The 68705-nt window shown below is 44.1% G+C and overlaps 1 protein-coding gene across 1 annotated transcript; it reads right to left on the minus strand.

Annotated features, from left to right (window-relative positions):
* Positions 1–479: 479 nt before the first annotated feature.
* On the minus strand, positions 480–36448 carry LOC119161771 (retinol dehydrogenase 7). The gene is made up of 6 exons (XM_037414286.1): positions 36405–36448; positions 36244–36296; positions 32128–32334; positions 18655–18837; positions 8148–8280; positions 480–1415 (listed from the first exon to the last, which is right to left on the minus strand). Exons 1-6 carry the CDS (start codon positions 36446–36448, stop codon positions 1049–1051), a joined length of 987 nt encoding a protein of 328 aa, XP_037270183.1. The 3' UTR covers positions 480–1048.
* Positions 36449–68705: the final 32257 nt, after the last annotated feature.

Consider the following 68705-nt stretch of genomic DNA (forward strand, 5'->3'; position numbering starts at 1 on the left):
TTTTCCGGCCCGAGCCCGGCGCCGCCGGAAAACATGATGCTCCGGCCCACCCGAGCCAGGCCCGGTGTTTTTAAATACAGCCCGTACCCGGTCCGGGCCCAAAAGGCTTAAGCCCAGCCTGTTTCAGCCAGCTATGCTTTGAACATAAACGAGGCACTGTCGACTCTTCGGTTATTGTCAAGATACCTTCCTCACTCAAGATATTTTCTAGTGAGTGTATTGGAACTTCTGTCAGTGTCGCGAGTTTTCACTGGTATACTCTGTGTACTTTCGGTTAGTTATACAGTAACACTTTTGCAAAAATTTGTAAGGTAATATAAAATGTGATTGTAGTCATAGTTGGCTGTCTCATGTCAGCTGTGCTAACCACACAATCTTATTTTTGCATTAAAAAACGGTTACGAACATGCTACCTCCATGAAGTGGGAACGACAGACATATATAGTGTAAGTCTAAATAAATTTCATGCGAGCCAGGGCTGTTGAGCAAAAGTAATGCATCTCCTGCAAACATCATTTATTACGCCATGCAATAAAAAAACACACGCTCAAGCTATTTCTAGGAGCAATACAGCAGGCTGGGCAGCGTTACATAACCTAAAACTATCGTGTCGACTCCTCGGCTGTTTCCAACATACAGTGTGTTTTCGAGCGCAAAACAAGAATGTTCTTTTACTCACACTTCTTCCCCGAGTCACCGCCACTGCAGTTCCATAATCTGTCAAAGCGACCAAGGCTCATTATCTCCTGACGATACCTATTTCATTAGGTTAAGCTTTCGTTAATTAACATTTCCAATGTAACTTATCTGTGGCGGATACTGGCATACTAGTCTCGCGTAGTCGTGGCAGTTGTGACGTTTTAGAAACTGAACATTAAAATATAAGATTTTACCATTCAGCTTCACGAGTGTTATGTAACTTTCTTTGTAATCTCCGCAGCTTTCAGCTCACATGGCACATCATTTTCGACAGAAGATAACCTAGGCTGTTATCGTGTGGTGATGTAAACGATGCGTGAAACGGCGGACAGCTGACACGAAGCCTTGCCTATTTCGCGTTGTACTCATTGACATAAGCTTTAGATTTCTTTTTGACACCATTGGATTTAGCCACGGACACGAGCATGTAGTCTGCAACCTCCGACGGGAGTAAGTACTCAAGGAGGCGCACTACCCTGTCCGCTGTTCCTCCTGTCCTGTAATGCGCCTTGGGATGCTCTTCCCTGAGGGCGGAGACCATGTCTGTAACCACTTCACTCTGGTCGTCGCGCATGAGGCCTTCCATGAACACTCTGGCCATGATTTTCATTTTCGTCACTTTTTCTTGGTTGACGTCTCCGCGCACATCCGATGGAAGGCCTGCGATGAGCTCATCAATGTGCTGGGCCATTACCGTCGGGTCTGTTATTCCTGTCCTGTAAAGAACAAGAAAACAATCAACACATTAGGATGCAACGCACATTTTGACATATACGAAAAAGAAAAGTTTAGTGCCGCAGGTAAATATTTTAAATATAACGGTGATGCGTACAATTGTTGTTATTTTCGTCATATTGATATGTGGGGTTTAACGTCCCAAAACCACCACATGATTATGAGAGACGCCGTAGTGGAGGGCTCCGGGAATTTCGACCACCTGGGGTTCTTCAACGTGCACCCAAATCTGAGCACACGGGCCTACAACATCTCCGCCTTTATCGGAAATGCAGCCGCCGCAGCCGGGATGCAATCCCGCGACCTGCGGGTCAGCAGCCGAGTACCTTAGCCACTAGACCACCGCGGCGGGGCTATTTTCGTCATATACTTATGGTGTGTCTCAGCCGTATACGTTTATGCATACACAGACCACAGCGTTATCATCGTGCTGTTACATCGGTGCCCGGCATGGCTCACTGGCTGTGCGGCTATGTAAACGTTAAAATTGGGCACACTGGGAACGCACGATGCATACCAGTCACTTGCGCAGCCCAGTGAGGAGAGGGAAATACGGCCATGACATTTGTACGCACAATGTAGCACCTTAAGTGTTTTTCATTTGAATGTGTGCAGTATAAAGATATACTTTCTGGTCTTATCACCCTTCTCAATTCCTTTACTATAAGCTTCGATATACTTTTGCTTTCCGGGGCATGCGTTACTCATAATGACAACGCTTCACAACTAGACTGTTACATCTACAATGGTGTTACTACAGGGCTCGTCATCGTGGCGGAAGCGTTGCCTTGTACGTAAAGTACTGTCTTGTTCCAATTATTATTGATTAGCTAACTTTTGAGACAACTTTTCTTGAATGTATTACAATATGATTACCCAATATTGTTGCAAGTTACAGCACTGTATCGGCTACCCATGTGCCGCAAGTCTGAATTTCTCACTACTTTGCAAATGTTTATTATATCTAAGCTAAACTTCATCCGCGCGTCATGTTTAATGATGGGTAACGTAAATGCTAACGTGATAAGAGATGACGTGGCCACTATGTGGTCTGAAACTACTGTGTCTATTGCTTATTGTTCAAACACTATATTAGGCTGCACAGCCAAATCATGGATCATAGAACCACATTGCTGGACGTCTGAATCAGAAACATACCAAATACGAAGATTTTTACAGGCTTGCTTTTACTTGACCTCTGTGACGCATTACCAGTTTCTGCTCATTTTTTACCCTTTACCTCTATTCTTAATTAGGCTGACAAAACAATGCGTCACATCATCAAGGAGATCACACTGAAAAAAAATCGCTTGAAAATAGCGCTCATGAGTTGGTATTTTTTTTATACGCTAAGTGACTCAGATCGTGCATGTAGCGTTTTCTCGCGTTATCTCAAAGCATGTTATGATATAATTTTTGGATGGCGTTGCGCACACCAAAAAACAAGAAAAACTGCAACGAATAGATCACCACGGGCTTTCACAAAATTATTTTTTAATGTATAAGTGTGTTCTAACATCTGACCTATAAACATGCTAAAACAATTCAAGACTTATCACAATAAGCTGAATTCATACATACTCAACGCTGAGATAGTTTATTATGAATGCCTTTTCACCAAGATTTCTTATGATCCTCATAAACAGTGAAAAAAATTGAATATTCCGGGACAATTAGCTGAAAATAAAACGCGCATGATAGCAAAAATGACATCATAGAGCTCCATCATCGTTCATGACCAAGACTACAGCGATGATGCAGCTCTTACGTAGACATTTTGCCCAGTCCGGTGACGTACAGGAGTCGTTAAATAATCCCAGGCCATGCTGCTATATGAATACAAGAAATAGTGGCCTGTGAACTTTTTACGGCCTCTGTACATTAATATTTCGCCCATTCCCGCGGCGATGTGCCTATCTTAGAATACTGTATACAGGAAAAAATTGCCCATTGAGCCTAACACACTGAGTGTAAGCAGACTGTCACCTTTGAAGGTACTTTGCTCACTAAATAGATTACGTTCCCGCCACAGTGGTCTAGCGGTTGTAGTGGACTGCTAACTTGAAGGTCAAGTGATAGAATTTCAGCCGTGGCGGCAACACTTGTGATGGAGGCGGAATCGTTTGAGGCCTGTGTACCTAGATTTAGGCGCGTGTTTTAAAATAAGAACAAAACCCGAGTTGTCGAAATTTCCGGAGCCATCCTATGTGGTGTCCTAAGCTGATGGAGCTGGAGTTGAGTTAGTAATTGTCGTTATTCTTCGATGGACGTCTGGGCTTAAAACCGATGCTGACGTAGGCTCTGGAACGACCGAGAGCCTCGATTAATCGCATGCTGCGCGATTTCTTACGCCATTTAGGTGGACGAAAGCAGTCACAATGAGATAAGTCATTGAGCGAGTGCAGGACAGTGAGACGCGATTTACACGATGCCTTAGCTTGCAATTACTTTTATAATCTTAGTCAAGGTGAAGCCGAGCATGTTTTCGAAGTAGAGATCCGGTGTGTTATAGCTTGTGAGCAATGTCGAGCTACCCGTGTGAGGTTTCAGCCGGTGTCGATTGAGTTCAGAGCAATATTTCTAGACACAGTGCGCGCAACTGTCCCTATTGGACCTGTAAGGGTGTGAAGTTGAAGGAGAATAATAAAAGCTCCCGATATTGTGCAGCTATTACTGTATGTACTTTCATACGTGGGATAACGCACGCCGACACCTTGAAGGAAATGGTGCATATGTTCACAACGGTATGCAGCACGGCCACCGCTGGCTGTGCAATTCAAGTACAGTTCGTGACAAAATGCGCACAAAAATACGAATTGACGCACATCAGAAACGTCGCATTGCGCATACTGAGACAAGGTTATATGGCCGTCTCGGCTTCTTCAGCGCTGTGATACTGTGAGCTTGATCTCGCGTTTCGTGCTCTCCATCATATGTACGATGCACGCATAGTAATGCACTGTGTCTGTTTACACTACTGTTGTAGTGAAACGCGACACCAAAACATTTATTAGAGTGACTAGTATGTGCGAGAGCTCGGGATAGCCACGACCTCCAGCTAATAATCTGGCGGCTGAAGGTATATGTATGCTTTGAGGCAAGTGTTAACCTACAGTACTTTTATTATATTGTTTTACCGGGAACACTGATGCAACTGGATATTTCCGCGAAGGAACTGAATAAAACGCCACAAGAAATCGCCCCCAGCTCCGCCACCTTCCTCGACGACTTTGTAAATGCGTAAAATTGTAAATGCTACGATGCCTACGGACGCACTTGAATTGCCTAACTGGTAACGTAAGCAACGTTGTCCGTTACGGTCTTGAAGTGGTGACGAGTGCGGTACTAAGTTAAGAATACTGCCAACGCCGAGGACAGGCCAAAGCCCGCTCTAACTCAGGACCAGCTGGAAGATTGTCAATAAATAAGGTTCAACTTTTCTTCCTTAAATATTAAAAAAAAAAGACTTGGCCGCAAATGGTTATGGCAACCTTTGGGCAGGCAGTGTAGTACATGCGTTGCCAACGAAAAAAGCAACTGCGTCCTCTTAGGACTCGACACTGTGACCAATGAAACAGCGCTAAAGTGCACCCGCTTCTCTGTGCTGGAACACTTCACCTTGTAAACGAACTTGCTGTTGGGCATACGCGTATCTGCCGGGGGGGGAGGCTGAGCCCCCTTTTACTGAGCAAAGTTAGCGGGCTGAGCCCCCCCCCCCCCCCCCCATTTTCGACAGTGGTCACTGCCGGTTGCAGGCTCAGGAAAAACAAACAACTAAGGCGAAATTTTCCTCCACCATTGTGAACACTTGATTTGCGTCAGCAAACCATCAATAGCTCTAACCGATGAGGAGCTAGCATTTTTAGACAGTAGCAGGGGCCATAGGAGTTAGGTAATTACTATAAGGCACAGTAGGCATTGGTAAGGTGGGGCTGACATACATAGATCTTTTATCAGTTCTGTTATTTTGGTCCGTGGTTTGGTCTTATCGTATGTGCCATGACACTGTTCCATCTGTCACTATATATTTCATAGTTTTCCGAACAAATTTTCAATTGGTAGTAAGCGCTTGTCCCTGTATTTCTGTCTGAGTCTAAGTAGTGCGCTCTTATTTCAAAACAATCATGTATCATCAACTTGGCCAAACAACTATATTGGTGATCACTCAACTATATTGTTACCAGGAAAAGTTACAATATAGTGATAATTTTCCAATATTCCAGGAGTGACGATTTCCTTGAAGGCGCTTTGCGACGCTCTACGCCCTGGGATGCAGCGCTGCAGCGAAGGCTAGCGCTGAACAAAGGCCCTATAATACTACATCACTTGTTCATGTTTTTATTCTGCTGCAGCCGGCCGACGCAGTTAAAGATGGGAACGAACAAACTTTTTTTATGGACAGGTCAGAGCATTTGCTGTTTCAGAAAAATAATTTTTCTTTTATCGAAAAACATGATCATAAGTGCGACTAATCTTTCTAAATATCTTAGTTGTGCCGTACTGAAAGCGCCAAGAAAGGTTTCCGCGTTCGTCTCCGATAAATCTTATCAGCCTTGCTTACGGCAACTAGAAGCGACGGTGGCATGCTTGCGAAGTGGCGACGAATACAGCAGTGGACTCGAGCTCAGCGGGAAGCTACGTAGATAAAAATGCTCACTATATCTGTGCCTTTTTAAGGGTTGCTTCACATTTAAAACTGAATTCTTTGTGAGCTGTCTTTAGTCAAATAAAATTTGTATTGCACAATAATATATTTGCTGTTGAAGAGGCCGCCATCAACATAATTGTATTCATGCGAAAAGTTCTGATGTAACCGTAATCCATCAAGATCGTCACATGTAATATTATTACATGGTTGACAAACATATATGTGTTGTCCCAGTGCATGCTGCTTAAAACTAACTGACCATTTTTTACGCTATATATATATATATATATATATATATATATATATATATATATATATATATATATATATATATATATATATATATATATATATATATATATATATATATATTGTATAGGAAAGAAGACGCACGTACGAAGTTATTTTATTGACGTTTCGGCCGTGGGTCCGGCCTTCATCAGAATACAGTTTATTGCACGAGTGCTGTTTATATACATGTGCATATCAGTAAGATACAAATGTGAAAACCGACATGAAAGGCTATATATGGGCATATATATATATATATATATATATATATATATATATATATATATATATATATATATATATATATGCAAGTCACACAATATAAAGAGCACCTAATCTACGAGTAAAAAGATATTGCTTCCATGCGCGAGCACGTTGTTTACAAATAAAAGATGAAACGCATAAAAGATAAAGCACATAACATGAAGAGTAGTCCGACCGGTAAAAGCAAGAGAAAAAAAACTATAAAATACTAATAAAAATGACAAAGACGTTACAAAGCTGCTACGTAATCAACGGATACAGACAATGTAGTGCGAGCAAGGTTGAAAAAAGTTGGACAGGGTGATACAAGTTACGCAGATAGGCAACTAAGTTTTCCTACGTTTTCATTCAGACCAGATGCGACGGCGTTGAACTTATAGATGAGGAATGATTCACGGGCTTCTCTATCATAATTTGTGTGGAAACCAGATTCTAGTAATGTGACTTGTAGGTTTTCAAAAAAGTGGCCAGGGAGGTGCACGTGTCTTGAAATGGGCAAGTGGGGCAAGGTGTTAGCATGAGATTTATGGTTGTTAAAATGCAGTCTAAAAGCCCTTCTGTTTGACCAATGTACTGTATTTCACATAGCGCACATTCTATCATGTATATCACGTTCTTAGAATATATATATATATATATATATATATATATATATATATATATATATATATATATATATATATATATATATATATATATATATATTGAATGAACTTGCAGATAGCACATTTGAAAAGGAAATTGTCTTTGCTAACGTTTCGGCCGCGGCACGGCCTTCGTCAGAGTCATATATATATATATATATATATATATATATATATATATATATATATATATATATATATATAAGGGAAAGAAGTGTATACCTAAGGGCTCGTTTTTCCATGTTTTAACCCAATAATAATGAGATCTAACACACAGTAATGCCAAGGAATGTACAAGGGAAGTTATTAGAACCAATTGAATGTAAATAAGAAGAAAGAAAAGTGGATGAAAAAATAACCAGCCGTGAGCAGGAATCGAACCTACGACCTTCGAATAACGCGTTCGATGCTCTAACCACTGAGCTACCACAGCGGCCTTCCATCCATCCACTTTTTTGGGTTTATATGTGAATTTAGAAGTAGGAGTGACAGTCAGCGACATCTATAAGCCAAGCGACGAGTGTGAAAAGACTCTTTTACGCGCATGTTTGGAGTCACGTAGCACGTGAACTTATTATGAGCTGGCAGCTGATTAATAGTTCCTCTTATACAACCTAATAAGTAAGTTCACGTGTAATTTGAGCCGCAACACACGTGGCGGGACCCCTACCACACGCAAGCGGGGGACAAATCAGCCAATTGGCGACGCTCTTTCACCCTCCGCAGCATAGCCATTTGGCTGATTTGTCCTCCGCTTGCGTGCGGTAGGGGTCCCGCCACGTGTGTTGCGGCTGTGCGGGAAGCGCGTGAAACGGCCCTGAACGTGTCGTGCATTTGCGCTTAACTGAGTTTTCGAAACACTTTACCTGTATCCAGTGGGTTCGATGGTGCTGACTTGAACACCTGCTGTGCGTAAAGTTCGCCGAAGTCCATCTGCTAGTGAGACGCAGGCGTGTTTCGTCATGCAGTATGGTACCACCCACGGAGCCGTCATGCGACCTGCAGTGAACGAAAGAAGAATTAAACGCCCGTTTCTCCGCTGCTTACATGGTAAATATGCTAATGTAAAACTTGAAAAGCTGCCACTGCAAGAAGAAAGAAAAAGATCGAGGTGAGCTTGAAAACTTAGACTGCGCTATCTTAATAGAGGTCATTTGTACACCGTTAAGTACATTGTCCCTTCTGCGTGTTCGCATGACATCATCCTTTGCTGAGACCTCTCCGATCCCACCATAATGCCATCATTGACTGCGCACGTGCCGAAGTTGCGTTTTCATCACTGTGTGAGGTCCCATGACAAGAACATCTTCATAAACCGCCTAAGTTACTCGTTCAGGAGAAAACCGACATTCCGCTTAGAACTGTATCACTTGTCTCCGTGTCCTGCGAGCTGTCGCCGATGGCACACTCTTTTTCACGCCATTCGATCTCTCTTCACGAGCCGTAAAGCTCTAACGCTTGAGATAGTCGCTGGCCGCATCGATATATTCGTGTTCAAACCACTCTCCTAGCCTGTCAAGTTGCTTGTAGGTGAATGTCTTGTCCACGTAGATGATGTTGACTCATCGTCTCTCAAGTTGACGTCCCAGATGACCACTGTGAACAACCACATGCTTTTTCAGCCCTTGAGGAGTCATCAAACGACACATTTCCCAACGCCATCACCGATACCCTCCCTCCTGCCGATCACGCCGACCTTCTTTTTCTTCTGCAGAAATTTCGCAATTCCTTCGATGTGTCGCAGCCTCAACAGAACCGCATGAGTCGACACTGTTGCGCTCAAGCCGCTGCGTCAAAGACCATACTAGGGTGGCTAGAATGGGGAGGTGTGATGAGTGCGGTCTTTTTTGCTTGCCATAAAAGGTCTCTCGGCGTGCCGATGCCACTCGGGGCACTGATGGCAGCGGCGCGGATTGTGAGTGGTGCACTTCGCAGGCTTTTCATCCAGTCCTCTGTTATTTCCTTCACAGGCGGTCACTGCTTTACAATTACTTTGCCAATCGGTGCTAAACAGCAGCAAATGATTTCAAACGAAGCTTGTACAATCGTGTCTTCATAGATGTCGAGTCATTGTTTTTTCATTACATTTTGTCATGTCTCCATGCGACCTGCGATGTACATGTGACTTTAAAAAGACCAACTAATAGCGTTCCAAAGGCAATACATTCTTATATTTGGCGTCAACGCTACTAGGACCCAGTCATAGGATGCGTTTGAGTGTTAGGCTACAAGTTTATTGGGCAACTGTGAAAATTGAGGCCAGTCCGCCTGGATTGCGTGGGCATTGCCGCCTATTTCTGCCGGTCTCATGTCCTGACGTGACTCTCTCCTCCTCCGCGGTGTGTCGCACTGGGAGAGCTGGATTGACGATTGACCCCTCTCACCCGGTAGCGGATGTCGACTGTGGCGCCGTGCGTGAAGTCGCTTGGAACGTTTTGCGCACGCGCGTCGGAACTAGGGAGAGAGTGAGAATCTCTCCGGGACGACATAGGGTGGCGCGCATTCGACAATTGGCAACCTTGCCCCCCCGAGGTCGCAGCAGTTAGTATCTCCGGCGAGGGCTAGGCGAACGGCCTCTGGTGACGTCCGCGTAGCTTTAAGGGAAGTCACGATGACGCTCCGTACTGCGTCGTGCTCCCGACCGGGCTGCAGAAATTAGGTGCCTTTCTCCTCTTCTAACCACCACCATTTCTTTCCCGTCCGGGCTCCTAATGTTCGGGGCTCGTCGGACTTCGCCAAAGGCGCCTTGCGCCCGCAGCAAACGCTCACCTTTCTTTGCCCCTATCAAACGCTTGGCCGAATAGCGGTGCGGTGTCTTCGCGCGTGGTCGTACTACCGCGACCCGTATTTCTAGAAGCCAACGCCAGGGAATTTTCGCTCGAGCGACCGGCCCCAGTTTTCCCGGTGTCACCGTGAATCTCTTTTGCCCATCGAGACATGCTCGCGGCATCCTGCGTAGTACTTCTGGCCTGTGGCATGGGCCTATCCCACCACCCCTGTTGCAACGGGCTCTGTACCGCATTTTTGGTTGCCGCAGGCATAGAATGTTGTGACCTGTTGAGAACAGTACCGTGTTCTTGCCACGCTGCGCTCGGCGCCATGGCTGTCCAAACGTGCGTGCGCAGAATAACGCGGCCATGCGGCTCACTAAGACAGGACCGACGCTAGTGGCCGTACTCCTTCGGTAACGTGAAAACTACAAAACCTTAAAGTTATTTGGCGGGAATCACTGTCCAGTCACAGTAGCCTTTGTTTTTATTATTGTGCTCAAGCAGAATGTAACCGCCATGGCGAGGATAAAACTCGTCGCCTCAAACTTAGCAGCGTGTCGCCACAACCGAGCTAACGCAATGCTTTTGCATTATTATTATTATTATTATTATTATTATTATTATTATTATTATTATTATTATTATTATTATTAATATTGTTGTTGTTGTTGTTGTTGTTGTTGTTGTTGTTCTTGTTGTTGTTGTTGTTTAGGCGTGAATTACTTCGAGCCTGAAGGAACTAAAGATGCCCTTTAACAGCTCTCTATCACGCCAAAGCTGCACTGTAAACAGAAATAAGCCGAAATGGGAGTAAATGACCTTGTCCTCTAGCGCACACCCAGATGGGAGTTTTAAAAAACCCGTCTCTGGGAGTAAAAAATTTACTCCCCATCAGAAGGGGGTTTTCGCATGGTGTCAGGGGGGTTTTTATTTACATCCATAGGGGAACTTTTTCAGGACAGTATGGGAGTAAATTTTTTGCATCGACCGAGAAAAAAATTACGTCAGCAGCCGTACCATGCGCAAGCGTAACTTTAATTACATTACATTTAATACGCACAACACTGATTACAGTACACAAACATTATCACAACGTTCACGTAATACCACAACACTCGCACTCACCACAGCTTGCCACACGCAGTACACACCTACCATATAGTCACCGAGTATATATAGGCACCACATTCTGACCTCCTGTAGCCCAGGTGAAAGCCTTTTTTTTTCTAATAATTAAGCAATAAATACGCACGGCGTAAGTATGAACTTGCGGTGGTCTGATGTAAGCGCTTCAACACACATGCTTTTTATCCTAATCCTGCCTAATATTTAATATCTTTTTACTATAACGAAAAAGTTTTATCAGTTGACGCTCTGTCGTACAGGCTGAATTCGCATCAGCAGTGCTGTTTGTGGACCCGTGAAATGCACTGAATCATACACAAAGTGCGCGCGGCCTTGAATGAACACATTAACGAGGCACATTCAGCAGCTCCAGCGATGAACCGAGGTAGACCGCCGCTACCGCGTTCGATGACTAGGCCTCACTCACGAGTACGGCACGGCGATTCGATGAATGACAGCTGGCGATCCCAAAATGCTTGCTGATGTGCAGTTTACGTCTCATTTTTCCCATGCACAGAAATAGGTGTTCGCTATCCACGCAGTTTAAGCTACGGAGCGATAGACTTAAACGAATGAGACGGTTCGCAGTCGCTGTTCCAGTTGCTCGCATGCATTGCATGTATAGCTCGCAGAGCTCGCCACGGCGGCCGGTGCGCAGTGCGAGCTCGATACGATGCCGGCTTGATACCGACGCCATAGCGAGGTCTTCCTACCGCTTAGATGTTGCAGCCGGTGAAATACCAGTGACACTCCGAGAAGCCACTATCGGCGGAGACGGGGCGAGCGCGTCGCCGGCGCAACTCTCAGACCGGTTGCCGGCCAGCCTGCCGTAGTCGAGCGAAGCCTACTTCGAACCGCTTCGAAGTTTTACGGTGCAATCGCTGACGATCGTACTCCGCCTCGTTCGGCGCTCGCCTTGTAGTTAGTCATTGACAGCTGCGGTCGCAAGGCGCAGAAGACTGTTATACATCCCAGCAGCCTTCATTTTTTGTGAAACACATTCTTTGCATCGCCGGTGGTCGGTGCTAGCTCGTAGCGCTTGCCGCGGTAGCCGGCGCGCAGTGCGAGTTCGATACGATGCCGGCTTGATGCCGACGGCATAGCGAGGCCTTCTTACCACTTAGATGTTACAGCCGGTGAAATACCGGTGACACTCCGAGAAGCCACTATTGGCAGAGACGGGGCGAGCGCGTCGCCGGCGCAACTCTCAGACCGGTTGCCGGCCAGCCTGCCGTAGTCGAGCGAAGCCTACTTCAGACCACTTCGAAGTTTCTGATGGTGAAACTCCAGGAGCAGTCGCTGACGATCGTAACAGCTTACTTTTGCTACCATTAATTTATTCTTCGAAGTTTTTTGTTACTCGGCCCTTTGAAGCGTGGCATTCAGGACGTTTCGTTGAGGAATCGGACCGATGTGCAGCGTGGTTTAAGGTGCGAAATATATTGAAATGTTCCCAGTAAATACCAACCGGTTGTTGCTATTCTTCGCTGCACTTATAATTTCGTTGCCTGTTGACAGATGCTTACACGGTTAGCCACACAAATCACATGTGTTTCACACCGACGTGCAAACATGTGCCCGTACAGACACATACACACACACACGCACACACACACACTCACACACACACACACACACACACACTCACACACACACACACACACACACACTCACACACACACACACACGTCACGCCCAAAGAGGGTTTTTAAAGCTCCTATAGGGAGTTTGTAACCATGTGACCTGAAACTCCCTGGGGAGTTTAACAAGGTCATGTCGTTCATAAACTCTGTGATTAAGGAGGGGGCGTTTTACGATGACATGTGCCGAGTTCACTCCCTACCAGGGAGTAAATAATTGGGGCAGGGGAGTTTTGTGGGCTCATGTGCTGGAGAAACTCCCATCTCGGCTAACTTTTGTTTACAGTGTGTTATCGCCTGGTAGCGATGACAGCTTCCTATTGGAGAGCTTTAGGTTTGAAGCTTCCAGGCGTTCAGGTGTTCTGACTCTTCGTATTTGTATGTACTCTTGTTGCGTGCTTGAAATAGCGGAGGATAGCTTTCAGGTTATGGGGCCCCAAGCGTTGGCGTACCAATAACCAAAATCTTCTTAGTATAAGCGTTGAATGAAGAGGACTCTGTGGGTAGTGTTCTCGGAGTATATACCGGTGGATGTACGTGTTAGAAAATTACACAGGTAATACGGTATACCATGAAACGGAAACAAGTGCATGCGCCGGATTCTCGCGCATAAATTTTGGCGTTTTTTATGCTGCGATGATTGTGCTAAGTACCCACCACGGTGCATGGTCTTGTGGTTATGATGCTGACCCCAATGTTGCGAAATAGAATCCCTAGCCGTGGAGGCCACATTTTCGGTGGATGCTAAGATGCTCGATGCCCGTGTACTTTGATTTCTGTGGCCCTGCACTAAGGTGTCCCTCGTAACCAAATTGTTCTTTCCGGACGCCAAAACCTAAAGAATAATGTTTCGGTTGTGGCGAAGTATCTTACGGTTACGAGCTACTGGTATAAAATTAGGCGGGATGTCTCAACGCTGCTGCTGCGAATTGGCACTCGATGAGCGGAGTACTCGTGGTCGGGTGGAGTCAGTTTGCGGCTGCACAGCCGGATCGAGTGTAGCGAACATAAGCTTACACAAATATTGTCCTACAGGGCTAACCATGCTCTACGAAATAATTATATCATGTGGTGATTTAAGCGCTAAAAGCAGGATATCATTACGAAGCAAGCCGTACTAGAGTGTTCCGGAAATTTTGACTAGCTCTTGTTCTCTAACGTGCACGGGCATCGCACAGTACACGACCTTGATTATGTTTGTCCGCAACATCCGCTTGGCAGAAGTGTACACTCAAGTGAAATACTGTAGACAGCAGAAAAGCAACTGAGGAAGGGACAAAAAAAGGCTAAAGCAAGTAATTAGTTATATAAGCAGGTCATAGACGGCAAAAGAACAATGCCGAGACTTGGTAATGTATAATAGTTGCAAAATATGAACAATTAGGAAAGCGGTTATGCGAAGAAATAAGTTTGATTGAACAAAGTCTGAATATAGATAGCAAGAAGAACATTGATAAAATGCAATATTTGGTTATGTAAAAGGTTGTTCTGTCGGACATCTCACATCTCGCTTACACAACAAAGACACTCTCGTTTGTGCGTGCTATCGGCCTCCTAATATACCTGCTGGTTTTTCTTCAGATTTGTACGATGCCCTTAACATGCTTCATGTTCGGTTTCCCACCTCGCATATTATTCTTTTAGGCGATTTTAATTTCCCTGACATCCACTGGAATTCGCCTTGTACCTTACCTGGCTCCAGTGATTCCGAATCCACCTCTTTTATTAATACATGCTTAGAGTTTAACCTTAGCCAGTTAGTTAACTCCCCAACCCGTATCACGTTTACTAGTTCTACCATATTAGACTTGGTGTTCACAAATAACCCTGATCTCATCCAGTTTCTGTCAGTCGTGCCAGGTCTCAGCGATCACTCTGCCATTCACTTTCTCGTACCTAACACGCCGTCAAAAATTAGTAAAACTACAAAAATAATCAGAGATTACGGGAGAGCTGACTACACGTTAATTAATGCTGAACTGGAGACATTTTCACACGAATTTTTTTCTAGCTTTTCTGAACACTCGGTAAACGAAAACTGGCTACGTTTTAGAGCTAAAATCGAAGAACTTACCGACCGCTTCATACCACGCCGTAGAATAACCGATAACAATCGGTCTGCTTGGTTCACGCCTACTTTAAGGCGGCTACTTAATAAAAAGAAGCGCATCTTTCGAAGTGCAAAGCTCTCGGGCAACATCAAAAGATGGGATGATTATCGTAGTGTAGCCGACGAGTACGCACGCGCACTCTCACTTGCCAAGCACTCATATTTTGAACAAACGTCACCTTCTTTGTTAGTAACTAATCCTCGTAAATTTTGGCAGGTAATTGTGGAAATAACAAAAAACAAATTAACCTAGTTTCAGGGAGCGAATCATTTCTTCCAAGAGAAAATTGTTGCCTAGCTCTTAATAGTGTATTCGCATCATCATTTGTAAACGTGGCGCCTACCACTGTTCCTTACTTGTCTACTCGCAACTACGATCTAATGGAGCCAGTACACCTTGATTGGGAGGGCATAAGGAAATTAATTGAAAATCTCAAGCCTTCTTCTTCCCCCGGAGATGACGGAATTAACGCCAAGTTTCTCAAAAACACCGCATTGTTTTCGTCCTTAATACTGTGCAGAACTTTTTCACAGTCTTTGGAATCGAGTACCTTGCCAAACGACTGGAAAGTGGGAAGATGGTTCCTCTTCAAACGTCAGGTAACACCAACGATCCCCACAAGTATAGACCCATCTCACTAACTAGTGTGCAATGTAAGCTATTAGAACATGTCATTTACTGCAACTCAGTCAACTTTCTTGAGAATAATTCTTTTTTTACTGACTTTCAACATGGTTTTAGAAAAAGTTACTCGAGTGAAACTCAGCTCTTATGCTTTACTAATGATTTGTTCTCAGCTATTGATCGTGGTACTTTTATTGATTGTGTACTTATCAACTTTTCTAAAGGATTTGACAGAGTTTGTAACAAATTACTACTTTTAAAATTAAGTAAACTAAATCTTGACCCACACATATTAAAATGGATCGAGTGCTTCTTACGTAACCGCGAGCAATTTATGACTGCTAATGAATGTAACTCTCCTCCTACTGCCGTAACCTCAGGTGTGCCCCAAGGCTCTGTTTTGGGTCCCTTACTTTTTTTAATATTTATTAATGGTTTGCCTCATAACATTTCCTCCTCCATTAGGTTATTTGCTGATGATTGTGTTATTTACCGTGAAATTTTGACCTCCAACGACACTGACACCCTGCAATCTGACCTAGACAATATTTCTTCGTGGTGTAATAATTGGCTAATGAAACTTAACACAAATAAATGCAAATCAATGAGAATAGCTTGTAACCCTTCAAAAGTTGCGTACCCTTCGTACCTACTTAATAACACTCCCCTAAAAAGCGTTTCTTTTTACAAGTACCTCGGTGTTAACATTTCTAATAACCTGTCATGGCAGGCTCACGTTGGCTACATAACATGCAACGCTAATCGAACTCTTGGCTATTTACGTCGAAATTTTTCTCTTGCTCCAATTAACCTAAAGCTTCTCTTGTATAAATCATTAGTGCGGCCAAAACTGGAATATTCGTCGTCTATCTGGGATCCTCATATTCACATGCTCATAGACAACATTGAATCAATTCAGAATCACTCAGCACGTTTCATATTGTTCCATTACTCTCGAACTGCAAGTGTCACATTAATAAATGCTCAAATAAATTTGCATAACCTCTCAATACGACGCAAAAATTCACGTCTCTGTCTCTTTCATAAGATCTATCACACTAACAGAACCCTCTCTGATTCACTGTTTTTTCCACCAGCCTACATATAAGCACGCAATGACCATCAATACAAGGTTGGGGTTCCCTTCTGCCATACGAACCAGCACTTCAACTCTTTCATCCCTAGAACATGTACTGACTGGAACCACCTTCCCGCATCGATCGCTTCAATCACAGATGCCAATGCGTCCAAATCAATTATTTTTGAAAGTGCATTATAATTTATTCTAATCCTGCTGTTTTGTTTTACTTCTTATTATATTTGTTGTCCCACTCCTCTCTGTAATGCCCAGTGCTTTGAGAGTAAATAAATGAAATGAAATAACTAACAGTCAGTTCGATGTTTGTAGGAATCTCATTTGCATAGAAGTCAAGTTCATCATGGGTAAGTGAAGCTTACATTCACTAGTTACATCATAAGTTCAAATCTACGAGACGCAAAACAGCGTAATTCTTGCATTCGTCACAGAAAGAAGCATTATACCAAACATTTGATAACAACCTATCACACCAGTATATGCGGGGAAGACATCACAAGCATTACAGTGTGCAGCACAGCACAGTGGCTATGAATGAGTGCGTGTCACGGAATCGCGAAACTAAAAAGCAGGAAGAGCTGAAAAACAAAAGGTTGGCTGCAGGTATTTTTTGGCGCACTTGCATTTGTCGGGACGGCACGAACGCCGCCGCGTGACTTTCTCCAACCTATAAGGCACACGGTCTTGCTTTTCTGTCCTCGCGAGAGAACTGGCAGAAAGATAGGAAAATCGCGCAGTTTGCACGAAGCATGGGCCCGTCGCCGCTTCGTTCTCCCCGTCGACCGACTTGCCAAGCTTCGAGGTAAGAGGCTTCTTCCGGAGTTCTCTTTCTTTTACTCTTTTACAAGCTTTACTCCCTATATTAAAAAGCGTGGATGGATAGCCGACTAGGTAGCCGAGTTCAGAACACGAGTGCCGAATTCTCCGGCACGGGATAGCAGATCGCTGACATGTGAGACAAGGAGTAAGGACAGAGAACAATAAATAAAGAAAAAAATGCGATAAAACAAGCGAAACGAAGGTAGAGAAAGATAGAAATAGAGAGCACTTAAGAGATAAAGATAAAGAAGAGAATAAAGCGAGATGATCAAAGAAAGATAGAGAAACCAAGAGGAAGAGATAGAAAGAAACATGAAGAAAGAAATACGGCGGGAAGCAGACATAAATACAAATTGAAGATAGAGACAGAAATAGAGAGATAAGGAAAAGGGGGAAATGAAATAAAGACCACGCACGCGCACATACAGAGAGAGACTGAGAGAAAGAGAGATACAAGAGAGGAAAATAGAAAAAATGCCTAATAATGCAAACATCAGCAAAACAGCAACAGTCAGCACTGCCCATAAAGTAAGATATTATTATTATTTTTTATTTTTTTCTTTCTTTATCTATTTCATATTTCTCTTTCGGAAAACGCGGATTTTTCGCTCGGAATCAGCGACAATGACGCCAACGCCAGAATATGTAAAAAGAGGGGGCTTTAGTTCTATCATCGCCTAAATACTGAATGCATGGCGAATAATATTGGTACAGTGATACTGACACAATAAAAACCTTGAAACACACACACACACACACACACAAATATATATATATATATATATATATATATATATATATATATATATATATATATATATATATATATATATATATATATATATATATATATATATATATATATTCTTCATAGACTCGGTCATGTTATAGGTGCTCGACTGAAGCAAACAAACAAAAAAACCGTGCTTTACTGCCGTCCGCTTGCACTAGAACGCCCATTGATTATACATAAAAACGACAAAGAAAAACCATGTGGACGGCGGCAGTGCGCAATAAAACCGTGCCTGCATCGCAGTATACAACTTTACGAAGTGCATAACAATAATTGTTTAAGTTTGACATCCCGTAACCATGGTATAATTAAAGAGTGTTACGCTTGTACTTGCTTCAGGGTGTTACGTACAAAGAGGCTAGGGTATTAGAATTACAAAGTATTGGTTGCTCACCGAACATGCTGGAAACGATGACAATCCGTCCTTGCGACTTTTTAAGCAGTGGAAGGAACTTCAGGACCACGGCAGTGGCTCCGATAACATTTACGTCGAACAAAGATCGAATCTTCGCCATACTGTGCCACTCCAGTGGGCCGACAGTCGTCACTCCGGCATTGGACACCACTGCCCACAGAGCTGCAGGAGAGAGCGGCAACTTTTGTTCTAACAAAACTAGAGGCTTCGTCATTTGCTCATGACGCCACCAAACGTGGCCACATCAGCGCGGACGCTCACTATCGCGTGTGCAGCGCCTTCAGAAGCAACGACAGAGGGCGCTAGTAAACATCAGTAGGCCGAAAAGACACCTTTGAAGAAGAGGCCGATGAGCCCGGCATCTCTTTGGCCATTTTTTAGCCAGATTTTACTGAGCCGCGCATATATATGTATGCACACTGTGGTTCAAATACTGCAAAGCACGATGTAAAATAAATCTTGTGTCATGGACATTTATACTAGCCCCTAAAAAAAGCGAGCACACAATTAGTACATTGTTAGTAATAGTGCAGTTAGGTGTCATTTGAACATGCCTGCATATGCATAATTTCCGTTTTAATTATTACATGGGCATTTGTTGAGTTCAAAACATAAAAATTAATTAAGCCTAATTAAAAAAAAGTAGTCGTGGCTATTTCAGTACACTGGGAACAATAGTTATGCTTCGTGTAGAGACGGAAGTCTTTAAAAACATTGTGTGTGTTGCCAGAACTTATTAGCATGAAGTACCCTTTTATTGAATTGCAATATGCCGGGGCTCACAAACACTGATGGAACAATTATCAATGTTTTCAAACGTCGTAGCATCTGTGTTGTGATAAGTGGGGTTAACGTTCCAAAACCACCACATACTTATGAGAGACGCCTTAGTGAAGGGCTCCGAAAATTTTGACCACCTGGGGTTCTTTAAGGTACACCCAAATCTGAGCAGACGGGCCCACAACATTTACGCCTCCATTTAAAATGTAGCCGCCACAGCCGGGATTTGATTCCACCACATGCAGGTCAGCAGCCGAATACCTTAGCCACAATACTACCACGGCGGGACTCGTAGCATAGGTATTAAGAATACATGAAATGTAACATGTGCCTTTCTTGGTTGTTGCACGCACACAACAGGCGCATCTCGTTGTTGGCCCCCTCATAGAGTACGGCCGTCGAAGGGCTGTCGAGCATTTTGCGCAAAAGCAACATGGAAGTGAGGATCATTTCATATGTAATGACTCCTTCTCGCGTTATGTGACCAGCTTTGAACAGCGATTGAAAAGGGAGGAGAACCACGGCTGGCGGCTTCGTAATAGCTATAGTTGGTGTCAGTGTATGCTATTGAACCAGAAGAGCGCGCTTTATATCTTAAGCGCAACAGCGTACAGCTGTCAGTGGTCAGTGTTTTGTTGTTCTATTTCTATCTATCTATCTATCTATCTATATATCTATTGTAATGGTACACAGTACTAGGCTGGGGTGTCAGCCATCTTCTTTATTTCTAACCTCTTCTTCCTCCTCGTCTCCCTCCAACCCTGCCAAATGTCCACGTACACTCCCCCTCTTTAAAGACTCATCCCTCCTGTGGTGAAACATGAAAACGTTTCCAATGGTCGCAAACTCCAGCACACCATCATCGTTGGTGTAACCGACCCTTTTGAGAACGCCATGTTGCACTGCGATCTGCACCACGCGATAAGGTTCCATGTACACCTGCTTTGTGCCGGGAAGGCCTTTTCTGACAAGCATCAGATCGCTCAGTTGTATCTGAGGTATCCGCGTGTTGTGGCGACGGTCAAAGTTCCTCTTCATACTTTCCCGGAATCGCTGGTAGGCTTCCGAAGTTTTTCGTTTTTCGCACAATTGCAGGCGGTCTGCAATGCAAAGTTCTTGATCAGCAGGAAGCACTGGTACCTTTCCGAAAGCTGAAAAATATGGGCTACAGCTGATGCTCACAGTGTGCGACCAATTGTGATGAGCAACAGCTGCCTCCAAGCAGCACTTCCAACCACCCTGAAAACTTGGATACATTGAAATGAACTGCTTCAAATCCCGAATGATCCTTTCAGCCATTCCATTTCCTGCAGGATGGTACGGAGCGCAGCGTCGCAATACAACTCCTCGTTCCTTCGCCCAATCTTGCAAACGCTGACTGAGAAACGCTGGCCCATTGTCTGATATTACTATTTCCGTATTCTTGAACATCTCTCGACTCAAAAGAGCGATCACACTATTTACGTCTTCTCTTCCCGGCCATGCAGCCACTATTCTTGTGCGCTGGTCTATTGCCACTAGGAAAGACTGCGTTCTTCTTACTCCTGCAGTTTTCTTCTTGGGCTCTGCGAAATCCAGATGGATGACTTCAAATGGTACGTCGGAATGTTGAGGCAAAACCATCTCGTCTGTTCTCTGGAGGTACTTGGCTTTGTGAACTTGACATTGATGACAAGACTGAGCATACCGTTGAACAACCTGTTTCATAAGTTTCCACTGGAAACGCTGAAGAATCTTGTGATATGTCCTCCAAAAGCCGTCATGTCCACCTGAGTGCGGGGAGTCGTGATAGAGCTCCAAAATTTGAGGCACCATTGTTTCTAGGACTGTGAACTTTCCGTTATGGAACTTAAGTTCTTCGGTTCCCTCCCGCAACAATGTTGCGTTGACATTTTTATGATCAGGAATTACCGCAAGTCTTGAAAGCGCATCTACGTCCTTAAGGTGTTCTCCAGGCCTGCGGTGGACCATGAAAGTAAACTGCTGGGGTTCACTCACCCACCTAGCAATTTTTCCTCGAGGCTCGGCGAGGTTAAGGATACACGTTAAGGCTTGGTGGTCCGTAAAGAGCTAGAAGCTCCTACCATCTAGGTAAGGTCTAAAATAGCGTACGGCCATTAAGACTGCCAAGGCTTCCTTCTCTGTAGTCGTGTAGTTCAGCTGAGTTTTCGAAAAGGTGTACGAATAGTACCCGACGACCCTCTTTTGACGGCTCCGTGGAGAGTCGGTATCTCTCTGGTAAAGCACTGCGCCTGTGCCATAATAATAAACATCGGTGTTCAGTTCAAAGGGCAACTTGAAGTCTGGAAGAGTCAGGACCAGATCCGATGAAATAATGGTCACAAGGCTGTGATAAACAGATTCACACTCTGCTGTCCACTGAAATGGCACATTCTTCTTAGTCATTTCAGTGAGGCATTTGGTTTTGGTCGCATAATTTCTAATGAATGACCCTAAATGCCCTGCAAGACCCAGAAATACTCGCAAAGAGTGCAAGTCACATGGCTTCTGCATTTTTGCGATTCGTTCGACTGATTCCTGTTTTGTTGTCTTGGTTTGGCCGTGCAATACTCTTCCAAGAAACACCACTTTACTTTGGAAAAACTCACTCTTCTTGTCATTAATTTAGAGCTCGGCTTCACAAAGTGCTTGAAGTACACTAGCCAGATGGTTTGAGTGCTCTTCCTCGTTGCGGGAGTATACTATTATATCGTCTATGTAGACGTTACAAAACTTCCCGATAAACGGTCGCAAGACGTCGTTCATCATTTTCTGGAACCAAGCGGGTGAGTTCTTCCATCCAAACGGATGTCGGTTATACTCATAGATGTCAAAGGGCGTGATGAAGGCAGAATATTTCTTGCACTTTTCATAAATCGGAACTTGCCAAAATTCTTTACATAGGTCAATGCGCGAGAAAACTCTGCAGCCACCTGTGTCATCTATGATACAGTCTATACGTGGCATAGGAAACGAAAAAAGCTCAGTCTGCTTATTAATTTGTCTGTAGTCCGTGCAGAGTCGAAGACTTCCATCTTCCTTTGGTGCAATGGTGGATGGGTGAAGCGAACGTAGACGTGGATGGACGGATAATCTGCGCATCCAACATCTTTTGAATCTCGTTCTGAAGCCACACTTTCTTCTCTCGTGACATATTATAGGGCTTTTTTCTCACCACCGTCGTATCACTGAGCTGGAATGAAACCTCAAACTTCGTAGTTGCTGTAGGATATCCTTTCAGGCACAGCAATTCCGGGTAAAGCGTCTTAACATCTTTACCTGACGATGGTTTCCGCGGAGTCCTTGAAGGCAAAACTGCAGCGTTGATAGCGCGGCGCTTTTCTTCTGTGGTAATTTCGCCTGTCCGGTAGATATTGAGGTGAAGTGCACTGATGACTGGACGTGAAAGCAGTAGTTCATACGGAACTCCGTCGAGTACCAGTGCTTGCGCAGTGACAGTGTTGCCGAGACACGATACGGTTATACAAGTCCATTTATCGTGAACATCTCGTCTTCCATCGTATCCGTGTACTTCTACTGGTCTTCCCTCTTTTACTTTCGCCCTCTCAACAATATTTGCGTTAATAACCATGACGCTTGCTCCACTATCAACTAACGCACTCCGTTCCTTTCCATCCACAAAAACAGATATGTACAATAAACTTGCATGAGACAAATAAACAGCTTCTCTTGATGTCGTCGGGTGGAAGCCGAGACCCTCTCTATTTAGTTTTTTGTTACGTGATCTAGCTCTTCGCCATGGTCTGAGCCTCCCTGGGTGGTCAAAAAGGATACGGGTGTTGCGGTAGGTCTCCAGCTTGCAAGCGGTCGTCGTTCCTCAGCTCGTGTGGCCCCGGTATTCCTCGCAGCAGGTGTCATGGGTTGACGCTGGGTTCCTAGGTCCTGGAGGTAGACGTTTCGCATTCCCTGCAGAAGTTCTTCCACCGTCTTGGGTCCTATTTGTATTTGCTTCTGGAGGTCCGGACTTGAACCATGAATGATAAGTGGAACCACAGACGTCTCAGGCAAAGATGAGTCCGCCAGCTGTAGCAAGCGCCTTTTCTCATAAAAATAGCTGAGTGCAGATCCAGACCTGTATTTGAACGTGATTGCTTTGTCCCATAGCAACACCTTGTTCTCGCTGAAGGAGCTCAGAAAGCTTGCTTTCCACTCTATCCATTGTTTGTTGCTGTGAGCGTTGAGACGCCATTCGTACCAACTCTTTGCTATGCCCGATAGGAATAGTCGCATGTTTTTGACTTTATCTTCGTTGTTGTGCTAGTAGTTTTCATTGCATGCATACTCGTAAGACGTGAGCCAGGACTCGGGACTACTATGCTCTCCATCAAACATGTCTGGCTTCATGTGTTCGCGACTCAGTCTGCTTAGTCTTTCGGTCACGTTTACAAGCAAGTGCATTAAATCATTTTGCTGCCTATTCTGTTCTTGGTGCAGTTCAACAAACTTGTTGATCAGCTCGACGGAACTCTCAGGCGAAGCAGTGGTAGCAGGCTTCGCGTCGTTTCTTACTGGAGTCAGCACAAAATTCTCATAATCCTGAAGTTTCATGTTGATCCTCATCGTTCTTTTAGCAAGTAAATGGTCTGGAGTGAGCTTCATTTTAGTGCTTATATAGGAAACAAATGTGTCAGTGCTCACTGCTTCCGGAAGTGCTAGTCCCTCTTCATCTTGAGGCGTTGCGGTCAAGATCCGGATGCCACTGCGTTGATTTGCTCCAAAGGGGAAGTCCATCCACATCTTAAATGTCCACACAGAAAGTATACGTGGCTGCGCCAATTGGTAATATTACACAGCAATAGACCTGGGTGTCAGCCATCTTCTTTATTTCTAACCTCTTCTTCCTCCTCGTCTCCCTCCAACTCTGCCAAACGTCCACGTACATCTATCTATCTATCTATCTATCTATCTATCTATCTATCTATCTATCTATCTATCTATCTATCTATCTATCTATCTATGACTTTAAGCTCTCCTGGCTGTTTCGGTAATGATATCAATACCAAAATTGGTATGGCATAACATGACTTTATGAGAAGCCCAAGTGGCTAATTACAACATGAAAATCAAAAGATGTATGTCATGAATGTCATGATTTACATTTCATGGTGTTGCTGCCCTTACGGTGGTTTTGTACACATGACATGTTGACTAATTAATATAGTATGACATGTCTGCATAGCGAGCACAAGCGGAAGACCCTAACGTGAAAATCATGACATGCGGGACTACATCATGACTACCTGCCACACTCATGATGCGCTCGCGGCCGTTTCGCTAGGTTCGCCTATACTAAATTTGGTATCACGGGACGTGAATGGAAGATGAAGGTATGTGACTGGCGCAAACATGATAATCATGAGACGCGTTTCATGTAACAACATTACTACATTCCACGCTCATGTGCTCGCGGCCATATTGCTAGCTTCGCATATACCAAATTTAGTATTACGGGACGTCAATAGACAACGAAGGTAAATGACACGTTTAAAGATGATAATCATGATATGCGTGTCATGTTACACATGCTAAGCTCTCAGAATTTAGGGGCTGTCTTGATAGCTACATGTATATCAAATTGGCATCCCATGACGTGAATAGAGGAGGAAGGTAAACTACACGTCCAAACATGATAATCACGATACGGGTGTCATGTAAATATGACTACTAGCTACACTCATAGCATGCTCGCGGCCGTTTTGTTAGCTCCACATATACCAAATTTGGTATCACGTGACGTGAATAGATGACAAAGGTGAATGACAAATCCAAATATGTTAATCAAGTCGTGCGCGTCATGTAAAACATGACCACATGCTATGCTCATAGGGCGCTCGCGGCTGTTTCGCTAGCTCCACATATAGCAAATTTGCTATCACATGACGTCAATAGAGTATGATGGTAAATGACACGTCGAGGGAAGATAATCATGATATGGGAGTTATGTAAAACATGACTACATGCTACGCTCATAGGGTGCTTGTGGCTGTGTCACTCGCTCCACATTTACCAAATTTGGTATCACATGACGTCAATATACGACGAAGGTAAATGACACGTCCAAACATGACAAACATGACATGGAACTCATGTACGGCATAATTTACGTCTGCCTCAGAACGTTGCACTGATTTTAAAGTGGCATATCAACCTTCCTCATTTGTGCTTCGCATATCTTCGATACCCACTGTACGTGGGATCTGCCAATTTTTTTCTATGTAAATGTAAATATTCCACAGGCGTCTGTCTGGTTGGGTATGTAAACTGGGAAACGATTTAAGTGGGTAATGAATCCGCACCGAATTTCTATGGACTACAAAAAATTCACAAGCCTGACGTGTCCTCCGACCGATTGTAGACTCACTTCTTCTCCATGCCGAGCCCTTTCAAATTTTCTACACCACATCTTCGCCCCCCTAACCCGGAAGACACAAACGCATGTCCGTGACTCCAGCCACTTCGTGCAGCTAGCGTCAGAGATGAACATCGACGATCACGAATGCGTGGTCTTGTTCTACGTCGATTCATTGTTCACCAGCGTGCCAGAGCCCTTAGCTGTGTCCTCTGCCCGTGCTGCACTTGAGGGTGACGCATGCCTGAGTGAAAGGACTCCTTTGGCTGTTGGCAAGCTCTGCTGTCTACTTGAATTCTACCTGGCTAGTACATGCTTCTGCTACAAAGAAACACTTTTCAGGCAGAACATTGGAACTGCGATGGGAGATTCCATCTCCGTCATGATGGCAAACTTAAACATGGAGTTTATAGAAGAGAAAGTACTCAGCTCCTTCTCGCCGCGACACAAACTTTTTCTTCGTTATTGGACGATTGCTTTTGCGTCATGAAGACATCTGAAATGGAGAACTTCAGACAGCATCTACATTCCGTCCACCCAACCATACAATTCACGGCTGAGTGTGAAAGCGACCACAGACTGCCCTTTCTGGACGTCCAGGTGGCGCAACGGCTTGGAGTTCTCCAAGCGCAATAGAGAACTCCAAGCGCCACGGCTTGGAGTTCTCCGTTCACAGGAGGCCACCCCACACCGGCCACTACCATCAATATGATTATTGTCATCCCGCCTGCCACAAGGCCTCGGTTGTGAGCACGTTACTCCAGAGAGGCAAGAACATATATATGCTCCTATGACACGGAGTGAAAGAAAGCAGGTGATCGCGTAATTGCGGACCTCAGAAAAAACGGATACCCAAAAAACTTCATGCGAGGCGCCACCCGCCGCGCAGAGCAACGGAGGATACAAAACCCCAATCAGCATTAACTGGCAGCCCTCCGAAATGCGTACCAGTCGCATACATCGAAGGAAACAACAAGATGTTGGCACGGGTCTTCAAAAAAGAAGGGGTTCGCATCGCGCACGTGTCTTCATGTACGCTGGGCCACCTCCTCCCCCGACGAAAAAAAGCAGCCAACAATGGACAGGACCGCCGGTGTCATTTACCAAATCCCGTGCACCGAGTGCCGTTCTTCGTATACTGGCAAGACAAAAAACCTATCGTAACGACTCAAACAACACGCCAACGACGTCCGGAAGCTATGCGAAGAGCGCAGCGCTGTCGCCAAGCACTTCGAGACGTTTGACCACCAGATAAATTTCGACGCAACGACCATCCTTGAAAACGAGACTAACCCCCGAATGCAGAGATGTTACTTGGCTCGCGACTTGAACTTAACTTGAGCAAGTCGGCGCGAAGCAAGCAGCGGACTTCAAAACGCCCAAGTCAGCCTTCGCGTTTCATAGATGCTCAGGCTGTCTTGCTTGGTCAAGTCAAGAACGAGCTTCAAAGCAGAAACACGCTGCTCGCCTGCTAACGAGGGTAATTATAACTATAAAAACGAAGGGCCACAAGCATATTCTTGCCATTTTACGGCTAACGAGCGGCACGTGGTGCCTGCCACCACAGCGATGCGCAGTGTTGCTTCTGTAAAGCGTTCGTTGCCCGCTGGTTTTAGTGGCCACCCAAATGCGGTGCGTTTCTCCACGGTTGCTTGTTTGGAGGCGAAACAAGCATCGCGTTGGGTTCTTTCGTCGTTTTTTTTTTTTCTCAATCGAACGCCATGGCATGTATTTGTGCTGACTTGGCTCACGAGGTGACGCGATTTTGACGGTATTTGTTTTTGTGTTAGCCAGTGTGCATGCCTGTTATGGGCTAGGTCGCAGTTATTATGAAAAAAAAAAACAAGTTCTGGGAACAAATTTGATTCGTATCCTTTTGTTGAGCTTGGTAAACAAGAGAAAAAGTGGGGGTCAGGACATTACCCTCAGCAGAATTCTGTCTCGCGGGGTGCAGCAATGTATCGCTGCATGATGGTGACGCGGATAAAAAAACCCGTGATAGGGGCACCTCTTTTTTATGTGTGTGTAATTTTACGTAGCGTTGTGCTACAAGCGATGCCTTTCTGAGCGAGAAACAGCGCCCTAGACGGGACGAAAGAATAGACGAGGCACTCGGACACAGCATCGAGTAATTTTTTTTTTTTTTACCGAAAGAGACGGAAAATGTCGTCGTGTTATAGAAAAACAGAAATAGCCTTTGCGGTTACGGAACACTTCGGCGTTGTCGACACCGGGGCTATTAATACGCACGTGTGTGTAGTCGACACCACCTGTAACGCAAGGGAACTCGGCCACTTCGTAACAGTCCGCCGGGTGCAGAAAGCGCACCAGCATCGCGTACAGGTGCTTTGCGATGAGTAGCGTAACTTTTCCGACTGCACGGCACACTGTCGACTACGGAATGCGGACGAAATTTCCGGTGACTGGTTGGAATGTGCCAGCGCTGTAAAACCTGAGAGCCATCAGTAGCTGTAACACTGGATGCACGGGCTGTCTTCAGTTGTCCCCACTTTCACGGAGCGGCCACATAACGAGAAGCTGCCCCACGGCGTTCTTCATGAATCTGTACCTAGCGTGGAATTGTTGCTCGTCGTACAACTCCATCGGATTTCCTTGGTCACGTAAAGCGGTTCCAAGAATCTTCGGCAGGCAGTGCGCCTCAAAAAATGCTACGCTTATGGCGAGGCAAGCTAACTCAAAAGCGGCCACCTTTCACGCGACGTCCATTCGAGAGGTGGCCATGTTGCAATAACGCGTCAAGTCGCTTTCAAGCAAGCCCCGCAGCTGACTTGAAACTTGTCCTGACTTCGACCGAGCCAAGTCGCCTTCAAGTCATCCGGAAGTTCGAGAACGATTTATGGCGACCGGCAAGACTGTCTTGAGTCAAGAACGAGTCAAGTACTAGTCAAGTAACATCTCTGCATTCGGGGGTAACTGGCAGAGAAGGTTACTACTCGAGTTTCGATATGTACATCGAACAGCCTAAAACATCAACCGTTCTCTCGGAAGCCTTCCCCCGTTGTATACACATGGGCTACGCTCCGTGGCATAACAGGAGATATATTGATAGAGAGAAAGAGAGAGAGAAGGGGCGTTAACCACCCTACGAGTGCTTTGAAGATGCCGCTGCAACGTAGCTCCAGTACCCTTCGAGGAAGAAACAAAGTCGGTTCTGAAACGTCGCTTTACGCATCTTCACGTACTTTTTTGTTGGAGTGTAAAGTTTAAATCGTTTCCCAGTTTCCTAGAGCTTTGTTACGTTGCTATACAAGCCCCGCCACGGTGGTCTAGTGGCTAAGGTACTCGGCTGCTGACCCGCAGGTCACGGGATCAAATCCCGGCTGTGGCGGCTGCATTTCCTATGGAGGCGGAAATGTTGTAGGCCCGTGTACTCAGACTTGGGTGTACGTTAAAGAACCTTAGGTGGTCAAAATTTCCGGAGCCCTCCACTATGGCTTCTCTCATAATCATATAGTGGTTTTGGGACGTTAAACCCCACAAATCAATCAATCAATTACGTTGCTATACAAATAAGTAATAGCGTCCATCATTATCTAGCTTAATCATGCATCATTTTTTTGAAGAACGCACTTGTTGCTGACTGGTTTCAGCGGCATGCATGGTTAGATGGAAATGCTCAAATTATCAGAGTAACCATATTGGCTGTAATTGAATTGAATGTAACGTGGGGTAAATATAATATCGAAGCCGTGCTTTATGTTCTTGCTCCTTTTTAAGGCCAATTAGGGGAAGATAATAATGAACGCTGGCATTTTTCTTACGGCAATGTCGTTTATTCAGCAGTCAATTTTTTGAAGCTATCTGTGGTAGATTTATAATTAAGAAAGTCATTAACGAGCCACTGATTGCAGCATAATCGGTGACGTAGTTTTTATATGTAGCAGAAACAATACCTCTGTTTAGGCAAGTTCGTTCACCATTTTTTCAGAAACATTAGTGCTCTTTTGTATTTATTTAAGCAGGATGTACGTGTGTTGCTTGGTTGGTTGGTTTTTGGAAGAGTGGCTCAACCCACCGCGTGGGATTGGATGCGAAACGTGCGGCAGTAGCGCAGGTGTAAGCAGTACAGCTGGCGCGTGTCGCTGTCCCATTCAGCTTCGTCTTCTTGTCCACCATGATTCGCTAATAGGAGCTCGCCCAATCTCTATTTTGCCGGGGAAGAAAAACTGTGGTTCAATGCTTCACCAGCCTACCCTAGATATGAATATTATGCAAACCGAACGCAGCTCAAGCTTACAAGTGGTATTATGCATTAAATGTTGATTATATGTGGAGTTTAACGTCTCAAAACCACCTTATGATTAGAGAGACGCCGTAGTGGAGGGCTCCTGAAATGCTAACCACCTGGGGTTCTTTGACATGCACCCAAATCTTAGCACATGGACCTACAGCATTCCCGCTTCATGCATTAAATTTTCAGGTGTAATTGCCTAAACTTAGCTGAATCAATCAATCAATAAACAAAACTTCTTCAATCAATCAATTTTACTGAGTAGATATCTTACCGCATGTCATAAGACTCATAACACTGTTCCAAAAAAAAGATGTAAATATAACCACAAGTTATTGAAGGAACTCTACCTTCAACATCATATATGTCACAAGGTAAGCCATTCTACGGTGAGCAAAATAGCGTAGAATTCACAGGCAGACTACACACATACGCAATGGGTGGCATTTCATAACAATGCTCATAATGCCACAATGAATGTGGTTGTACTGGTGATCATGGGAGTGTTTCTTCAATACTTTGGTCCTGAGAGCCATGGCGCTTTCAAAAAAGTCACAGTCTTGCCGCAGAGGCGAAACAATGAACGTGATAGCAACAAATTAGAAAGTCACGCGCAAAATGACCACCACATCGAAACGTGCCCCGCGTTTTTTACGCACAAATGACGCATGAAACGTAACCTCAGGCCCCGCCGCGGTGGTATAGTGGCTAAGGTACTCGGCTGCTGACCCGCAGGTCGCGGGATCGAATCCCGGCTGTGGCGGCTGCATTTCCGATGGAGGCGGAAATGTTGTAGGCCCGTGTGCTCAGATTTGGGTGCACGTTAAAGAACCCCAGGTGGTCGAAATTTCCGGAGCCCTCCACCACGGCGTCTCTCATCAAATGGTAGTTTTGGGACGTTAAACCCCACATATCAATCAAAAGTAATCTCAGGTACAGATAAGTGCGAACAATCGTCTCAGTTGTTACTTCGCTGTGTCTGAAAAGCGCACTCTTTTTGCAAATGTAGATAGTGGAACGGTTGCAGCGACTTTTGTGTGCTAGGTAACTAAAACAGAATCATTCCGGTAAACGCCGAACGCCAGCCAAGACGTACAATCCTTCCTATCGCGAGATAAGGACGCTCGAGGAGCGTCGATCCCCTGCTCTTTGCGGGGCAAAGTACTCGTGGGAGATCAGAGAGTATTGCCGCGTCGTGACGATGTTGCTACGCACGCTCATTGCACCATCTTGCTGATAATGCCGGAATCAAGATAATCCCCCCCTTCCGAGATGCCCGTCAGCAGCGGTAAGTGGTAGATATAGATAGCTTGCCGTTTGAATATTGAAGGACGTGATCCTTGGGGGCTCAGTGTGAATGCCTGGTGCTTACGAATCAGAGGACCCAAGTTCGTTTCCGTGCACCGGAATCGTTTTTCTGGATTTTTTTCTTGAATTTTCACACACACACACACACACACACACACACACACACACACACACACACACACACACACACACACACACACACACACACACACACACACATATATATATAGGAAAAAAGTGTATACCTAAGGGCTCGTTTTTCCGTGTTTTGACACAATATTAATGAGATCTAACAGACAATAATGCCAAGGAATGTATTGGAGAAGTTAATAGAACCGATGTAATGTAAATGGGAAGAAAAAAAAGTGTGTGAAAAAGTAACTTGCCGTAAGCAGGAATCGAACCTACGACCTTCGAATAACGCGTTTGATTACGCGGTCGAGCATCGAACGAAGGCATCGAACGCCATGATTCGCACCATTCGTTCGCACCATTCGTTCGCACCATTCGTTCGAGCATCGAACGAATGCGGACGCAATCATTTGGGATTCCACACCCTCTGGTAGTGGGCGCATGCTGGGATTGCTAGCCGGTTCTCAAGAGGATAGCACTCGAAGTGCCGTTCATGAATGAATAAATCGACGCGTATAAGCTCCTTACAATCCAGATTTGTTCCTCTAAATCGTGTAGCTTAGCTGCCCAATACAAGATTGCCGCAGTTGCCTTGTAAATTGTCACTCACCTGTATTACTGTTGTCTTTGGCGATGACGGCATATGCTTTCTCGATGTCGTCCTCTTTCGTTACGTCCAGGTGTAAGACACATACGTTTGGGACAAGCGTGAGTGTCATGGCTCCGTCGCTCTTGGAACTGAGGCAGCCAGCGTAGACGCGGAAGCCATCCGATGCCAGCCGCTTAGTCAAGAGATGTCCGAATCCAGTGTCGCAGCCTGTCACCGAAAGAACACACGTAGACTTGAATACGTGAACGGCGTTATTAAAAAAACACACGGTGTGGCGCACCATCCACAATAGAAGATTGGCGTGCTGAATGACCACTGTATAAAAAATGGCAGATCCCACGTACAGTGGGAATCGATGATATGCGAAGCATCAATGAGAAATGTTGATATGTCACTTTAAAACCAGCAGAACGTTACGTAGTGGAGGTAAATGATTTCGTACGTGACTTCTGTATCATGATTATCAAGTTTGGATGTGTCGTTTAACTTCATCTATTCACCTCACGTGACACCAAATTGAGTATATGTAAAACTAGCGAAACGGCCGCGAGCACGCTATTAGCGTGGTATGTTGTCATGTTCTTACATGACACGCGTGTCAGGATTATCATGTTTGCACCAGTCCTATATTTTGTCATCCACTGACGTCACGTAACACTAAATTTGGTATATGTGGAGCTAGCAGAATGGCCGCGAGCGCATCATGAAGGGCCCAAAATACTGCAATGTAGCGTTGACGCACGCGCACGCCGGGCACAGCGACGCTACGTCAGCAAAACGCGAGCACTTTATAGTCTGACGCCAGGTGCGACCAGCGCGACCAGCGTCCATCGGCGCGGCCCGACGGCAAGCGGCGCGAAATGCGACATGCTGCATTTCGCGCCGATGCGTTATCCCTACAACTCTGCGTCTCCCTCTTTTCGTGACGGAGGCACGCCGGACGCGCTGAAACGCACATGCGGGAAAACAACGCCACGCGGCGCGCGCCGGCGACTATATGGCAGGACCGGCGCCTGGCGTGGCAACGCCGGTGTGACGCGACGAAATGAACGCCGGCGAGCACGCGCACCGCGTCACGTCCAATTGTATTGGCACCTTGACTGTGGCATGTAGTCATGTTCTCACATGACACGCATATCATAATTATCATATTTGCACCAGTGACATACCTTCGTCATCCGTTGACGTCACGTAATACCAAATTTGGCAAATGTAAAACTAGCGAAACGGCCGCGAGCACATCATGAACGTAGCATGTAGTCATGTCGTTACATGACACGCATCTCGTGATTATCATGTTTGCACTAGTATCATACCTTCGTCATCAATTCATGCCCTGTAGTTGTAGGCCCGTGTGCTCAGATTTGGGTGCACGTTAAAGAACCCCAGGTGGTCGAAATTTCCGGAGCCCTCCACTACAGCGTCTCTCATAATCATATGGTGGTTTTGGGACGTTAAACCCCACATATCAATCAATCAATTCATGCCCTGTAATACCAAATTTGGTATAGGTGAAGCTAGCAAGACGGCCGCCAGCGCATCATGAGCATGGCATGTAGTCAAGTTGTTACAATGCACGCATCTCGTGGTTATCATGTTTGCACCAGTCATATACCTTTGTCATCAATTCACACACTGTAATGCCAAATTTGGTATATGTGACGCTAGCGGAACGGCCGCGAGCGCATCATGAGCGCGGCATGTATTCACGTTGCTACATGACACGCATATTATGATTTTTATGTCAGGGTCTGTTGCTTGTGTTTGCCATGCAATAATGTCATACCATACTAGTTTGGCAACATGCCACGTGAACGAAACTACCGCAAGAGCTGCAGGACCCTGAAATGTAAGTCATGACATTCATGGTATACATGTCATGATTTTCATGTTATGACTAGTAAAATATGTTCTTCATATGGTCATGTTATGTCATACCAAGTTTGGTATTGATACCATTATCGAAACGGCCTGTAGAGCTAAAAGTCGTAGGCGGCTAGATAGATAGATAGATAGATAGATAGATAGATAGATAGATAGATAGATAGATAGATAGATAGATAGATAGATAGATAGATAGATAGATAGATAGATAGATAGATAGATAGATAGATAGATAGATAGATAGATAGATAGATAGATAGATAGATAGATAGATAGATAGATAGATAGATAGATAGATAGATAGATAGATAGATAGATAGATAGATAGATAGATAGATAGATAGATAGATAGATAGATAGATACGTTCAAAGTCACCGAAGTTCGCTTAGAAATGCGTCGCCTTTAAAACAGCAGACAAAAGTTCGTTTTTCTTTCTCGATAAGTCGTAGCCTAATAAAATGACCAGTTCCAAGGCCAAAAGTTTCAATTTTGAGAGGTGTAATCATGAACATTAGACGCGAATACATTCCAACGTACACCTAATGCCTAAGGTTAGCTCACGAGGGTTTATCGCTCAGCTGCCGCCTCGTGCATTGACCACGCGTCTCTTATAATCATATGGTGGTTTTGGGACGTTAAACCCGACATATCAATCAATCAATCATGCATTGACCACGTGCCACACGACGCACTTTGGCAAAAAAGAAAGTGTTCCACACTCAACGCATGCGCTCTTAGAAACTGTAGTAAAAAGGTAGTAACTGGACCCGTTACTACCTCTATTACCCCGTTGCTACATATTGTGGTCATTTCACTACCTCAGTAGTATAACATAGGCAGTATATGTATGTGGTAGTAAATGGTACTACCTGCCAAGTTAGTAATCATTACTGCTTGCGTACGTGCGCATAGAGACGCGCGCAGGGTTCCCCATCGGGGGCTGGGGGGGGGGGGGGGGTGTAAGGGTTCCGTAGGCAGAAATACTTTTTGGGAAGAGGGACTTGCTGAAGGCCTTGAATAAGACTCATTTTTATATTTATTTTCGGTAAAACCCACACAAAACCTTCAAAATTTTGGAAACGGGCCCGAGCCCTGCCCTCCCCCGGCTACGGGGCTGCAGCGAAGTTTTGTAGGAGCGCCCCTTCTACCTTACTATGTCTATGTGTCCAGCACCTTAGGACCCCCCCCCCTCCCCCCATCTTCTAGATAACTAAAGAGGGGACCTCTCCCCCCCCCCCCCCCATGCGCAAGCCTATGCGTGTACACACACGTCCGCTTCTGCCGTGTAAAGGACCCAATGGACATTAAAACTCCCTAATACAACCAAATAAAGTCCGAAACGTCCACGTCCTAAGCATAAGCAGCTGAGGTGAGGTACTCTAATATAAATATATATATATATATATATATATATATATATATATATATATATATATATATATATATATATATATAATATATATATATATATATATATATATATATATATTATCCCATTGCGTATAATTTGTATTTGGTATCTATTTAGTTTGATAGTTTGGTATAAGGGCCATATCAGTGGTTGCAATAAAATCTCGCGTCTATAAATCTGCATCAACTATTGTATATTTCTAATTCACAACATGTGAATCTTTCGTGGTGGTTATTACCACTGTTGTACATACTATGTTTGTTCTAAGTTGCATTCACTGTGTACTCTCAATGGCCGTTTTAAATTTTGAGCGCTCAAAACTTCAGGTTTCTCTCTTTCTTTTTCAAATCAATGTATTATACGCTTTGCGTATTTATGTAGGATATATATTTACTTAATTTTTTAACCCATTGAAGTATAAGAAGAAAGCTTTGTTGTCAGGATTAAAAATTTTAGATGCACAAATGTGGCGTGGGTCTGCGCGGCTGGAACCATGTTACTTGTTTGGACGTGTTACCCGCCGTATAGTGCCTAGAATATAGGAACTATACAAGGGTCGCACGTACGTCGAACCCGGGAACGAGAGGACCGAGGACCGCCATGTTTGTCAACTATAAAGATAGTAGAGGTATAAGATAGTAAAAGTACTATAAAGATAGTAGAGCATTCTGCGCATGCGTATTCTGATCTCTCTTTCCTATAGGAGCGTAATAATGAAGTTAGTATACTAACTCCATTATAACACTCAGCAAATGGAACCAAAGTAGGTTATTTACAAAATGGCTCATGCAAATGCTTCCGAGATACGGAGTAATCTTACCGGTTATGAGGACACTCTTTCCTTTCGGATTGACCAGTGCGTTGAATAGGGCCCTGCGTGTATGCCACAGGAGCCAATATCCACAGGAAAGTGCGAGTGCGAATAAAAATGCGTTGGTAGCCACCAGCAGTAACAGTGGCAGGGACAGAACGACTGCCCACAACAGTACTGTGGCTAGGAGGGTTACGTGGAGAATGGTGGCCATGTTGTGACCAAGCACCGTGAAGATTTGACGACTGCTTCTACAGAACCTTCTATTAAAGCACGCAGCGAGTGCGAAATTTCGCAACATGTTAATGCGGGCTACCCTGACTACTATCGCAAATGAGTATGCAGGAATACATACTGTAGCAATGAATGACAACATGTGGTAAAGAGCGTCTTGCAACGCTATTTGTTTAGGTGTGAGTGATTACGCTCTTTCGTGGGTACGGCGCCGGGGGAAACCTGCATATTGCGAAGGAATTACTTTATGCAGTCTAAGGCAAGGCCACGTGGAATGCGATGACCCCACATTCTCCGGTCTTTTGTTTCAGGGGCGCAATTTACGCATGCTCCAGACGTATGCAGAACAGCACATTTGAAAGCCTGCATTAAGCCCCGTCTCAAAACGAACCTTGAATGCAAAGAAATGTTAACTGACACTGATGATTTGCGAATTGATATGGATTGATAGATATGAACCGTCACCGCGAAACAAATCAAACTCTCTAAGAAACGTGCGAACGCAGGCACCGAACTATGAACTGCAATTTTATCCGGGTACACATGCAGAGAACAGCCAAGAATAAAAAAATTAAAAAGTTAGGAAAAATGCATGCGTGTACACAAGAAACAACCCCACACATAAAAAACAAGAACAGAAGAAAACATTTACTCATTTTGTTACGGCATTGTTTGTGCTACAAAGCTGTAGATGGGAAGCTGCTGCAAGACACCTTAGTTTTTGAGCCCCGGTTATGGTTTAGTGGTTGTAGTGCTTGACTGCTGACCCGCAGGTTGCGAGTTTGATCGCCGGCCACGGGGGCTGTATTTACTTTGAGGCAAAATGCTAGAGGCGCAGTGAACTTAAATTTTGGAGCCTGTCAAAAAAAAAAAAAAAAAGTGGCCGATACTTCCGGTGCTCTCCACAACTGTTCCTCTTATGGTAATATTGTGGTTTGGGGGGCGGTAACACCGCAACATTTATTATCATTTCTATTATTGGCCTGACTGTCTGGTCACGAAGTCTCGCAATGACGCTAGTTGCACTAAACTGAGGTTAACGGCCACATTCCTGGCAATGCACAGCACATATAGGTCATTCTTACATATACCTGCTTCTTGATCTTTGGGGGGGGGGGGGGGGGTAATTTTTTTTGTGGGTTGAAGTGAAGCTTTTATGAGTTGCATACTTTGGTGTTGCACATGCACTCTAAAAAAAGAGCGAGTAAAAAGGGTGTCTTTTTGTCCCACAACAATAATCGTCATCTATATTGCGTTCCATCCTTGCGCTATCGCCCCGCGCCCGGTACATTCCGGTCACGAACAACATGCCCATTATCACGGTTACATTGCATTCTCGATAGGAAAGTGGCCAGCACCGAGTTTTCAAGAAAGGAAGCGCACGCAAGCCTGATGACGATTATTGTTGTGGGACAAAAAGACACCCTTTTTACTCGATATTTTTTTAGAGTGTGGTATTTCGTCTCCATCGAAAGGCGACAGCCATGATCGGGCCCGCCACCTTCAGATTAGCAAGCGAGTACCGCAACCGCTATGGGGCGAGGTGCTCAATAGATGGTCACGGAAAAATGAAGGCGCCCCTAGTACTTCACGTAGGTATCTGGTAGTGGCACTCGCAAGTGGGCATTCCCGTTCGCCGGTGTATTCCTGGGGTAAACCCATTGCTTCGCCACGGATCTCTGAAGCAACGTACATAGAAGTGCGCGGTTGACATCCCACCTATACTCAAAAGGGAATATGTTTTAGAATACAATAAATCCTCTTGGTTAGCGAGGTAGTACTGTATTGTCGACAATGTCATAATTTTTCCCGCAGTTGTTACAGCAGGATCTTTGTAATATACCATGTCAAAGAGGGTTTAGTACTAAGGTTATCTTTGACCTGTGGCTATACGCTTTAGCAGCGCTACTGTCACAGATATCGCAGCATACCGAGGATGATGTCACTCTGTTCGGTGAGCATCTTTAAAAGCCCCTGTTTCTTTTTTGCTTCCAAAAAACGCTGTATGCGTTCACTTGTGCGAACTCTTACATTGGTTTTTTTTAAATAAACACGGATGAAACTACGCTTCAAAGTGACTTTCTTAAAGAACTGCTTCAGCTTCCTTTAATGCTACTCCCAAGAAAACTGTCTTTTTCTTTATGCACTCATTGAGTTCCTTTTTACAATAATCATCCTGACACTCAATGGCCCTAATAATAGGCGCCTTATGCTCCGATATCATATCGTATATTCTACAGAAGTCGTAACTGAACTTGAACCATTGATTTCATGCGGTGTTTTTTTTTTTTTGCATTTTCAGAATAATTGTGAAAATGAAGTCTCCACCCAAACTAAAGTAGTGGCAAAAATGTCGCACGTAACTCGTGCCACTGAAAAAAAAAAGCGCTGCGAGCCCCGCACAGATGGAAACGAGTGCAGGGCCAGAGAGTGCTATAGTGTCAGTGGTTTATTTCGCAAAAAGGAAACTTCTCAGTCCTAAAAGTTGGTGTTTCTCCTCATTCTCTTGCTGTTTCCACACAGACACGATAATTTAAAATATTTAACAAAGTGGGAACCTACACCAGAGCTGAGAGATTAAGACACATCTCGCAAATCCCACACAGGCGCGAGCCCGTGTGAAGCGCTGCGACCGATCATTATTAGCGCGTAGGCCTGTCTCTTCCGATTTGTGAGCGAACGCGTGCCTGCTGTGCAAGTGTGCTGCTTTGTAGATTTCAGAGTTGATCACTAAGGCCATTAGTATCGATTTGTTTAGGCTTGTTCCGCACGTTTGTTCGTTGAGCGAAACGTGTAGTCTTTCGTCACGCGTGCTCATGCGTGCATAATCGTATTCATAGAAACAGGAAGATAAAGGTGAAGGTGAGTAATTGGAAGACAAAGAAGACATATCATCATCGTATTGTTCACGTTGAAATCATCTAAATAAATGGTTCTAACCATCGTGGCTCTTTGGTCTGTTCGTTCACAACATGGTGCCTTGACCGAGAAATCGAGGCAGCAGACGTGACGCCGGGAGCGGCAGCCGTGGAGCCGAGAGCTACCGACAAGAAAGAGGCCATCTTTAATCGTGAATGTAAGCCTACATCTTGTTCACCGTGAATCGAAATATTGTTTCGCATAAGAGGAAAACGTTGAGGACGCAGATAACGAATGTCATCGCAGAGGCAGAAAGAGAGATGAATAATTGAGAAGGCGTAGACGCTCTAAGCATAACCCTTAGCCAAATCAACGGCATCACGGAGAGTTTGAAAGCGGCCAATGTGCAGATGGAGTCATTTATAACGGAGGAAACCGCAGCAGATGAATTCGCGAAAGTAGTGGAATACGATATGAAGGTTACTACGGCCATTTCAAGAATACAATTGTGCATCAAGAAGTCACCGTGCATGATGGACAACAGTCCATGGAAATAACAAGAACTGAACCAACAGTGTCAGGAAATCAAGCTACTGATTGTTATGTGGAATCGCGAAAAATAGACAGGTTCAGGTTTGACGGCAACAAGCTGACGTGGCAAGGATTTCGAACGCACTTTGAGAGCGTGATACATATTCGACCGAACTTACCAGAAAGTCAAAAGTTCCACTACCTAACCTCTGCCCTTGATCGAAAGTCAGCAGCTTTCATTGAATGACTACAATACTCCGATAAAAATTACCAGAGAGTTGTTAAGCGTTTGAAAGAGGAGCTTGGCAATGAAGAACATTTGAAAAAAAAATCGCATGAATGCATTGATCAAGTTAAAACCAGTTAGGAACCCAAAAGATGTCAAACGTTTACGAGAACTTTGCCAGACAGTGCAAGTGCACACGAACGCATTGGAAGTGTTTGGAGTTGCAGTGCGTTCGTACGCTACAGTGCTTATGCCAATCCTAAAGCGTTGCACACCACAATAATTGTTTATTGAATACCAATTATACGAGAACAGAAGGCAAAGCACGCAAGACAGAACACAAACTTCAGAAAGAGAAAGCAACGTCTGTACTAGTGAAGATACACTGAAAGGATTGATAACATTTTTGCAAGAAAAAGTGAGGTGCAGAGAGTCGCTAGAAAATTTCGAAGATGGGAAAAAGAGACCTTGAAAAAAATGGACTAACAGATCAAACTTAACAAGCAAGACTTCCGCATTTCAGAGCTCCGTCCCAAAAAGATGATGCTTCTGTAATCTACCCAATCACAGCACTGAATTCTGCAGGTGGTCACTAAAATACGACGACAAAAAGAAAAATCTTCGAGATGAAAACAGGTGCTTTAGGTGCACGAGACAAAATCACAACGCAAAAGCTTGCAAAGCCACGGTAGTTTGTAAGCGTTGCCGAGCAAGACACGCAACTTCTATGTGCAGGACAAAGGGCAGTGAAGGCAGCAAGCATAATGACAAAAATGAGGAACGAAACGACGATATGGCTGTTAACAAACTGTGCAACCTGCTAGCATCTTCTAAACTGCAAGAAGAATGCCATCGTATTCTATTGCAGAGGGGCCATAGCATGGACAGAAGGTGAAGTTAAAGCATAGTACGCAAGAATGTTATTTGACAGCGGAGGCCAAAGATACAAACCAGTTTGTCATGAATAATTGGTTGCAAGGTACGCCGCAGAGAAAAACTGAGATTTGGATAATTTGGAAAAAAAGAAAGTGAAAGTGTTATGAACGTTGTCGAAGTTGCACTGAAGGAAAATCCAAATGGGAAATATCTAGTAATAGAGGCGAGTGAAATAGACATGATATCAAGGACGAGACTTCTTTGCCCAAACGACGATTCAAAGTCCTATATGAAGAAAATGGGAATGAAAATCGCTGATGACAACCATCAAAAACATAGAACGCAGGAAAGAAGCTTACTCCTAGGATCTGATTTCTATTGGAAGGCAATAACTGCGCGTATGAAAAAACTAAATGAACACACGATGCTAGTAGAAAGCGATCTAGGCTGAATTGTACATGGACCATTGGTGTAGAATCTTACGTCAGAGAAGCAAAATCAGTCATGGTTCTTCACGCTACAGGAAGAACATACGATATAACGAATGCCATCCAAATATTTTGGGGGCTTAAAAACACTGGAATAACGGAAACGAAGAGCAGGCTGCATAGGGTTGGCCACCTTTTGCATCATTTGAAAGGACAGTGAAGAGGAATGGAGATAGATACAAAGTAAGACAACCATGAAAACAAACAGTGCACATGGAAGACAACAAGAAAGTAGCAATAAGAAAATTGATGCAAGTATTTAGAAGACTTCAGAAAGACTCGGCTCTATGAGAAAGATACAACAGAGCTATAAAAGAATGTTTTACATCGGGAGTGGCAGAGCTAGAGACGTCGCATGAATATGAGCGCGTTGCATACTAGATGCCACATCAAGCAGTCATGAGTGAGATCTACTGACAACAAAAGTGCACTGTCCTCATGAGGATAGTGCTTGACGCTTCGTCGTCAATGACACCAGAAATGTCGTTGAATGAAAACCTAGAAGCTGGAGAAAATTTGAATTCAGACATACTGGCACTGATAATGAACTTTCGCAAACACTCGGTTGTAATGATGGCAGAGGCGGAAAAGGCATTCTTGCAGATCAGTATTCACGAAGAAGATCGAGACGCCCTTTGTTTTTTGTGGCGAAAAAATGAGCACTGTGACTTAACTAAAGAAAACATCGTTGCATGGAGAATGACCAGAGTGACGTTTGGTACAACGCCAAGCAATTTATTGCTGGCAGCAACAATACAGCATCACCTGAATAAAAAACAAGAAAACTTTCAAAAACGGTGGATAAACTTCGAAATTCAGTTCACGTCGATGGTGTCATGATTGGAGCAACGCACGAGAATCAAGCAAAATGTTTATACCGGGACGCAAAAGAACTTTTTCGCAGAGCAGGAATGAACCTAAGGAAATGGAGATCAAACAGTGAAGAGATGAGGAAACATTTTTCCGAGAATCAAGAGGCCATTCCTACATCATCAAGCGAAACCAACGTTCTTGGAGTGACATGGAATACGGATGACAATACTTAGTGCTATCATATCAAAAAATGGCTGACAGCAAAAGTGAGTGAAAGGCTGAGCAAGCAAGCAGTACAAGAAAGTGCCAAGATATTTGATTCATTGAGATTTCTAACACCTGTCTCAGTAAGAGCAAATCTAGTGATGCCAAGGCTCTGGAAGTCTGGAATTTCTTGGGAACAACATTTAGCAGAGCGAGACGAGAAGATATTGAGCAACTGGTTGGAGGAAATTTATATCAATCGAAAATATAAAAGTACCACGGCAGTACGTCTCAAATAAGAAACAGCATTTCAACACAGAATTGCACATTTTTTCCGATGCAAGCCCTTCGGCGTATGGGAATGCTACCTACATGGTACTGTCCTACGAAAACGGAGTCAACGAGACAGTGCCGATTCTCGCAAAAAGTTACGTGTCTCCAATGAAGGCAATCATCATAGCAAAATTAGAGCTTCTGGGAGCAACACGATCTGTGAGAATGTGAAGTTACAACACAATTAACCTGAAACAAGAAATTGACCAGGTTAAGTTTGGGACAATTTCCACAGTCGTCCTAAACTGGATAGGAAAAGAAAAAAACGGCGGGAAGCCGAGAATCAATGGGCATACTTGTGCAGTAATGAAAATCCGACGGATATTTTAACCAGAAGGGCCAACATGGAACAACTTTCATCAGCAGAAATTTGGTCGAAAAGTCTGGAGTGGTTACAGAACAAAAGCTACCCAAGTTACAAAAAGCCAGGTGGTAATGGAGAAACAAGGGAAGTTGAAATATTCGTTGAATATACGACGGAACAAGGCGCAGAATGAGCAATGGAAATTGCAAAGTTTGGCACTTACTCAAAGATGTTGAGGGTAATAGCTTGGATGTTTCACTTCCACAGCAATTTTCAGCGCGACAAAACATATGTTCCTCTAACAGCTGAAGAAATCCAGGCCGTGGAGAGCCGGTTTAATTGGCAAGAACAAAATATAGAACTTATAAAACAAATTAAGAATATCGGAGCACATGAGACAATTTGGGGATGTCAGCTTTTCACAGACAAACAAGACATACTGAGACTAAAAGGACGACTTCAAGACACAAGTATGACATTTAACTAAAAAAATTCGATAGTAATACCTGGGAAAATCATTTTACAAGGATACTGATTAGACATGTGCATGGAGAGACATTCAACGGCGGAGTGCGAGATGCACTAGCCTGTTTAAGAACCCCGTTTGGAATACTCAGAATGGCAGGAAGTAAAAGATGTCATTAGAACATATATGCAGAAGGTGTGATTCCAGACCACTGTGACAATACCTCCTGTGCCTGCCGACCGAGTAACAAGAAGTTCACCTTTGGAAATAGTTCGAACGGACCTCACAGGCCCCATGCAAGCAGCCAAAACAATAGGAGAGATAATGAAGGTTTACATAATAATCTTTACGTGCGCAGTTACCAGGGCTGTGCGCTTAGAAACAGCTAAAGACACTTCAGATGAAAGTTTTATGCAAGCTTTTCGGCACTTCACTGCAAGAAGAGGGATGTGCTCAGTCATCTACAGCGACAATGCGAAAGCTTTCAAGAAAGCCAACAAAGAATTGAACATAATCGAGACGTTACATTGTGACACAACAAGGAACTTTATTGAAAATCATTGTATCAAGTTGAGATTTATTTCCGAAAATGTCCCATGGTGGAGTATATTTTATGAACGGCTTATACGCATTGATATGTGGGGTTTAACGTCCCAATACGGCTTATACGCTGCTTCAAGTCATATATGCAAAGAGTTATTGGTCGGCGTTTACTACATATCAATGAGATGCAAAGCTTAGTCTGTGAAGTTGAAGGCATCATGAACAACCGACCACTTACGTACATTTACGAGAAACCGGACGAGCCCACTCCTTTGACCCCTTCAAATCTGATTTGTGGAAAGCAAAATATTGGCAAAGTGGCTGATTGGGCTAATTGGTTTCGCGCTGTTAAACGTCAAGTACGAAATATTGAAGCAGACGTAAATAAATAATGGGACCACAACCTTAAACAGGTGTAAAAACTTTGCGAAGAAGTTACTAAAGTATGGTGGCAACGATGGAACTCTTAGTATATGAAAGAAATGACGTGTGCATTAATGAAACCCGCAATGAGAAGTAATAATGAGAAACTTAAAAACGGTGACATTGTTTTATTAGAACAAATAAATCTCAAGGCCTGTTGAAAAATGTGCTTGGTAAAGAAAGTTTTCTCAGGGTGAGACCAGCTCTCAAGCGTCTGCGTTTTGAAGACTCATGACTCGTGAGCTGCTCTGATTTATTCCACCTCCTGGCGATTGACTTCCATTGCAGATGGAATGCAAGAAATGCATGTTGGCCTTGTTTACGTTACTCCTTAAACCCCAGTTGGCTAACAAAGCCAACACCTGCGTCACTGGGCTGTCCTGAAACGGCTGCTGGTTAAATCAAAACTAACACTCCTCATGCAGTGCACGTTTGCGAGCGTTGCCGTGGGTGAAGCGTACTCACTCACCCGCACGTGCTTTCCGGCACTGGGTAGGGTTTCATCCAGAGTTTATTTTTCTTTCCTACGTGGTGGAACAATCATTCTCACTTCCTTTATTAGGTGGCGGCTGGGTAAAGTAGACTAAGTTAAATATGCCTTACGTGGAATTATATTGGCAGAACCAGGTCAAGTTTTTCTGCTCTGGACGGATACATCACGTTGCAATGGCGAATTAAGAAAACTAACGGATTGCTCTGTGGAGCAAGAATTCTCGCTCCACCTAAATCAGCGGATTTGACCGGAAGTCCGCCTTCTTATGTGTGCCAGCCTGTCGTGCTGGTGTTTTTAGCCACAGGCTACCGTGGATGGCAAAAAACACGCTTCGCACCGTGCGCTTTTGTTGTTCCTCTTAGAAAGCAGCATTTTGCGGACTCTGAGGCAAAAATACTTCAGGCCCGTGCACATAGAAATAGGCGCAAGTTAAAAAACTCCCGGGAGTCGAAGCTTCTGGAGGTCTCTACAATGCGGTGGCTGTCATAATAATAGCGTGGTTTTGGGATGTCAAACCTATTCATCGTCATCGTCATCATCATCATTATTATTATTATTATTATTATTATTATTATTATTATTATTATTATTATTATTATTATTATTATTATTATTATTATTATTATTATTATTATTATTATTATTATTATTATTATTATTATCACTTCGCGGACTCAGACAAAATGAATTCGGCGTCCAGTGAGAATTTTCCAGACTCAAACCACGAGTGTGAGAGTGCTGCATGCGTACCAACGGGCATTTCACGTGGTCTTGCGCCTGAGGGTTAAGAAGCCTAGGTTGATAGACTCCGTCGAGCAAGTCGCCCGTCGACATTCGAGCGATCAAGTACCGTACAAATGCGGTGGTGGCAGCAAGGAATTCAAAATTCCCCCCACCCCATCCCCTGGATTGTTGTTTTCCTTCAGGAACCTTTGTCTGTCGTGACGTGCAGCGAAGAGACACATTGTGAGATTCACTGCTTCACCAACGCGCTCGCCAGGTAGTCCCGGCGAAGTCTGCAGAAACAACACACACTGAATGCTGTGGTCAGGCAGATTTCCTGTGGCCAAGCGTGTGTGCGTTAGATTTGCGCGCACCAATCACTAGCGTCGAAGCGCACGCATTCCGATGTCAGATTGGTCGACAGTGCTTTCTCTTTCGGGTCTACACGCTTCATTCGCGATCCACCCAACTGCTCATAATCTGCCATTGAAATTCAGCATTAGCACACAGTTTTGTATATTCTTCATTGGTGAAGAGGCTACGCGGAATTACCATGGGCGTGTGTGATAAGCACATAATAGCGTAGAAGGGTGGGTATACAATGCTAAGCGCACTGTTGTACGAAACGGCATTCCAAGGAACAACGTTCCAGGAACTAGTTACTTTTGGGAGGGACAAAAAAACGCCACATTACATTCAAGATTGGTCGTACTGTAACGGGAACTTGTTGCGTTTACGAAGGAGCAGTGGAGGCAACAGCGTTCTTTTTGTACGGCATTCAACACGTCCACGCACGCATCACATGAGGCAGAACATGGTGCATGGGCAACCGCGTGAGGCACAAAAGTGTATACCACTGGCCTATCAAGCGATTATGATGTATCCTGGTTGGCTACCTGTCATATATATATATATATATATATATATATATATATATATATATATATATATATATATATATATATATATATATATATATATATATATATATATGGACAAACGAGATCGCGAGAAGACGGCGTTTGTGACCCCAGACGGACTATACGAGTTCAAAGTGCTCCCTTTCAGTTTGTGCTCTGCTCCCGCTACCTTCGAGAGGATGATGGACACTGTGCTCTCCGGACTCAAGTGGCAATCGTGTCTCGTCTACCTTGACGATGTAGTGGTTTTTTTCTTCTACCTTAGAGCAGCACATCCACCGACTGAGAATGGTACTGGATGCCATTCGCGTGGAAGCATTGACCATCAAACCAGAAAAGTGTCACTTTGGATTTCGTCAGCTTCGGTTCCTCGGGCACATAGTGCGGAAGGCGTCTGCCCAGACCGGGAAAAGATTGCAGCAGTTGAAAATTTTCCGAAACCGCAAGAGAAAAAGGCCGTCAGACGATTCCTGGGACTATGTGCCTACTACAGACGCTTTGTTGAAAACTTTGCTAAGGTCGCTGAGCCTTTGACACGGCTAACGAAAGAAAGTGTACCATTCTCTTGGTGGGAAGAACAAGAAGCGGCTTTCTCAGAGTTGCGACACCGTTTGCAGTCTCCTCCAATACTTGCCCATTTTGACGAAGAGGCCGATACAGACATACATACCGACGCGAGTAACGTTGGTCTCGGTGCCATCCTCGTTCAGTGGCAGAATGGAGAAGAAAAGGTCATTGCTTACGCGAGCCGCACTTTATCGAATGCTGAGTCCAATTACTCAGCAACAGAGAAAGAGTGTCTCGCAGTTATATGGGCCATCAGCAAGTTTCGTCCATACCTCTACGGCAGACCGTTTCGAGCAATCAGTGATCATCATTCATTGTGTTGGCTGGCAAACATCAAGGACCCTTGAGGAAGACTTGCTAGATGGAGCCTGCGTCTGCAGGAACATGACATCACTTTGGTCAACAAGTCCGGTCTCAAGCACAATGACGCGGATTGCCTGTCTCGTGCACCTGTTGAGTCTCCATCATCTGACCAAGAACAAGACATCCCATTTCTTGGAGTTCTGAACGTGTTGGAGATGGCTCGTCTTCAGCGAATGGACCCGGAACTACGCCTGCTTATCCAATACTTGGAGGGTCACCAAATTAAGGTACCACGAGTTTTCGTCCGTGGTTTGACATCCTATGTCCTCCGGAACGACGTCTTATACAAGCGCAACTTCGTAAACACTGGTGAAACGTTTCTGCTTCTTGCATCATCATCAGTGCGAGCAGAAATCTTAGAAGCGTGTCATGACGACCCATCGGCTGGCCATATGGGTAGTAGTTGCACTTTGGCCAGAATTTTCCGGAAGTATTATTGGCCGAAATTAAGGGATTCAGTGCACCATTATGTTAAGTCATGCCGGGATTGCCTGAGACTCAAAATACCACCATCGAAACCAGCGGGTCTGTTGCAACCAATAGACCCACCAAAAGGGCCATTTCAGCAAGTGGGAATGAATTGGCTTGGTCCATTTCCTCTCTCTTCATCGGGAAAGCGCTGGATTGTTGTAGCAACAGACTACATGACACGATATGCTGAGACATCACCTCTCGCGAAAGGAACGGCGAACGAAGTAGCCTAGTTTTTCGTCACTCAGATTGTACTACGACATGGCGCACCGCAGCTTGTCGTTACAGACAAAGGAACAGCATTTACTGCTCGTTTGATGCAGTCTGTTATGAAGCTCACCCACACCGACCATAGAAGGACTACAGCATACCATCCGCAAACAAACGGATTAACCAAAAGGCTCAATAGAACTCTCGCCGACATGATCTCGATGTATGTGGACGTTGAGCACCAAACATGGGACAGTATTTTGCCTTATGCTACATTTGCGTACAATACCGCAGTACAAGAAACGACACACTTCGCGCCATTTCAACTTGTTTATGGTCGGACGGTCACAACGACCTTAGACGTGATGTTACCGGTCAACGATTCGAATGAGAGTGACCCACACATGAGCGACTGCATAGAAAGGGCAGAAGAGGCATGGCAATTGGCCAGACATCGTATCATTTTGCAGCGAGGCTCCGACGCAAGTCGCTATAATCTGAAGCGGAGAGACGTACAGTACAACCCCGGAGACAAAGTGTGGGTGTGGACGCCTATACGCGCACCTGGCCTATCAGAAAAACTGATGCGGCGCTATTTCGGCCCTTACAAAGTACTTCGCCGGTTAGGCACGCTAAACTACGAAGTAATTCCTGAAGGGCAAGTGTGCTCAACCCGAAGCAGGAATCGCCCAGAAGTCGTACATGTATTACGAATGAAACCATATTACGAAAGGCACTGAACGAGAAAACTGATAAATGTGCTCAAACATCAGATAAATACTCCTTTACAAAACCGTTTGACGTCAGCGTACGCATCGGGACGATGCGTTTCGGGAGGGGGACTAATGCCGCATGTTGTTAGGTACCTACCAAAGTCTTGCGCCGCTTCCTGCTCTTATGAATTCTGCCACACCAACAGGCAAGCCAAACGCGCCAAGCTAAACGCGCCATGCAACGCTGGCTGCACGTGTCACCACACCACGCGCTGGAAAAAGAACGCTGGCAGTTTTTTCGAGGAGCAGCTCGAGGCGAGACGCAAGAGAAGAAGTTGACGAGGTTTTCACTAGTGAGCTCACAACCTTTGTGTATTTAGTTGACGGGCACAAGTTCACCATTATTAAATAGATGTTTTAGCTTCCTACGCTGTATTTGTTCGTTACAATATATATATATATATATATATATATATATATATATATATATATATATATATATATATATATATATATATATATATATATATATGGGGGGGGGGAAATGTGTCCACAAGGGCTCGTTTTTCTGTGTTTTAACACCATAATCATGAGATATAACTGACAATAATGCCAAGGAAAGCTTATTAGACCGAGTTGTAGATGTGAAGAAAGAAAAGTGGATGAAAAGATAACTTGCCGTGGGCAGGAACCGAACCTGCAACCTTCGAATAACGTGCTCGATGCTCTACCACCAAGCTACTACGGCGGCTATCCCCCCAGCCACTTTATTGGATATATAGGTGAATTTCAACGTGGGAGTGTCAGTCAGTGCCAACAATAGCCATGGCGGCGAGTGCAGCGCACTCTTTATGAGACTGTTTGGCCTCACGTGGCATGTGAACTTGTTAGGAAACTGGCAGTTGACCAATAGTCCCTCGTATACAACCTAAAGGCCCCGCCGCATTGGTCTAGTGGCTAGGGTACTCGGCTGCTGACCCGCAGATCACGGGATCGAATCCCGGCTGTGGCGGCTGCATTTCCGATGGAGGCGGAAATGTCTTAGGCCCATGTGCTCAGATTTGGGTGCACGTTAAGAACCCCAGGTGGTCAGAATTTCCGGAGCCCTCCACTACGGCGTCTCTCATAATCATATGGTGGTTTTGAGACGTTAAACTCCACATATCTATCTATCTATCTATCTATCTATCTATCTATCTATCTATCTATCTATCTATCTATGTATCTATCTATCTATCTATCTATCTATCTATCTACAACCTAAAGGCACCAAGTCTGCCAGTAGTACGAGATCTTCGTTAATAAATAGGGCAAAGAATTGTATACTTAAAAGCTCGTTTTTCCGTGTTTTGACACCATAATAATGAGATCTATCAGACAATAATCCCAATGAAAGTATAGGTGAAGTTATTAGACCGAATCGTAATGTTAATGTGAAGAAAGAAAAGTGGGTGATAAAATACCTTGCCGTGAGCAGGAACCAAACCTGCGACCTTTGAATAACGCTTTCGATGCTCTATCACTGAGCTACCACATCGGCTATCCCCTCAGTCACTTTATTGGATATATATGTGAATTTTACCGTGGGAGTGTCAGTCAGTGCCACTAATAGCCATGGCGGTGAGCGTGGCACATTCTTTTTGAGCCTGTTTGGCGTCACGTGGCACGTGAACTTATTACTAACTGGCAGCTGACCAATAGTCTCCCGTATACAACCTAAAGGCACCAAGTCTGCCAGTACGAGACCCTCGTTAATGAATAGGGTAAGCAATTGTATACTTAAGGGCTCGTTTTGCCGTGTTGTGACACCCCCATAATATTGAGTTCTAACAGACAATAATGCCAAGGAAAGCATTGGGGAAGTTATTAGACCGAAGTGTAATACGTATATGTGAAGATAGAAAAGTGGGTAAAAGAATAACACACACACACACACACAAACACACACATACACATACATGCATATATATATATATATATATATATATATATATATATATATATATATATATATATATATATATATATATATATATATATATATAGTCCGTGTTTTAACACAATATTAATGAGATCTAACAGACAGTAATGCCAAGGAATCTACAGGGGAAGTTATTACAACCAATAGAATGTAAATAAGAAAGAAAAGTGGATGAAAAAATAACCAGCCGTGAGCAGGAAACGAACCTTCGAATAACGCGTTCGATGCTCTAACCACTGAGCTACCACAGCGGCCTTCCCTCCATCCACTTTTTTGGGTTTATATGTGAATTTAGAAGTAGGAGTGACAGTCAGCGCCATCTATAAGCCAAGCGACGAGTGTGAAAACACTCTTTTTATGCGCATGTTTGGCGTCACGTAGAACGGGAACTTATTATGAGCGGGCAGCTGATTAATAGTCCCTCGTATACAACCTAATGACACAAGTCTGCCAGTACGAGACCCTCGTTAATGAATAAGTGAAGAAGTGTATACCTAAGGGCTCGTGTTTCTGTGTTTAACACAATAATAGTGAAATCTCACTGACTATAATGCCAAGGACAGTATGGGGGGAAATTATTAGACTGACTTGTATTTTAATATGCGAAGAAAGAAAAGGGGATGAAAAGATAACTTGACGTGGGCAAGAACCGAACCAACGACCTTCGATTAACCATTAGTTATTTGCGAGCTCGCAATAAGTTCACGTGCCACGCGATGCCAGAAAGGCTGATAAAGAGTGTACCACACTCGCCCCCATGACTACTAGTGGCGCTGTCTAACACTTCCCAGTTTAATTCACATATAAACCCAATAAATTGACTGGGGGAATAGCCGCCGTGGTAGCTCAGTAGTAGAGCGTCGAACGCGTTATTCGAATGTCGCAGGTTTGGTTCCTGCTCACAGCAAATTTTTTTTTTCACCCACGTTTCTTTCTTTACATTAAAAAAATTACAATTCGGTCTCACTTCCCCTCTACTTTCCTTGGCATTATTGGCTGTCAGATCTCATTAATATTTTGTTAAACAGGGAAAAACGAGCCCATAAATATACACTTCTTGCAAGATGGTGCAAGCACACAAGGCCATTTGAAAATTGCAGTTTAAGCGATGGGCCTGAAGACGCGTGTTATCGATATGACGGCGTGCATGTATCCCGCCCTTCTGTACCACTCCCTGAAGCGCCTGTGATTGAAACCAGCCGGCGCTGATTAGGCTCTACCATTTACAAGTAATGAGGCAAAACTAAGGTAAACAAAATGGCTACAAATATAAAAAAGGTGAAATGTGAAAATGGGACAGATAATAACGAAACATATTAGAATAGGTCACAAAGTGCGATAGATATATGCACAAATATGGAAATTCAGGCAAATTCAAATGAAAATAATAATACAAGAATAAAATAAAATTATCAAGAACATACAACCAAGATACACATCCGAACAGAACATGGAAAGATGTTTGGTTGGTCCACTCCCTCAGATAACTATTAGGCACTTACTTTGAGTATACCAAGGAAAAAATAAAAATAAAAATTATGCCGTGCTCCATTCATGGCCCGTCTATTTTTGTAACGCCCTAAGGAACAACAGATTGCCGATGCTTTCGTTGATGCCATGTGTTAGTGTTTGAAATTCGTGGATGAGGTACAACTGCCTTTGCTCCCGTTCACGAGTCCCGCGAAAGCCTGAGAGAAGGAAAGTGACTCGTACTTTATTTAATTAGTGCTCTGGAAAATTTAGATGCTTGGACAAAGGAAGAGTTGGCAGAGTGCGTGCGTGGGCTTCACGGTTATTGAAACGTAGTCTGAATGCCGTACTAGTTTGACCAATATACTGCTGGCCACAGATATCGCAATGCAGTGTGTATACCACACTCTGGCCTTCACAATTTAGCGACTCCTTAATTTTGAATGTAAAGTCTGAGGACGAAGCCTTGGCAACAAAGGTTATGGTCATGTGTTTTCAGACTTGGCGGCGCTGTTTTTCAGATGGCTTATGACCCGATTCACTGCTTTCAAACTCAGTCGTGCTGGCTCTAACTAGAATGTCTGTTTTGTTCTTTCCGTGGTGGTAGACCACTCGCGGCGGCTCCGTGAGAATGGACGATAGACTCACACTATGCTGTATAATGTTAAAATGTTTTAAAAGATATGCAGCATGCTAGGCTTTCGACAACCAAAGCGGGCAGAATCATATCGGAAAGGATTGGCATTGGAGCTGAGGCTCCCACTGGAGACACTGAAATTCAGGTGCGGCGAGAGTTACATAAGGCCCTGTACATAAAACCTTTGCCCAAAAATATGCATCTGATTCACCATACGCAGCGCAGGCAGGCAAGAGCCAAAACTTTACAAGTTGAGTACGGCGAGTACGAAGCGGCAGTCTATAGAGATCTCGCGGAATACAACGAGAAAGACGCTTTTGTGATTGTGGTGGTGGACAGGTGGGGACGCTTGGTCTCCTCTGGATCGGTCAAAACCCACTCCTCAGAAATTGCAGAAGAAGCGTCCAAAGCGCTAGCTATAACTAATTCGCAGTCGGGCTTGATTCTCAGTGATTCAAAGACAGCCATCTGAAATCTGGGGAGGGGCAGAATATCGGTGATGGCCGCACGATTTCTGCATGGGGCCACGGGACGAGAAATTCGAGAAATAGAAATTGTTTGGGTACCGGCACACTCTCGGAACCCTGAGAACGAGGCGGCTCACCTGAATGCTCGAGGTTTCGTCAGCCGGAGAGGTGAGCCGCCCGTTCCGAGGAGGTCCGCGAAAGATGGGCTGGTGTCCTTTCACCACATAACGAATCATTATAAACTAGAGCGGAAGTTTTATCCGCCTCCGCACAAGCGGTTGACTAAGGCGCAGGAATGCGTCTGGAGAAAACTGCACACTCAATATTTTCCCAACCCTTACGTGTAGAACAAATTATAGCCGGAGGAGATAAAGCCGCAATGCAAATGGTGCCAGGCTGTGGCAACATATGATCTCACATACTTTGGGAATGTAGCGTAGTGCCGCCGCCGGTAGATATTATGCGTGATCTCTCTCTTGAGAACTGGGAGGCTGTGTTGACCAGCTCAGACCCAGTCGTCCAGTTAAGGGTCGTGGAGTGGACCACACAGGTCGCCACCAACCTTGGGTTGATGACCATCTAACACGGAATAGTCCGCAGTTGCTTTCTGACGAAATAAAGTTTACCCATCCATCCATCATGGAAATAACTTTAAGACAATCGCTATGTTCCCTCTCTCCCTCTCTTAATATATATATATATATATATATATATACTGGGTGGAGGTACTGGGATCGATACCCAGCTCCTCCACCACTTGAAATACCACGGTTCAGCTGACGCTTTATTCAAGCAAGAGCAAGATGGCACCGATGATGAAAAGGAACGGCCCGAAGACTGATGATGGTGATTGACAGATGAGGAAGATGACGTCCAATGAATCCTTACACAATATATATATATATATATATATATATATATATATATATATATATATATATATATATATATATATATATATACAGTATAAAAAGAGGTCGACAAACGTGCGAAAAAACACTAGTTTTACTAACGTTTCGGCAGGTGGGCCTGGCTTCGTCGGAGTGAATGGTTACACATGGCACACAGGGCACATATATAAGCCGCTTCTTTGCGTATCACACGGCTAAGTCATTATCAGTAGTATAGGAAACAAGATTATATATCACCAAAGGTACGTGGCTATAGTGTATATACAGCTGAAAACGCGTATCATTATACAATAGTGAATTGGCACGTGTTAGATACCCTACAACTTGTATGGAATGAAACAGGTCAGCAAAATAACAAACTGCGCACGCAGTAGCTCACTTGGTCATACGTTCTGTGGGATAAACACAGCCTAAAAACATTCAGTAAGCCTTTAAAAAAGAAAAAGAAGTTTAGAGAGATAAACAAAATCACAAAGCAGGCAGAGCAAAATGAATGCGAGTAAATGGTGAAGCGACAAAGGCCACCTACATTATGTAGGTAATATTTGACAATAGGCCAACATCGTGCGAAGAATATACACTTGTCAGTAAAAAAAAAGCGATTTACTAAGGCAATATGCAAGTAAGCGTACCCGGGCTCTCGTTCATGCCGGCAGATAGTGTTTTGAATTTATGAATTAAAAATGACTCTTTTACTTCGCGTTCATGGTGTGATTTAAAACCCGATTCCAGTATTGTAGCTATCATGTTACTGAATGAATGACCTGCCTCGGTGACATGCCTTGAAATCGGTAAGTTAGGAAGGGCATGCACATGAGCTTTATGATTATTGAAACGGTATCGAAAAGCAGTTTCAGTATGACCAATGTATTGTACATGACAGATTGAGCATTCTAGCAAATATACGACATTTGCAGTATCACAAGTAAAACTGCCCTTAATTTTTAACTTGAAGTTCGTCGCAGTACTGGCTGCCAGTGTTGTTGTCGTCATGTGTGCACACACTTTACAGCGGGGCTTTTTACAAGGACGGCAACCAAGCGCCTGGTCGTTATTGCTATGTCTGGTTTTAGAGGAAGTTAATAAATCTCGCAAATTTCTGCCTCGTCTGTACACAACACGTAGTGGTTCTGGAAACGCTTTTGCAAGGCGTTCGCTCTGCATAAGTATGTTGTGGTGTTTACGAAAAATTGATGCTACGTTAGGTGCCGATGCGTTATGGGTTAAAACCAGGTTAACCTGTGAATGACTTTTAGGATTTTTCTTGGGGATGCAGAGTGCTGTACGGTCTTGTGCGTCGGCACGCCTTACTGCGTCATCGACTAACTTGGGCGGATATTTCTGTTTAAGAAGTGCAGTGCGTAGCTGGTTACAGTTATTATCAAAGTCAGATTGCTCAGAGCAAATTCGCTTAAAGCGTAAGGCCTGGCTGTAAGGTATGCTGGATTTGCAGTGCTTTTTGTGGCTGCTTTGAAAGTGTAAATACCTCTGTCTATCAGTCGGCTTGCGGTACAGTTTAGTGCTCAATTTTGCATTATCGAGACAAACGGTTACATCGAGAAAGTTAATGGTCTCTGGTGAATATGTGTGCGAAAAGGATATGGAAGGGTGAGCATTATTAAAGTCCGAAATAGAAGACAAAAGTTCCTCCTCTCCATGTGGCCAAATCATGAAAATGTCGTCAATAAATCTTTTATAATAAAAAGGTTTTAGCGAACGACCCAACAAGAATTTGTTCTCAAGGGATCCCATAAATATATTTGCATAGCTTGGCCCGATCTTAGTACCCATAGACGTACCACTTACTTGAACATAATGCACTCCATTGAATTCAAAGTTGTTGTACTGAAGAATCATTTCAAGCAGTATAGCTATAGTCGAGCTATCAATGGACTTGTCGAGAGCGGAGTGATCGTAAGCCTCAACCACGGACCTTATACCATCAGAGTGCGGTATGCTTGTGTAGAGAGACGCAACATCGAGAGTTACAAGAAGAGCGTTGTTAGGTATAATAAGGTTGGCAATATCAGAAAGGAAGTCGTTAGTATCTCGCAGAAATGACTGGAACGTAGGGTGTATCTGGTTTATCAGGCTATCTACGTAACGCGACAAGTTTTCTGTCACGGTACCTATGCCGGAAACAATTGGGCGACCAGGATTGTTGTGTTTATGGATTTTCGGCAACAAATAGAACCTACCAGCTGCCGGACTAAGAGGGATTAGAGAAGCTGCCCTATCATTTAGTTTTTTCTCCTTTATTAGTTTTCTTATTGTGCCGCCTAATATCGCTTTATAATCCTCAGTCGGATCGGCCTCGAGTCGCTTATAAAACGACCTATCATCAAGCTGACTGTTCGCTTCAGCAATATATTTGGTCGTGTCCATGACAACGATGGCACCTCCTTTGTCCGCAGGTTTTATTGTGATGTCGGTGCGTTTGCCAAGGTTTGCTATAGCTTTTCTTTCTAGGGTCGATAGGTTTCGACGAAAAGACTGGGGTTCATTATACGCTTGAATGATATCTCGCTGCACTGCTTTAATAAATATGTCCAAGTGTTTGTCACGTTGTGACCCCGGTGTCCAACGTTTAGCCGAGGGTAAAGCGGTTGGATCGTCGGCTGGAGTCGGCTGATCGAAGAAATATTCGCGTAGTCTCATATTTCGTGCGAAGTTGTCTAAATCTTTGTATAACTGAAATTCATTATAGTTACCACTTGCTGGACAGAAGCTTAAACCACGGAATAAAAGACTGAGTTCTTCTTTAGATAAGATAGCAGTTGAAATATTAATAATGTTGTCGGGTGCAGGTTTACATGTTCTTTCCTTGGCCGAAGATGGAGGCGTTGAGTTTCGAAGTTTTACACCATCTCTGAGCAATTTTTTGCGTTTCTGTGCGTTAAGCTTGGAACGTTTCTTTTGCTCATATGCTCTTAGGGACGATGATTCCTCTGGAGAAAGGCTAAACTGATCGAGTAGTTGGCGCTCCCTGTTTATCAGCGATTTCACGGAAGATCGATAATGGTTTAATACAATGTGTACTAGCTCAAGTGAGGCGTTCTTTAGGGTGTCAAACCACTTGCTCGCGTTGCACTTTGATAGCTTTGATGTTGCTGGCTGTAGACAGAGACTTAAACCTCTAGGCGGAATGGAAGCCGCTAAATATGCTTCTAGAGTAGACACATGTAGCTCGTAACGGACATATATATATATATATATATATATATATATATATATATATATATATATATATATATATATATATATATATATATATATATCTGGCTGTAGACAGAGACTTAAACCTCTAGGCGGAATGGAAGCCGCTAAATATGCTTCTAGAGTAGACACATGTAGCTCGTAACGGACATATATATATATATATATATATATATATATATATATATATATATATATATATATATATCCTCCGTGAGCAGTCACAACGTGGTTTCTTTCGACGTTTCAGCCAGAGTCTGGCCTTCATCAGGAATGAGGGTCAGTTCAATGGTGCTCAGCTTTATACAATCTTCCAGGAAAAAACGTACGCGAAGAAAAAAAATGAGAACATGAGGTAGACCCCCCTTCCCCCTCCCCAAGCCATACTCCTTCCACTTTTTTCTATTTCTTCTTTTTCTTTTTTCATTTCTTTTCTTTTCCTTTCCTTCCATTTTGCGGCTATCACCTGTAAGATGTCCGTGGTCTGCGTGTACTTCCTTCCACTAACGTATTGTTCCCGACCAGACGGCGCCGCATGGCTCCAATGGTCCGGTATGAGGAAAAACAGCTTTTTGAAGATGTTTAAGCCTTAAACTACTCAGTGCCTCGTGGACGTCTCGTCGTTAACAGAGGGGTGCCACGCATTGCCGCAGAGGCTGTCAAGCAGGTGCGATGTTGATTCTCGGCCGCTCCTGGAGTACGCAGTAATTAAGGGCCTCCTGATTGTGCACACGGTTGCTGTTGGACATGTAATGCTTGGCACAATTGATTGGGTAGTAAGGTAGAAACTGAAACAGACGACATCTGTACTTAAGAAGAGCAGTTACACTTAGAAGTAATTTCAGATGTCTAGTGACCGTCGTAGTTGCAGTGCCATGAACTCGATTATTATTGTCCAAATAGCCATTATTGTTTTTTAATGCTTTAATTTATGCAAGTGTACCCGTATTCTCATTTATTGCTCTATCGAGGGTGTTAAATCGATGGATGAGGTATGACTGTCGTTGTTCATGTTCTCGGTTTGATTTGAATTCCGTTTCTAAGAGTGTTACGGATAGTTTGTCGAATGCATGGTCGGGAAGGTTAAGATGTTTTAATAGAGGTACACTTGGGACTGATTTCACATCGGCTCTGTGATTATTGAAACAGATCCTAAATTGTGTTTCTGTATGTCCGATGCACTGCATACTGCACGCGTTGCACTCGAGTAGGTATACTACATTAGATTAATTGCATGTTAGGTTTCTTCGTATGTTAATCAAAAACTTGTGTACTGGTTGTTTTGTTTGTTTCTCGCATCACTTTACATACAAGACATGGTGACTTCTAACAGGGTCGGCATGAATTATTAGGGGGTGAAGTATTGATTTGAGAGTGGACAAGTGTGTCTTTGAGGTTGCGTGGTTGTCTGTAAACGACAACAGGAGTGAATGGGAATGCGCGTTTCAGGCGTTCACTTCGTTTCAGAATGTTGTAATGTCGTTTAGGGTTTTTGTTTACATTGGGGAAGTTCGTGCTGTAAGTTAAGCAGAGGTTTGTTCATAGCGGATCGTCTTGCGGTGGTCGCTTCATAAGTAAGTCATCACGCTTCAGTTTTCTAGCTTTCTGAACAGCGTAATCAATTACATGGGGGGTATTTTTGTTTATCGAGCATAAGTTTTAGCCTCTGTGAGCTCGTGTCAAAATCAGCGTCTCTTGAGCAGATACGCTTAAATCGGTGAGCGTGGCTGTATGCAATACTGTTTCTACAGTGGCGCGGGTGATCGCTTTGGTAATGGAGGTATGGCTGTTGATCCGTTGGTTTGCAATATAGGGTTGTGAAAAGCTTGTCTTCTTCTATCGTTATGGTATAACATCAAGAAAATGTATGGTTGCTTGCAAGTAGGTATGTGTGAAGTGTATGTTCGGATGTACAGCCTTGTAAGTGTCGATAAAGCTGAGAAGTTCATCCTCGCTGTTGGTCCAAATAAGAAAGATGTATTCTACGTATGTTCTGTATAAGAGTGATTTCAAGCTAATTTTGTGCAATAAACTTTAATTCTAGCTTTCTCATAAATATGTTCAGATAATTGAGTGCCATTTTGGTGCCCATAGAAGTCCCACTGATTTGTCAAAAATACTTGGTTAAATTCATATGAATTTATTTCTAGGACTATCCTCGTAAAATTTCCGATGGCAGAAAAATCTGGGGTGTCAGGTTGTCTATGGTCTGTGTACATGTTTTGTAATGCAGCTATGCCGTCAACGTGAGGAATATTTGTATGCAATGAGAGCACATCCAGAGTAACCAACTACGAGTTTTTTGGCACACACAGACCTGCAATGTCTCGAAGAAAATGTGTGGTGTCTTTTATGTACGACGTGAGGGTGCATAGAGTGTGGCTTATTAATTTGTCCACGTACCGTGATATGGGTTCAGTTATTGTACCTATGTCTGATATGATTGGTCAACCTATATTATTTAAATGAATAAAGAACACCATAAATAGAACAAGGGCGAGAAAACAACTGTAATACATAATATGTAGAGAGAGAAAAAAGAGAAGTAGAGATAAGTAGAGACAAACGAAGCCAAAAGAAACATGAAAGAAGAAGAAAGAAAAAAAATGAAAAGAAAAAAGAAGCCCCCCCCCCCCTTCGCCACGATGTTTGTTCACGCCTGACACCACTACAACAAAGCGGTCTTCATTTTTGAGCAATGTCTTTTATGTCTGCAATAAAACTGATCTGTATATATCAAAACTGGCAGGAATTTTTACAAGAGTGCAGGCGGCATTGTTTCCGCACAATAATGATGGAGCGTGGCTTAAATGTGATGTGAATTATATTACGCATGTGGGGTCAATAAAATGAATGTGTCAATTTGTGCCATCACATTGAATGTGTAGTTTCAAAAGGAGTACGCACACCGCACGTTTTGATGAGGCTGTACATCTGGAACAACAAGGAGGACACTTCGGATGTCGTATAGATTGTACATCCAACCGGTTTTACGATTAGCGAGTGACTTTTTTTTTTCAATGCGCCGGCACACAAGCTTTGGCCGCTATTTTTATTAGAGCATAAGGCTCTACGGCTGAAAATGCAGTATTATAGCTAAAAGCGCGAATCCACCTTTTTTATGACAACTTGAACTTCTTGGAATGCAAACGCTCTTAAACTCATACGCATCGCCCATTAAGCACGATGGAAAAATTTTTATATGCCTTCCCAACTTTCTTTTTCCGCGCGCTAGCTCGCATTTGAGAAACCACAAATTGTATTGTTGATCAATTTCTTCATTCACTAAATATGCATAGTTCGGATATGCTCCATATGCCTATGCAAAGTAACTGCAGAACATGTTTTACCTAAGCCTAATGAAAACCAGCACATAATAAAGCCAATGAAGCTATGGGGGATGTTATTCGTACTCATTTATGTGTCTTTTTGTAATTGCGATAAAAATGTTAAAAAGTAAGGTAGGCGAAAAGACAACTCACTCCCCACGGGGAACAAACTTGCCATCTTCGGATAACGTGCCCGATGCTCACTCTAAAAAATAAGAGAGTGCTCGGCACTCTCTTTGAGAGAGTACTTTCTTGTCCCATATTTCACTCTTTTTCTCAGAGTAAATCATGTCTTGTTGAGGCAGACTAGAGTGATTCCCCAGGAACGGTCTAAAGCACTCCCCCTCAACAGAGTAACATAACGCTGCCCGAAGCAGAATCGCATAACCCAACCCAAGAGAGTAATTGTACACCTAAAAGAAATTGCAGAACTTGAGCCGAAATTGTGCTTTTTTTAATTGTTTTTGACGGATCTCCGTGTGCGCGGATTGTAAGAATGGCTAAATACGAGCATGACGACAAAAAAAAGAAAGCAAGTGGAAAAACAAAAACATGATTGACTTAAACCTCTGACCTTAAGACGCACTGCAGATTGCAAGCCCAACACGCCATCCACTACACCACACTGAAAGACGGTAAGCTGCGTGTAGTTCTTTATGTCATAAGTAATGTCATTGATATATCTGCATTTTCTTCTTTTGAAGCGTAGATTTGAGTGTTTCCGTGCTTCTCTAAACCAGCTGAACTATAGCTAACATGTTTACTGTGTTTGTTTTTTGCTTCGTCAGTTCAGCACATCTATTCGACACATTTTTCACAGTCTATCGAGGTTGCGTTCATCTTCCTTTTTCTATAGAAAAAGGGATATCAACGCAACCGATTATAAGAACGTCATTTGCACTGGCTCGCTAAGTGGTTAGTCATTTCTGCGTATGAAACATCGTTCTTCTGAAGTGTACACTAAAACATTTGGTTTTTTCCGCCTCCTTGGACATCTTTTCGGTCACTCTTGTTCTCGTTCTATACTTCACTGCAGCCGTACTGTACGTTAGGCTTACGGCACCATCGCCGGTGTGCGGTGACCGTAGCAAAAAACACGAATAATAATATTGTCACGTGCTTGTCACGTGCTGTCTGTTGTCGGCATAAGGGTGAGTGCAAAATGTCACCATACGTTGAGGAATGTTGATAACAGCGCCATGATCTTGTAGAAAATCCATGCCCAAAATTAACTCTTTACAGCAGTCTGGCAACAGGACGAAAGTGGCCACGAAGCTAGAATCTCCCATGCGAAGTCTAGTGGTGCATTTACCCGTGGGTGTCATCAGCTGACCACCAGCACTCCTTATGTGCGGCCCTGTCCACGGTGTCTTGACCTTTCTGAGGCGGTCGGTGAGCTCTTGTCGCATGATTGAGAAGTCGGCGCCAGTGTCGACCAGTGCTGTAACGTGATGTCCGTCAATGAGAACGCTCAGATCGGCACGTACAACTTCATCAGCATTAGTATTCGTCGTCGTATTCATCGTCGTTGTCGTCATACCTTCTTGCGATGATTGGGGGAACTTTTCAATGTGTCGACGATTGGCAACCTTTCCCCCCGAGGTCGCATCAGTTAGTTTCCCTGGCGCGGGCTAGGCGAACGGCCTCTGGTGACGTCCGCGTAGCTTTTAGGGAAGTCACGGTGACGCGCAGGTGATGGAGATCGCCAGCGACGCGGTGGGGTTGCTTGAGCAGGCGATAGTTGATCGGCATCGTGGGCACGACGGTCTTCGGAGCGGAAAGAAGCGGGACGAGAAAAGTTCCCGAACCCAGAATCGCCGTGACGGCAATAGCGGGCAATGTGACCGGGCTCTCCGCAGCGGTAGCAAATAGGTCGACGGTCAGCCATGCGCCACAAGTCAGTTCGGCGAACTGGTGGTCGTCTCGTAGAATCTCGTTTCACCAAGGTACAGCAGTGGGTCGTGGCTGGAAGGGCGTCGCCACAAATGTCGGTGGAGGACGACGGACCACATCAGCGTAGCTCGCTGGATGTGGCTCAGGATTTGGCGCGGATGGTGTAATGGCTTGCCTCAACTCCTGGCGGACGATTTCGGCAACAGATGCCACTGGCGGTTGGGCAGGGGGGACGCAGAGGGCCCGAAGTTCCTCACGCAGTATTTCCCTAATCATTTGTCGCAGGGAACTTTCGCATACGGCAGTGTTCTGAGCTGCAGCACTTACTGCCGTGTGGTTCTGCAGGCGGTCAAAGTATCGGCGTCGTTGTTGCAGTGCGCGCTCGATTACTGTCGCCTCTCTTATGAATTCATCTACAGTTGTAGGTGGAATCTCACGAGGCCCACAAACACTTGTTCCTTAACCCCCTGCATTAGGTGACGCACCTTCTTCGCCTCGGGCATGTCAGGGTCAGCTCGTCGAAACAGACGGATCATACCCTCTGCGTACATGGCGGCCGTTTCATTGGGTTTTTGCACACGTGCCTCAATCACTTGCTGTGCGCGATCCCGTCGGTCCGAGTTCAAAAATGTGGCGAGGAGCTTTCGACCGAAGTCTTCCCAAGATTGGAATGTAGCCTCGCGGTTCTCATACCACGTGCGAGCGCTATCTTCCAGTGCGAAATATGCACGGCCAAGTTTGTGCTGTTCGCTCCAGTGGTTGGATACAGCGACCCGTTCGAACTGTTCGAGCCAGTCCTCGACATCCTCGTACTCTTCCCCACGGAAAACTTCCGGAACGCGAGGATGTTCAAGAGTTACCTGCGAGGGAAGAGTGGTCTGCGATGGCGGGATAACCGTGGATGTCGTAGGAGCTGCCATGCTGGAATGAGGCGGGACAGGTGCGGACTCTGGACTTAGGCCTAGTAGGCGCCGACTGAATCGATGCACTGGAGTCGTGACGAGGGGCTGAGTCTCTGGACTAGATGAACGGGTCCGAGCAAGACTGTCCTGCATCAGGTTGTAGGCTCCAGCACCTCCACCAGTGTCACGACGTCGAAACAAAACAGAGATCTTGCGGCAGAAACTGAGACGCCAGAAGCATGTAGGTTCTTTTAATAGAACGCGCAAGAGAGTTCTTCTTTTTCATCTATTTCATTGTACTTCATGGCACATGCACAACTGTCATTGTCTTTCTTTTTGACAAGCACATGACAATATCAGGAGAGTGTCATAGCCGTTTGCGTTGAGTTTTGATCGTGACCAATTTAATGAGACAGTATTCGCTTATTTCATTAGATAGATACGAAGCTAAAAGCTTTGATATCAAAAGTTCCATGTGCTTTCTAGTGCACTGGAATTCACTGGTGCACGCTGGAAACGCTGTTCTTTTTGTTAATCGTCTCTAATGCCTCAACAAAGAAATGCAGTACGTTTTACTACATGTATGTGTGGTTATTAGGTAGTTCTAATCACCAGCGGTGGGTCGACGCATTTAATAGTAATCAAGAGCAGGAGTTCACAAACTTGCCTTAGGCTGGCTTGATGTCGGGAAAGAATCGCGTTGATATGAATAATGAAGCGCTTTGGAACAGCAAAATATCAAGGAGACAACCCACAATGCGAATAGCGTAAAGAGTCGGTCGTCTAATGCCCCAATCCATCACAAAAGCGTGTTCTTGTTCCCCTATTAACTGTGGCACATACCTTGTCTTGTCTTGTCTTGTCGCCTAGGATATCTTGGCTCATCCCACGTGGGGGATTGGCCACACTGTACCTCATAACAGATAATTTTTTACAACGCTTTCTAAAAAAAGAAAGAGAAATTAAATAGGAGCAATAATAATGTTCCTATAAAAAACGTGAAAAAGTGCAGAAGAATGCGATAAACCAGAATATATAAAACAAATTAACAAGAATGAGGAAGGGGGACAAAGAATTGGACATATCTGGCAGTACCACTAGCAGCGTATCCTTCCGGTTGCCTGAATACCTACTTCAGGCACGATTCTTTATCGTCATCAGCCGCTGCATGAACAATTGGCACAAAATTCCTTGCAAGTGTTTAGCGGATACCATGCTTTTCAGATGAATGACGAAAAAGAGCGTAGTGAATGCCAGCCTACTACACAAAGCTTTTTCTTAATAATGCCGCAGGAGGTATCAAGCAAATGTGCTTACAGCAGTTATTTATTGAGTGTTTAGGAAAGGCTATGAAAGGCCACTCTTCTAGCTTTCGCTATGACTGTATGGCGTCTTCCGTGTAGGCCTGGCGTTTTCTCATTTTTGAATGGATAGTTGCCAAAACATCCAAATACTCTGTCAATTAATGTTGTTATAACCACAGGCGCATCGCAATCTAAGCAAAGTTCTGGCATGACAATATTTTGCCTTGAACTTCGGTGTTCTTATCTATTGCGGTAGCATGATTTCCTAACTATCCTTCATAGTAAATTTAAGACATTAGTATAAACTTTTGGCAAGTTAATTACTTCGATTATTATAACTGCGTGCTCTTTACTTTGTGCATCTTGTGCCACGTTTATGCAGGTGATTTTCAAATGACACTTTCCCGCTCATTTTAAATGTATTAATTTTTTCTAGTTAACTGGTCAAAAAATACTTATTCTCAAATGAAATAGAGTATTCTGTCGCAAAGTAGTTGTTTTTTGTCCCGATAATTTGTTTGTTCTCACTAGAACCACACATCAGGATGAAGAGACTTCACTCATTTACATTCAGAAATAGTTCACTACACTCATTACTGACTCTTCCTCTGCAGTACAAACACCTTTCATTTCTCTGGCAGAACGGATTGTTTCACCCTATGACGACGCAAGTTGCTATTACGAAATTTCTGTGCCGTGTTGCCTGTCTCAAGTTTTATTTGCATGAATCAGATTTAGCGTTTTCCCTTCTAGGCCTTTTATGTAACCAGAAGGAAACAATTGCTCGTTTCTTTGTATCCTGTCACCAATCCACCACATCAAGGAAAAGAATACTAGTAGCAACTTTACGAAAGTTGACAGGGAATTGTCGGAACCAGTTATTTCCTTTCCCTTTGTGGCCACTACTGCGTGATTCAGCCATAGGGACGTTTTCTTCGCCATTGAGACATTTGTCATTGTGACCAGGCGAGTAGCCAGGGGGTACCACATCAGGCCCGTGCCCCCACCCTCCCAAAAAGTATTTTGACCTTGGCATAGAGAGTCCATAATGACCATTTTAAGGGGGTGCCCTCTCCGAAACAATAGAGGTAACCCCCCCCCCCCCAAAAAAAAACATTTCTTTGTACAGCCCTGATTGCAACTGAAAAACTATCTAGTTACATTCCATCGTATTTTGTTACCGACGATAGGCACCTCAAATCAATGAACTGTAACATCTAGGTGTCGACATAGAAGAAAAAATTCACCAACTACTCAGCCCATTCCGTGTATGGGCCACGCGCAGAGGACAAAAACAACCCAAATAAACCCCAAGAAAAGTAGTAAATATAAACTAATGAAAACATTATATTTAAAAAACAGATACTCGCAAAGCCTGGGAAAACTGTGTTTTCTTTAGAGATGATAGTTAGAAAATGGGCGTTCCGCCAAACAGTCACTTTGGAGAAGTCACTGTTTAGCTAACCTTGGCAGAAATAGATATTTATCTTCGAGAGCAACAGTCGCACCACCTGCATGTCTGTGATGAGGAAGGTAACTTTTTTGCAATTTAAGTGCTGGCCAGCCATTCTAAAATTGTGGAGTTTAACAAACAAAACGTTATGGTTTATTCTGTCAAATGACTTAGTGAAGTCTAAATATGCCGAACAAACAAAGCAACCGGAATCACCACACACTTTCCTTTGAATTTTGTCATTCAGGCGGGCTTTCTTTCTTAATCCAGCGTCACATATAGCACAAGTGGTCCCTTTGAGGCTGGCCACCCGAAAGCACAGAAAAATTCTGCCGAAAAGTCAGAGGGCTCAGTTCAATCATTATAAATAACATATAAATATGTTATTTCGTACATATTCTGATGAATTCACGAAATTCAGGGAAAACAGCAGTGAAACCATGTACTGTTTTGCGAAATTCTATGGATAATACTGCTATTGACTACTTCTTTCCCAGGTTTGCTTGAAAATGTCATGTAATGCGAGTAAACGCCGCTAAGTACTTCTGAGGGGGCAGCTTTGATGGATCCTGCAGCCTCACGCTGGTATTCATACTACCATGATAGATTCTGCTATTGCAAAAGCACTACAGAACTATTCTACTGATGTCCTGGAGGCGTGATTATGAGCATGCTTACATTTTCCAAGGCACTGCGCTGGCTCTGGTCAAGGTCGTGCAAGTAACCGCTCATGCTGCGGCTGTCGATCGCCCCAACACGTCCTCTTGGCGATCGTAGCTTGCGGCGTCAGTCGCTCACAAAATTCTTCGGGCTTTCGAGTCGGAAGTGGCCTCCCTTGTCCACGCTCCACCTGCTGCGACGCCGGCTGCGAGTGAACGAAGGGAGGAAAGTGCGACGCGTGGCCTACGTTTCGGGTCGTTCAGTTACACACGCGCCGGTAATTACTATAGCGTCCGCACACACGCTCGCTGAAGCGATTGATCCATGCTGGGAATAATGTTTGACTTTATTCAATACTGTGCAGGTATTTCACTCAAAAGAGTGAAAGGGTTACAGAGAAAGCGCGCATTAGCGAGCAAAAAAAGAAAAAGAATATTAAAATTGATAAAATTCTCCCCGAGAGTCTATTCCACCCTCACTCCCCGCAGGCGATACGAAATTCTTGTTTTGAAGTGGTAACCAAGACTTGAAGATCATAGGAGGCGATGTAAGCTGGGCAATTCCTGAGTCGAGAAAACCATACTTCTTAGGTTTACGTGTGACGATCACTTTTATAGTGACGTAGGATCGTCACTGCTTACCTCTTTGTCACAGCTGCCACCATCGCAGTAGAGGAAACCTTGTGGGTTTCTACTTCTGTTAGCCTCGGCTTATCGGTGGGCGGCTACGTGATGCTGCCGCAGGGAGAAGCGTGTTTACGGAGGAGGAATCCGGGACAATTTGCGCGCCGAGATGCGCTTCACGCGTTCATGATTTTAGCGTACGTGAAAGCAGCCCGACTAAACGTAAGGCCCTCACGATTCAGTGGAGAATGAAATGAAAGTGTGCGTGGGCCGGACATTACGCGGCCGACAGCAAATACGTCATCAATCTTTCCTGCACACGTGCGCGACTATAGGAAGCATCAAACTTGTGAGCTGTGTTATACGGATCACTTCTCATTAGGAGTGCAATCGCTTTTTTTTTAAGTTGAATTTATGTTTCACAACCATGTTTCTGAAACCAGGGGCATTTAAGTTTTCTCCGGGTTATACCTAAGGCGCATTTTTAAACACGAGGAATACTGTTTACTCAATAAAACACCGATAATTTCCTAAAAAACCTGCCAGTGTACATGCAGTTATTGTTGGCGAAAAAAAAATGTAAGTGAAAGCACCCCGGCCCATATCACACGTAGAACAAGCTTACACCAACAAAAAATAAATGAGCAGGGCACAAGTCGAAGGGCGATTTTCATATTTAAAAACAGTAAATAATGAAATGAGTAAAGAAAAAAAGGAGTATATATTCAGAAAAAGTGAAGAACGAACGGTTCGTTGTTTGGGTGCCTTCTTAGGCGCCTTGGGTGACTTCTCGGGTGATTTCACCTTCTCGGGTAACTTGATCTTAGTTTCCTGAAGATATTCAGGGAGCATGCGGAATCCGGTT

The sequence above is a fragment of the Rhipicephalus microplus genome, chromosome X, assembly GCF_043290135.1.
Source record: "Rhipicephalus microplus isolate Deutch F79 chromosome X, USDA_Rmic, whole genome shotgun sequence".
NCBI classification, from domain to species: Eukaryota; Metazoa; Arthropoda; class Arachnida; order Ixodida; family Ixodidae; genus Rhipicephalus; species Rhipicephalus microplus.

What these genes read in the sequence shown, in the direction of transcription:
- LOC119161771 (XM_037414286.1), bottom strand. Translation starts at nt 36,448, where the DNA reads ATGGCCACCATTCTCCACGTAACCCTCCTAGCCACAGTACTGTT. An exon ending in CAAAGACAACAGTAATACAG is followed by an intron (nt 18,838 to 32,127) that starts GTGAGTGACAAT and finishes TCTCTCCTGCAG; the next exon opens with CTCTGTGGGCAGTGGTGTCC. An exon ending in CATCGTTTCCAGCATGTTCG is followed by an intron (nt 8,281 to 18,654) that starts GTGAGCAACCAA and finishes CGTTCACTGCAG; the next exon opens with GTCGCATGACGGCTCCGTGG.